Here is a 64,625-nt window from a genome sequence, read left to right as displayed (position 1 = left end):
TTCATCCATATGTCATCCACAGACCAAGTCCAGATGTTTAGCGTAGGGTTCATTCATCCATATGTCATCCACAGACCAAGTCCAGATGTTTAGCGTAGGGTTCATTCATCCACAGACCACCAAGTCCAGATGTTTAGCGTAGGGTTCATTCATCCACAGACCACCAAGTCCAGATGTTTAGCGTAGGGTTCATTCATCCATGTCATCCACAGACCACCAAGTCCAGATGTTTAGCGTAGGGTTCATTCATCCATATGTCATCCACAGACCACCAAGTCCAGATGTTTAGCGTAGGGTTCATTCATCCATGTCATCCACAGACCACCAAGTCCAGATGTTTAGCGTAGGGTTCATTCATCCACAGACCACCAAGTCCAGATGTTTAGCGTAGGGTTCATTCATCCACAGACCACCAAGTCCAGATGTTTAGCGTAGGGTTCATTCATCCACAGACCACCAAGTCCAGATGTTTAGCGTAGGGTTCATTCATCCATATGTCATCCACAGACCACCAAGTCCAGATGTTTAGCGTAGGGTTCATTCATCCACAGACCACCAAGTCCAGATGTTTAGCGTAGGGTTCATTCATCCACAGACCACCAAGTCCAGATGTTTAGCGTAGGGTTCATTCATCCATGTCATCCACAGACCACCAAGTCCAGATGTTTAGCGTAGGGTTCATTCATCCACAGACCACCAAGTCCAGATGTTTAGCGTAGGGTTCATTCATCCATATGTCATCCACAGACCAAGTCCAGATGTTTAGCGTAGGGTTCATTCATCCACAGACCACCAAGTCCAGATGTTTAGCGTAGGGTTCATTCATCCACAGACCACCAAGTCCAGATGTTTAGCGTAGGGTTCATTCATCCACAGACCACCAAGTCAAGATGTTTAGCGTAGGGTTCATTCATCCATATGTCATCCACAGACCAAGTCCAGATGTTTAGCGTAGGGTTCATTCATCCATATGTCATCCACAGACCAAGTCCAGATGTTTAGCGTAGGGTTCATTCATCCACAGACCACCAAGTCCAGATGTTTAGCGTAGGGTTCATTCATCCATATGTCATCCACAGACCACCAAGTCCAGATGTTTAGCGTAGGGTTCATTCATCCATATGTCATCCACAGACCAAGTCCAGATGTTCAGCATAGGGTTCATTCATCCATATGTCATCCACAGACCACCAAGTCCAGATGTTTAGCGTAGGGTTCATTCATCCACAGACCACCAAGTCCAGATGTTTAGCGTAGGGTTCATTCATCCATGTCATCCACAGACCACCAAGTCCAGATGTTTAGCGTAGGGTTCATTCATCCATATGTCATCCACAGACCACCAAGTCCAGATGTTTAGCGTAGGGTTCATTCATCCATGTCATCCACAGACCACCAAGTCCAGATGTTTAGCGTAGGGTTCATTCATCCACAGACCACCAAGTCCAGATGTTTAGCGTAGGGTTCATTCATCCATGTCATCCACAGACCAAGTCCAGATGTTTAGCGTAGGGTTCATTCATCCACAGACCCCCAAGTCCAGATGTTTAGCGTAGGGTTCATTCATCCACAGACCACCAAGTCAAGATGTTTAGCGTAGGGTTCATTCATCCATATGTCATCCACAGACCACCAAGTCCAGATGTTTAGCGTAGGGTTCATTCATCCATATGTCATCCACAGACCAAGTCCAGATGTTTAGCGTAGGGTTCATTCATCCATATGTCATCCACAGACCAAGTCCAGATGTTTAGCGTAGGGTTCATTCATCCATATGTCATCCACAGACCACCAAGTCCAGATGTTTAGCGTAGGGTTCATTCATCCACAGACCACCAAGTCCAGATGTTTAGCGTAGGGTTCATTCATCCACAGACCACCAAGTCCAGATGTTTAGCGTAGGGTTCATTCATCCATATGTCATCCACAGACCACCAAGTCCAGATGTTTAGCGTAGGGTTCATTCATCCACAGACCACCAAGTCCAGATGTTTAGCGTAGGGTTCATTCATCCACAGACCACCAAGTCCAGATGTTTAGCGTAGGGTTCATTCATCCATATGTCATCCACAGACCACCAAGTCCAGATGTTTAGCGTAGGGTTCATTCATCCATGTCATCCACAGACCACCAAGTCCAGATGTTTAGCGTAGGGTTCATTCATCCATATGTCATCCACAGACCACCAAGTCCAGATGTTTAGCGTAGGGTTCATTCATCCACAGACCACCAAGTCCAGATGTTTAGCGTAGGGTTCATTCATCCACAGACCACCAAGTCCAGATGTTTAGCGTAGGGTTCATTCATCCATGTCATCCACAGACCACCAAGTCCAGATGTTTAGCGTAGGGTTCATTCATCCATATGTCATCCACAGACCACCAAGTCCAGATGTTTAGCGTAGGGTTCATTCATCCATGTCATCCACAGACCACCAAGTCCAGATGTTTAGCGTAGGGTTCATTCATCCATGTCATCCACAGACCACCAAGTCCAGATGTTTAGCGTAGGGTTCATTCATCCACAGACCACCAAGTCGAGATGTTTAGCGTAGGGTTCATTCATCCATGTCATCCACAGACCACCAAGTCGAGATGTTTAGCGTAGGGTTCATTCATCCATGTCATCCACAGACCACCAAGTCCAGATGTTTAGCGTAGGGTTCATTCATCCATGTCATCCACAGACCACCAAGTCCAGATGTTTAGCGTAGGGTTCATTCATCCATGTCATCCACAGACCACCAAGTCCAGATGTTTAGCGTAGGGTTCATTCATCCATGTCATCCACAGACCAAGTCGAAATGTTTAGCGTAGGGTTCATTCATCCATGTCATCCACAGACCACCAAGTCCAGATGTTTAGCGTAGGGTTCATTCATCCATGTCATCCACAGACCACCAAGTCCAGATGTTTAGCGTAGGGTTCATTCATCCATGTCATCCACAGACCAAGTCGAGATGTTTAGCGTAGGGTTCATTCATCCATGTCATCCACAGACCACCAAGTCCAGATGTTTAGCGTAGGGTTCATTCATCCATGTCATCCACAGACCACCAAGTCAAGATGTTTAGCGTAGGGTTCATTCATCCATGTCATCCACAGACCACCAAGTCGAAATGTTTAGCGTAGGGTTCATTCATCCATGTCATCCACAGACCACCAAGTCCAGATGTTTAGCGTAGGGTTCACTCATCCATGTCATCCACAGACCACCAAGTCCAGATGTTTGCCTCCTTATCTAACACGTTGTATTCAATAGGATGCAACATTTATTGCAAATGCAGATATAATTTTTGGAGATGTTTAAAAAATATATATGGCACTTTCACCAATTTATTGGCATGTAAACATACTTTTTTTCTTATTCGTTTAACCTAAAACTTCTCACATACATATTACTAACTGAATTTCGTATTGTTTTATTTTGGGAATATAATTCTTTGTAGCCACGCATAGACGTCAGCCCATAGACGTCCTCTGGCAGTCTCTATGGGGGTGCCACAGGGTTCAATTCTCGGGCCGACTCTTTTCTCTGTGTATATCAATGATGTTGCTCTTGCTGCGGGCGATTCCCTGATCCACCTCTACGCAGACGACACCATTCTATATACCTTCGGCCCGTCTTTGGACACTGCTATCTAACCTCCAAACAAGCTTCAATGCCATACAACACTCCTTCCGTGGCCTCCAACTGCTCTTAAACGCTAGTAAAACCAAATGCATGCTTTTCAACCGGTCGCTGCCTGCACCCGCATGCCCGACTAGCATCACCACCCTGGATGGTTCCGACCTAGAATATGTGGACGTCTATAAGTACCTAGGTGTCTGGCTAGACTGCAAACTCTCCTTCCAGACTCATATCAAACATCTCCAATCGAAAATCAAATCAAGAGTCGGCTTTCTATTCCGCAACAAAGCCTCCTTCACTCACGCCGCCAAGCTTACCCTAGTAAAACTGACTATCCTACCGATCCTCGACTTCGGCGATGTCATCTACAAAATGGCTTCCAACACTCTACTCAGCAAACTGGATGCAGTCTATCACAGTGCCATCCGTTTCGTCACTAAAGCACCTTATACCACCCACCACTGCGACTTGTATGCTCTAGTCGGCTGGCCCTCGCTACATATTCGTCGCCAGACCCACTGGCTCCAGGTCATCTACAAGTCCATGCTAGGTAAAGCTCCGCCTTATCTCAGCTCACTGGTCACGATGGCAACACACATCCGTAGCACGCGCTCCAGCAGGTGTATCTCACTGATCATCCCTAAAGCCAACACCTCATTTGGCCGCCTTTCGTTCCAGTACTCTGCTGCCTGTGACTGGAACGAATTGCAAAAATCGCTGAAGTTGGAGACTTTTATCTCCCTCACCAACTTCAAACATCAGCTATCTGAGCAGCTAACCGATCGCTGCAGCTGTACATAGTCTATTGGTAAATAGCCCACCCTTTTTCACCTACCTCATCCCCATACTGTTTTTATTTATTTACTTTTCTGCTCTTTTGCACACCAATATCTCTACCTGTACATGACCATCTGATCATTCATCACTCCAGTGTTAATCTGCAAAATTGTAATTATTTGCCTACCTCCTCATGCCTTTTGCACACATTGTATATAGACTCCCCCTTTGGTTTCTACTGTGTTATTGACTTGTTAATTGTTTACTCCATGTGTAACTCTTTGTTGTCTGCTCACACTGCTTTGCTTTATCGTGGCCAGGTCGCAGTTGCAAATGAGAACTTGTTCTCAACTAGCCTACCTGGTTAAATAAAAAAGTAGCCATATTGACTGATGACGTGTGGTTCGGGAAATCGAAACCAAAGATTGTGGATATAGTGACAAGATACGGGTCTCTACTTCCTAACAATGGGAGTTATTGTCCACAACGCGGACCGGTGGACTGTCTAGCTTCCGCCTATCCTTTCTTTGGGTTTTTAACGTCAACCGCCTGTATTCAATAGAGAGAGACGCTATGCCACTCCTCAAACCTGAATATGGATAGTCGTGTCGAGATAAATTCCGATATAGTGTTGTTGTTTTTTTCAAAGTTGCCGTGATGTCACGTGTCCTACTTAAATCAGTAAACTCGTAACAATTTAACCATTACAAAATGTATATTCGAGCAAATAAATCTCACGTAGCAAATAAGCCATTTACTTTCTTCGTTGACCATATTCGACACTCGCATTGACCTCCATAAAAAAAAAACTCGCGCAACCTGCTGGAGACGGATTTTCATCCGAGTTGAGCATCTCTCTTCCTTTTCCTCTCTGTAGAAACTTTTCCTCTCTTTTGAAGCACAAAACGAAAGTAAAACGCGATGACTGGACACTGACAGCAGTGCAGTCGCTAAGTGTTCAAACACTCGTGGGGACCATCTACACCAAGGACTCTAACAACAAATGATACATAACTATAAAACGCTAGAGAGCATCCACTCTAGAGAAACGTTGATCGTTCTACACCGATCAATCCACTGGTCAACGCATCCTACTGCACGCTAAAAGGCCTATTAATAAATCGGTAAGTAACACAGACGATTCAGTACATTAGGGTGTGTTCATTGTCCTAGTGTGAACTGCAAATAATACTTCAATGCACATGTCACGAAAAAAAAATATATATAGAAACTCGTGTTTAAATGAAGCAATTCAACAACATATGCTGTTTAGCCTGCGCGTCTTTTATATCATGTCATTGCTTGCTTGGTTCCCAACTGACTTCCATTTTTCGAACGAATGTCAATTTGTTTTGGATCTTATTTTTCACTGTGTTCATCTCTCTGTTTGACCTGTGCAACCATTAACAATGCATCAGTGTAACAATATCATTTATGTGGCCAAAGTGTTCACACCAACGCACGCTCTCTCAACTTTCCCCTTGAGAGTTCTTCTTCGGTGGAATTTAACGGTGGTTGGTATCCAATAGGTTGCGTTACCGTCCCCAACTGGACTCTAGTATAAATCCATTATACTTTGTGATAAAACATATATATATTTTAAACACCCAAGTACTTCTCTACAGCTGCTACCACAATATCTATTTTCTGTGATTCACGTGCCATTTCTGCGGTACAGTTAAAAACCATTGCTATGAATGATAAGAAGCCAACCTTCCTTACCCGGTAGTTTATTTGGACTAGGCCTATTTTTAAGTATAAAATAAATGTCCTACAGCTTTTGTAGATTGTAGCTATTCCTGGGATGACACGTGAAAATGAATAACGTAGATACAAGGAATACAGTCTAGCCTATTGCGCGTAAGAACAGCTGGAAGAGAGAAAGGCTAGTTGCTTGGCGGAAGTAAGACACTAAATATTAGGCCATTCATTACATAGGAAAGAAATAGAACCATCACCCTACCCAAAGAACCCTATGTGGAACCATAATGACCCAAAGAACCCTATGTGGAACCATAATGACCCAAAGAACCCTATGTGGAACCATAATGACCCAAAGAACCCTATGTGGAACCATAATGACTCAAATAACCCTTTGAGCTCTTCAACGATTCTTTACTATTCACAAAACGGGTTCTTTGCTCCTTTAGTGAGAATAAAAATGTAAGGGAGGCGGCTCATTGGAATATCTGAGGGAGTGGTTTGGAAACTGACCTTTTTTGTGCAACCATGAGTAATAGTGTCATTCCAGTTTATTTAATGTGTTGTGTAATGCCATTACATGTTACATAAACCTATGGCCAGTGACTGACTCATGTACTGTAAGGTCTTGAGTCTACAAGTCCAGGTCTGGGAGGAGATCCCTCAGGAGACCATCCACCACCTCATCAGGAGCATGCCCAGGCGTTGTAGGGAGGTCATACAGGCACGTCGAGGCCACACACACTACTGAGCCTCATTTTGACTTGTTTTAAGGACATTACATCAAAGTTGGATCAGCCTGTAGTGTGGTTTTCCACTTTAATTTTGAGTGTGACTCCAAATCCAGACCTCCATGGGTTGATAAATTTGATTTCCATTGATAATTTTTGTGTGAACGGTTGACTAAATCAGTCAGTCGCTCAGCCACATAATGCCAGGGTATATCTGGTGGTCTGTCTCCTCATCACTCAGCCACATAATGCCAGGGTATATCTGGTGGTCTGTCTCCTCATCGCTCAGCCACATAATGCCAGGGTATATCTGGTGGTCTGTCTCCTCATCACTCAGCCACATAATGCCAGGGTATATCTGGTGGTCTGTCTCCTCATCACTCAGCCACATAATGCCAGGGTATATCTGGTGCTCTGTCTCCTCATCACTCAGCCACATAATGCCAGGGTATACCTGGTGGTCTGTCTCCTCATCGCTCAGCCACATAATGCCAGGGTATACCTGGTGCTCTGTCTCCTCATCACTCAGCCACATAATGCCAGGGTATACCTGGTGGTCTGTCTCCTCATCGCTCAGCCACATAATGCCAGGGTATACCTGGTGGTCAATATCCCTGATCTGACCTGTTTCAATACACAGAGACAATATCCCTGATCTGACCTGTTTCAATACACAGAGACAATATCCCTGATCTGACCTGTTTCAATACACAGAGACAATATCCCTGATCTTACCTGTGTCAATACGCAGAGGCAATATCCCTGATCTGACCTTTGTTAATACACAGAGACAATAACCCTGATCTTACCTGTGTCAATACGCAGAGGCAATATCCCTGATCTTACCTGTTTCAATACGCAGAGACAATATCCCTGATCTGACCTGTGTCAATACGCAGAGGCAGTATCCCTGATCTGACCTGTGTCAATACGCAGAGGCAGTATCCCTGATCTGACCTGTGTCAATACGCAGAGGCAGTATCCCTGATCTGACCTGTGTCAATACGCAGAGGCAGTATCCCTGATCTGACCTGTGTCAATACGCAGAGGCAGTATCCCTGATCTGACCTGTGTCAATACGCAGAGGCAGTATCCCTGATCTGACCTGTGTCAATACGCAGAGGCAGTATCCCTGATCTGACCTGTGTCAATACGCAGAGGCAGTATCCCTGATCTTACCTGTTTCAATACGCAGAGGCAATATCCCTGATCTGACCTGTGTCAATACGCAGAGGCAGTATCCCTGATCTTACCTGTTTCAATACGCAGAGACAATATCCCTGATCTGACCTGTGTCAATACGCAGAGGCAGTATCCCTGATCTTACCTGTTTCAATACGCAGAGGCAATATCCCATCCCCCAACACTGTCAACCAAGAGTCAAGACTACATTACCCATCCCCCAACACTGTCAACCAAGAGTCAAGACTACATTACCCATCCCCCAACACTGTCAACCAAGAGTCAAGACTACATTACCCATCCGGCATTACCCAGACTACTCTCCATCTGGCACTTCTGAGTGGAAGACCTACCCAGGCAGTGGCCTGCCTAGCTCACTAACTAGAATCAGGGCGCCCACTCCGACAAGGTTAATTGACCCACAGTCCCATACGTTGACATGTACAGTTGAAGTCGGAAGTTTACATACACCTTTACCAAATACATTTAAACTCAGTTTTTCACAATTCCTGACATTTATTTCTCGTAAAAATGCCCTGTCTTAGGTCAGTTAGGATCACCACTTTAGTTTTAGAATTTGAAATGTCAGAATAATAGTGGAGAGAATGATTTATTTCAGCTTTTATTTCTTTCATCACATTCCCAGTGGGTCAGAAGTTTACATACACTCAATTAGTATTTGGTAGCATTTCCTTTAACTTGTTTAACTTGGGTCAAACGTTTCGGGGAGCCTTCCACAGGCTTCCCATAATACGTTGGGTGAATTTTATCCCATTCCTCCTGACAGAGCTGATGTAACTGAGTCAGGTTTGTAGGCCTCCTAGATCGCACGGGCTTTTTCAGTTCTGCCCACAAATATTCTATGGGATTGAGGTCAGGGTTTTGTGATGGCCACTCCAGTACATTGACTCTGTTGTCCTTAAGCCATTTTGCCACAACTTTGGAAGTATGCTTGGGGTCATTGTTCATTTGGAAGACCCATTTGCGACCAAGCTTTAACTTCTGATTTCTTGAGATGTTGCTTCAATATATCCACATAATTTTCCTGCCTCATTGAGCCATCTATTTTGTGAAGTGCACCAGCCCCTCCTACAGCAAAGCACCCCCACAACATGATGCTTCCACCCCCGTGCTTCACGGTTGGGATGGTGTTCTCCGGCTTGCAAGCCTCCCCATTCTTCCTCCAAACATAACAATGGTCATTATGACCACCGTGGTCAACAATGGTCATTATGACCACCGTAAGAATACGGTGATTGGCCGAGTCGAAAGCCTTGGCCAGGTCGATGAAGATGGCTGCACAGTACTGTCTTTTATCGATGGCGGTTATGATATCGTTTAGTACCTTGAGCGTGGCTGAGGTGCACCTGTGACCAAATCGGAAACTGGATTGCACAGTGGAGAAGGTACGGTGGGATTCGAAATGGTCTGTGATCTGTTTGTTAACTTACCTTTCAAAGACTTTAGAAAGGCAGGGTAGGATAGATATAGGTCTATAACAGTTTGGGTCTAGAGTGTCTCCCCCTTTGAAGAGGGGATGACCGCGGCAGCTTTCCAATCTTTGGGGATCTCAGCTATCTGGATTTGGGTGATGGTGAAATGGGGGAGGCTTGGACAAGTTGCTGTAGTGGATGCAGGGCTGTTGACCGGGGTAGGGGTAGCCAGGTGGAAAGCATGGCCAGCCGTAGAGAAATGCTTATTGAAATTCTCCATTATTGTGGATTTATCAGTGGTGACAGTGTTTCCTAGCCTCGGGGCAGCTGGGAGGAGGTGCTCTTATTCTACATGGACTTTACAGTGTCCCAGAACTTTTTGGAGTTTGTGCTACAGGATACACATTTCTGTTTGATAAAGCTAGCCTTTGCTTTCCTAACTGCCTGTGTATATTGGTTCCTAACATCCCTGAAGTCGCATATCGCGGGTGCTATTCGATGCTAATGCAGTATGCCACAGGATGTTTTTGTGCTGGTCAAGGGCAGTCAGGTCTGGAGTGAACCAAGGGCTAAATCTTTTCCTGGTTCTACATTTTTTGAATGGGGCATGCTTATTTAAGATGGTGAGGAAAGCACTTTTTAAAGAATAACCAGGCATCCTCTACTGACGGAATGAGGTCAATATCCTTCCAGGATACCCGGGCCAGGTCGATTAGAAAGGCCTGCTCGCTGAAGTGTTTTAGGGAGCGTTTGACAGTGATGAGGGGTGTTCGTTTGCCCGCAGACCCATTACGGACGCAGGCAATGATGCAGTGATCACTGAGATCCTGGTTGAAGACAGCAGTATATTTTAAAGGCAGGTTAGGATGATATCTATGAGGGTGCCTGTGTTTACGGATTTGGGGTTGTACCTGGTAGGTTCATTGATCATTTGTGTGAGATTGAGGGTATCAAGCTTAGATTGTAGAATGGCCGGGGTGTTAAGCATGTCCCAGTTTAGGTCACCTAGCAGCACGAGCTCTGAAGATAGATGGGGGGCATTCACATATGGTGTCCAGGGCACAGCTGGGGGCAGAATATGGTCTATAGCAAGCAGCAACGGTGAGAGACTTGTTTCTGGAAAGGTGGATTTTCAAAAGTAGAAGTTCAAATTATTTGGGCACAGACCTGGATAGTAAGAGGGAACTCTGCAGGCTATCTCTGCAGTAGATTGCAACTCCGCTATGACAGTTCTATCTTGTCGGAAAATGTTATAGTTAGGGATGGAAATTTCAGGGATTTTGGTGGGTTTTTGGTGGCCTTCCCAAGCCAGGATTCAGACACAACTAGGACATCCGGGTTGGCAGAGTGTGCTAAAGCAGTGAATAAGACAAACTTAGGGAGGCTTCTGATGTTAACATGCATGAAAACAAGGCTTTTACTTTTGCAGAAGTTAACAAATGAGAGCGGCTGGGGAATAGGAGTGGAGCTAGGCACTGCAGGGCCTGGATTCACCTCTACATCAGAGGAGGAGTAGGATAAGGGTACAGCTAAAGGCTATAAGAACTGGTTGTCTAGTACGTTCAGGACAGAGTTAAAGGAGCAGGTTTCTGGGCGCGGTAGAATAGATTCAAGGCATAATGTACAGACAAAGGAATGGTAGGATGTGAATACAGTTGAGGTAAACCTAGGCATTGAGTGACAATGAGAGAGCTATTGTCTCTAGAGACATCAATTAAACCAGGTGAGGTCACCACATGTGTGGGAGGTGGAACAAGAGGGTTAGCTGAGGCCTGTTGAGCAGGGCTGGAGGCTCTACATTGAAATAAGTGTCACGACTTCAGCCAAAGTCTAGCCATCGTCACTCCATTTTTATTGTTCCATTTGTTTTGTCTTGTTCCCTGCACAGCTGGTTTATATTCCCTAATCACATTGTATATATATATATTCCTATGTTCCCCCCCCCATGTCCTTGTGTGGAATTGTTTTTGTTACGTGTTTTATGTGACGCGCCAGGCTGGTTTTCTATTATCCGAGTTGATTCACGAAGTATGTTTTTTTGTTAAACATAAAGCTTTTGTGACAGTTTTGCACTTTTGCCAATTGGCTGGAGGTTTGACGCTGTTGTGTCCGTCTGTTGTTTTGATCCTAAATAAAGTCTGCGCCTGTTCACAACTCTCTGCTCTCCTGCACCTGACTTCTCTACCACTACGCACACGCCTGACAATAAGACAATAATCACTTACCAAAACAGCAATGGACAAGGCATATTGACATTAGGGAGAGGCAAGGTTTCAAAATCATTTGAAACCTGGATGTTTCACATCATATAATAAGGCATGTCTTACCTTGCTTTAAAGTAGCATATAGCCTAAATCACACATAGAAAAATGGAGGCTATTATTTTATAAAGAAGTCCTCACATGAGTTTTCCTTTTTCTATTGGTTTCCATTCAACTTTCTTTCATTGTCTAGCAGCCAAAGGCATTATCCTAGTCGTATTAGTCCATCTCTGTCCATGAAACTGCATTATCCTAGTCGTATTAGTCCATCTCTGTCCATGAAACTGCCGTGTGCATTTTAGAACTGTATCTTCCTGCAAATTGCGTTTTGTAACATTTTGAGGATAGGCCTACCGTCGTCTGCACACAGTTTATCAACATTTTAAACATTCTGATCTGTTCCATCAGCCTTATTAATTGATACGGTGTATAACCCCAGTACATTGCTTTGATACGCATCATGGGGATTAAGAAGTGAGTATACGCAATGCCCAGTGAAAAATAAGTGGGTATACCCTGCTCTACACTACTGGTTGTCAATGGTTTTTAATTGGAAGGGACGGGGGGGGGGGGGTGGCTCTGAAAGTAATCCAAACGATTGCTCTGGTTATCGTTCTTCAGTCTTTTTGTGGTTATCGTTGTAGTGCTCCTGTTCACTTGAATTAGAACGATCCAAAATATCTATATGGTTATAGTTCTCGTTCTTGGTGTGGATGGCCCTGAAGTTATAGTTCTCGTTCTTGGTGTGGACGGCCCTGAAGTTATAGTTCTCGTTCTTGGTGTGGACGGCCCTGAAGTTATAGTTCTCGTTCTTGGTGTGGACGGCCCTGAAGTTATAGTTCTCGTTCTTGGTGTGGACGGCCCTGAAGTTATAGTTCTCGTTCTTGGTGTGGACGGCCCTAAAGTTATAGTTCTCGTTCTTGGTGTGGACGGCCCTGAGGTTATAGTTCTCGTTCTTGGTGTGGACGGCCCTGAAGTTATAGTTCTCGTTCTTGGTGTGGACGGCCCTGAAGTTATAGTTCTCGTTCTTGGTGTGGACGGCCCTGAAGTTATAGTTCTCGTTCTTGGTGTGGACGGCCCTTAAGTTATGAAAACGATATTAGCACTATGTTATGACTTTGAGCATTGTTGCAGAATGTTTATTTATTGTTTGCCAATTGAACTAACCGGAAGGAGAGACCTCCATGGGTGGGCAGGGTAGCCTAGTGGTTAGAGCGTTGGACTAGTAACCGGAAGGTTGCAAGTTCAAACCCCAGACCTGACAAGGTACGAATCTGTCGTTCTGCCCCTGAACAGGCAGTTAACCCACAGTTCCTAGGCCGTCATTGAAAATAAGAATTTGTTCTTAACTGACTTGCCTAGTTAAATAAAGGTAAAATAAAAACTATCAGCCATGGTCGCGTTCACCTTTGATAAGGAGCTTGTGTCCTTAATATTGTTTGCATATCAATTTATTAGCTAACTTACGCGTATTGATTATGCGCACAAAACAATCCAGCCCTCCAGCTTTTGTTACTGTGTATCATTCATCATTTCATATAATTGTTGTCTTGATTTGATATTCCTTTGTTTTTCTTCCCCTTTGATTCAACAGCATTTTAAGCCATGGATTCCACAAACTACATCTCCATACTGTGCGAGTATGCTCAGAGACAACGTCAGATCTCTGACATCAAGTTTGAGGAGGTTGGAACAGAAGGACCGGATCACCTGAAAACGTAAGTCTATTCAACTGGCAGAGCTGCATTGCCTTCAGAGAGTAGTCACACCTCTAGACTTGTTTTGTTACAGCCTGACATTAAAATGGATTCAATAGAGGTTGTTTATCACTTCTCCATACACAATACCCCATAAAGTAAACAATTGAATTATGTTTATTGAAATTTTTACATATGAATTAAAACTGAAAAACTGAAATGTCTTTAGTCAATAAGTATTCAACTCCTTTGTTATGGTAATCCTAAATAGGAGAACAACTTTACTTAACAAGTCACATAATAAATAGCAGTACAACTTTACTTAACAAGTCACATAATAAGCTCCATGGACTAATAGTGCTATAATAGTGTTTAACAATAATGTTTCATGACTACCTCATCTCTGTACCCCAAAACATACAATTATCTGTAAGGTTCCTCAGACAAGCAGTGAATTTCAAACACAGATTCAACCACAAAGACCAATAATGTTTTCCAAAGACATTGAATAACCCTTCGAGCACGGTGAAGTTATTAATTACACTGGTGTATCAATACACCCAGTCACTACCAAGATACAGACGTCCTTCCTAACTCAGTTGCCGGAGAGGAAGGACACTGCTCAGAGATTTCACCATGAGACCAATGGTGACTGTAAAACAGTTAGAGTTTAATGGCTGTGATAGAAGGAAACTGAGGATGGATCAACAACATTGTAGTTACTCCACAATATTAACCTAAATGACAGAGTGAAAAGAAGGAAGTTACAGTTTTGACCTAAATCTACTTGAAAATCTATGGCAAGACCTGAAAATGGTTGTCTAGCCATGATCAACAACCAATGTGACAGAGCTTGAAGATTTTTGAAAAGAATAATGGGCAAAGTTTGCTCAATCCAGGTGTGTAACGCACTTAGAGACTTACCCAGAAAGACTCAGCTGTAATCACTGCCAAAGGTGATTCTAATGTATTGACTCAGGGGGTTTAATACTTATCTAATCAAGATCTGGTGTTTTATTTTTCCTACATTTTCTTTTACAAATGTTAGAATTTATACCCAGGTATACCCCCTTTCTTTTCAGTGGGTAAACGCACAAGTGTTCCAAAATGCAATTTGCTGGGGAAAAAAAACTGAAAGTGTCAAATGCACACCGCACATGCGAGCAGTTTCATGTACAGAGATGGAAATATCTGTTCAAAATTTAGAAAGAGGGGAGATCTAAAGATGCAACAACTATCATTGTTTGCTAATACGACTAGGATAATGCCTTTGGCTGCTAGACAATGAAAGAAAGTTGAATGGAAACCAATAGAACAGGAGAACAAATATGAGGAAGTCTTTATAAGGTGCAGGTCCCGAGTGGAAAGCTATATCCTGTGCCCAAGCTGATAGCTATTAGATTGGCCGTTAGGTTGAGGGTTAAAACCAGAAGACAGGCTGGCCTATGACCCAATGAGGTTTCCGAATGCCTTCCAGAACTGGGTCGAGAACTGAGGACCGTGATCGGAGACCATGTCGACTGGAAGTTCATGGATCCGGAAGACGTGTTGCACCATGAGCTGAGCCGTCTCCTTGACTGAAGGCAACTTAGGAAGGGGGATATATGGGCGGCTTTAGAAAACCTATCACCACCGTCAGGATCGGGGTGTTGTCATCTGACAGAGAAAGACCAGTAACAAAGTCCAGGGATATATGTGACCAGGGGCGGTGAGGAACAGGGAGCGCTTGGAGAAGGCCAACCAGAGCCTCAGTCTTATTTTGTGCACACACAGTGCAGGCGGCGACGAGTGCGGAGACAAATGCGGTGGCCTTCCAGGAACCATGGAAGTAACCAAAAGCATCGTCGGATGAAAGCCAGGGTCCGACGGGAGACTAGATGGCAGGTCAGTCTTTGGGAATGTGCCCATTCCAGGACCGGAGAATGGGCAGAGTCCGGGACAAACATCCGGTTAGCCGGATACCCTATCGGGTTCTGGCTGGGAATGCTGCACCTTACAAACCAGGCTCTCTATACCCCAAACAACTGCAGCTGTTGGACAGGAAGTAGGGAGGATGGTCTCGGGGTCAGATGGAGTAGCAGCACGGCTATACAAATGTGAGAGTGCGTCAGGTTTCACATTCTTGAACGCCGGGCGGTAGGAGAGAGTGAAATTGAAACGGCTGAATAACAGGGCCCAACGAACCTGCCTAGAGTTGAGGCGCTTGGAGGTGCAGAGATATTCCAGGTTCATGGTCAGTTCACAATAAGAATGGGTGTTCCACCCCCTCCAACCAGTGCCTCCACTTCTCCAACGCCATATTGACGACAAGGAGTACTCGATTACCCACATCATAGCAGGGGTAACTAAGACTGGGAGAGAAAAGCACAGGGGTGCAGCTTTTGGCCCCGGGTAGAACGCTGGGACAGGACGGCCCCCACTCCAAGTCATCCGAGTCGTCGACCTCCACCATGAACTGACTGGACATTTCCGGATTGATTAAGGTGGGGGCTGTAGTGAATCGTGAAAGGAACCTTGGGAGCGGTGAGTGCTGAGAGGGGAAGCCAGGGTGCTGTAACCTCTGATGAAGTGGCGGTAGGAGTTAGCAAATCCCAGGAAAAGTTGCAGCTGCATTCTGGATGCGGGTTGAGGCCAATCCACCATCGCTCTCACCCTGTCTGGATCCATCTGTATATGTCCAGCAGCGATGACGTATCCTAGGAAGGAGATGGTGGAGCGATGGAATTCACACTTCTCCGCTTTAAAGAAAAGCTGGTTCTCCAGGAGACGCTGAAGGACCTGACAGACGTGGACAGATGGACCAACTTAGTTACCTTAAGATGGTCCCACTTAGTTACCTTAAGATGGTCTCACCTAGTTACCTTAGGATGGTCCCACTTAGTTACCTGAAGATGGTCCCACCTAGTTACCTTAAAATGGTCCCACCTAGTTACCTGAAGGTGGTCTCACGTAGTTACCTGAAGATGGTCTCACCTCCTTAAGATGGTCCCACCTAGTTACCTTAAAATGGTCCCACCTAGTTACATGAAGATGGTCTCACCTAGTTACCTGAAGAGGGTCTCACCTAGTTACTATAAGATGGTCTCAACTAGTTACCTGAAGATGGTGTCACATAGTTACCAAAAGATGGTCTCACTTAGTTACCTTAAGATGGTCTCACCTAGTTACCTAAAGATGATTCCACTTAGTTACCTGAAGATGGTCTCCCCTAGTTACCTTAAGATGGTCCCACCTAGTTACCTGAAGATGGTCTCACCTAGTTACCTTAAGATGGTCCCACCTAGTTACCTTAAGATGGTCCCACCTAGTTACCTTAAGATGGTCCCACCTAGTTACCTTAAGATGGTCCCACCTAGTTACCTTAAGATGGTCCCACCTAGTTACCTTAAGATGGTCCCACCTAGTTACCTTAAGATGGTCCCACCTAGTTACCTTAAGATGGTCCCACCTAGTTACCTTAAGATGGTCCCACCTAGTTACCTTAAGATGGTCCCACCTAGTTACCTTAAGATGGTCTCACGTAGTTACCTTAAGATGGTCCCACCTAGTTACCTTAAGATGGTCCCACCTAGTTACCTTAAGATGGTCCCACCTAGTTACCGTAAGATGGTCCCACCTAGTTACCTTAAGATGGTCCCACCTAGTTACCTTAAGATGGTCCCACCTAGTTACCTTAAGATGGTCCCACCTAGTTACCTTAAGATGGTCCCACCTAGTTACCGTAAGATGGTCCCACCTAGTTACCTTAAGATGGTCCCACCTAGTTACCTTAAGATGGTCCCACCTAGTTACCTTAAGATGGTCCCACCTAGTTACCTTAAGATGGTCCCACCTAGTTACCTTAAGATGGTCCCACCTAGTTACCTTAAGATGGTCTCACGTAGTTACCTTAAGATGGTCCCACCTAGTTACCTTAAGATGGTCCCACCTAGTTACCTTAAGATGGTCCCACCTAGTTACCTTAAGATGGTCCCACCTAGTTACCTTAAGATGGTCCCACCTAGTTACCTTAAGATGGTCTCACGTAGTTACCTTAAGATGGTCCCACCTAGTTACCTTAAGATGGTCCCACCTAGTTACCTTAAGATGGTCTCACGTAGTTACCTTAAGATGGTCCCACCTAGTTACCTTAAGATGGTCCCACCTAGTTACCTTAAGATGGTCTCACCTAGTTACCTTAAGATGGTCCCACCTAGTTACCTTAAGATGGTCCCACCTAGTTACCTTAAGATGGTCTCACGTAGTTACCTTAAGATGGTCTCACGTAGTTACCTTAAGATGGTCCCACCTAGTTACCTTAAGATGGTCCCACCTAGTTACCTTAAGATGGTCCCACCTAGTTACCTTAAGATGGTCCCACCTAGTTACCTTAAGATGGTCTCACCTAGTTACCTTAAGATGGTCCCACCTAGTTACCTTAAGATGGTCCCACCTAGTTACCTTAAGATGGTCTCACCTAGTTACCTTAAGATGGTCCCACCTAGTTACCTTAAGATGGTCTCACCTAGTTACCTTAAGATGGTCCCACCTAGTTACCGTAAGATGGTCCCACCTAGTTACCTTAAGATGGTCCCACCTAGTACCTTAAGATGGTCCCACCTAGTTACCTTAAGATGGTCCCACCTAGTTACCTTAAGATGGTCCACGTAGTTACCTTAAGATGGTCTCACCTAGTTACCTTAAGATGGTCCCACCTAGTTACCTTAAGATGGTCCCACCTAGTTACCTTAAGATGGTCCCACCTATTACCTTAAGATGGTCCCACCTAGTTACCTTAAGATGGTCCCACCTAGTTACCTTAAGATGGTCCCACCTAGTTACCTTAAGATGGTCCACCTAGTTACCTTAAGATGGTCCCACCTAGTTACCTTAAGATGGTCTCACTAGTTACCTTAAGATGGTCCCACCTAGTTACCTTAAGATGGTCCCACCTAGTTACCTTAAGATGGTCCCACCTAGTACCTTAAGATGGTCCCACCTAGTTACCTTAAGATGGTCCCACCTAGTTACCTTAAGATGGTCCCACCTAGTTACCTTAAGATGGTCCCACCTAGTTACCTTAAGATGGTCCCACCTAGTTACCTTAAGATGGTCCCACCTAGTTACCTTAAGATGGTCCCACCTAGTTACCTTAAGATGGTCCCACCTAGTTACCTTAAGATGGTCCCACCTAGTTACCTTAAGATGGTCCCACCTAGTTACCTTAAGATGGTCCCACCTAGTTACCTTAAGATGGTCCCACCTAGTTACCTTAAGATGGTCCCACCTAGTTACCTTAAGATGGTCCCACCTAGTTACCTTAAGATGGTCCCACCTAGTTACCTTAAGATGGTCCCACCTAGTTACCTTAAGATGGTCCCACCTAGTTACCTTAAGATGGTCCCACCTAGTTACCTTAAGATGGTCCCACCTAGTTACCTTAAGATGGTCCCACCTAGTTACCTTAAGATGGTCCCACCTAGTTACCTTAAGATGGTCCCACCTAGTTACCTTAAGATGGTCCCACCTAGTTACCTTAAGATGGTCCCACCTAGTTACCTTAAGATGGTCTCACCTAGTTACCTTAAGATGGTCCCACCTAGTTACCTTAAGATGGTCTCACCTAGTTACCTTAAGATGGTCCCACCTAGTTACCTTAAGATGGTCCCACCTAGTTACCTTAAGATGGTCCCACCTAGTTACCTTAAGATGGTCCCACCTAGTTACCTTAAGATGGTCCCACCTAGTTACCTTAGGATGGTCCCACCTAGTTACCTTAAGATGGTCCCACCTAGTTACCTTAAGATGGTCCCACCTAGTTACCTTAAGATGGTCCCACCTAGTTACCTTAAGATGGTCCCACCTAGTTACCTTAAGATGGTCCCACCTAGTTACCTTAAGATGGTCCCACCTAGTTACCTTAAGATGGTCCCACCTAGTTACCTTAAGATGGTCCCACCTAGTTACCTTAAGATGGTCCCACCTAGTTACCTTAAGATGGTCCCACCTAGTTACCTTAAGATGGTCCCACCTAGTTACCTTAAGATGGTCCCACCTAGTTACCTTAAGATGGTCCCACCTAGTTACCTTAAGATGGTCCCACCTAGTTACCTTAAGATGGTCCCACCTAGTTACCTTAAGATGGTCCCACCTAGTTACCTTAAGATGGTCCCACCTAGTTACCTTAAGATGGTCCCACCTAGTTACCTTAAGATGGTCTCACCTAGTTACCGTAAGATGGTCCCACCTAGTTACCTTAAGATGGTCTCACCTAGTTACCGTAAGATGGTCCCACCTAGTTACCGTAAGATGGTCCCACCTAGTTACCGTAAGATGGTCCCACCTAGTTACCGTAAGATGGTACCACCTAGTTACCTTAAGATGGTCCCACCTAGTTACCGTAAGATGGTCCCACCTAGTTACCTTAAGATGGTCCCACCTAGTTACCTTAAGATGGTCTCACCTAGTTACCTTAAGATGGTCCCACCTAGTTACCTTAAGATGGTCCCACCTAGTTACCGTAAGATGGTCCCACCTAGTTACCTTAAGATGGTCCCACCTAGTTACCTTAAGATGGTCTCACCTAGTTACCTTAAGATGGTCCCACCTAGTTACCTTAAGATGGTCCCACCTAGTTACCGTAAGATGGTCCCACCTAGTTACCGTAAGATGGTCTCACCTAGTTACCTTAAGATGGTCCCACCTAGTTACCTTAAGATGGTCCCACCTAGTTACCGTAAGATGGTCCCACCTAGTTACCGTAAGATGGTCCCACCTAGTTACCGTAAGATGGTCCCACCTAGTTACCGTAAGATGGTCCCACCTAGTTACCGTAAGATGGTCTCACCTACTGTAGTTGTTTTGTGTAAGAGCATCTGCTAAATGACTAAAATGTAGTCTGTACTGTAATCATGAAATAATTCATTCATTTAATTTAATAATTCAGTCATTTATTCATTAAGTATTGCCTTAAACATTCCCCATTTCCCCCAGCTTTACTCTGAGGGTGGTGATTAAAGGCCATGCCTATCCTAACGGGGTTGGAAAGAACAAGAAAGAAGCCAAACAGAATGCTGCTAAACATGCTCTGGCTGGCATGATGGAGACGACAGAGCAGGAGGATGCAGTAAGAACAGCATTTTATTTTTATTCTACTGATGGTAACAGGCGTTGACCAGGGCCATATGTATCAAGCATCGCAGAGTGCTGATCTAGGATCAGGTCCCTCTGTCCAGATCACATTAATAATGTGTGATGTAAGAGGCTGAACTGAATCTAACTCAGCACTCCTACTCTGAAATACAGTCCCTGGTGACATTTTGATTGACAAAGACCGTACCATCGTATGGAATGTTTAGTTACAGAATATATTGACTTGTGGGAGCATCAAACATACAGTTTGAGACCTGACGGCCTGCGTAATGTTTTTCAACAGTCTGTTTCATGTCCTCCGTCACCGGCTCAGTCTCCAGCCCCTCCTGTCCGAGCAGTTATCTCCCAGCCCAACTACGTGTGCTGGCTGAATGAACACAGCCAGAAGAACAAGCTGTCTCTAAAGGCTTTGGAGGAAACGCGTGTTGGACCCAACAACACCTCACAGTAACACTTCATACAGTACTCTAAAGTTATTCACTTACTATTGCCGTTGCGAAGGGTCATATCCAAAACTAAAGGTGTGTGTGTGTTCTATGTCAGATGCTGTAGGTATGTGGTAGGTGAGAAAGAATACCCAGAGGGCTTTGGGAACACGAAGAAGGAGGCTAAGGAGGAAGCAGCAATGCAGGTCTATCTGGAGTTATGTGGCCGTAGTCAGACTACAGGGGTAAGGGTTATTAGGCCACATCGTAGACACACCATATCTCATGGTAGGATAATCTAAATGGTATTTAACGATAGTGGGGAAGTTAACAATGGTTTATTTCCAAGACTGCAGATGAAAACTGCAATGGCACCACTGGAAAACACAAGGAGGAATTGAATCCAAAGGTTGTGGTCCTCAGGTAAGACAAAACATTTCTTTATTTGATTGTTCTTCGGAGTCTCCACTGCATATATTACCAAGTACTCCGCCGTAGCTGTAGTCGTCTGTACTCCGCCGTAGCTGTAGTCGTCTGTACTCCTCCGTAGCTGTAGTCGTCTGTACTCCGCCGTAGCTGTAGTCGTCTGTACTCCGTCGTAGCTGTAGTCGTCTGTACTCCTCCGTAGCTGTAGTCGTCTGTACTCTGCTGTAGTCGTCTGTACTCCTCCGTAGCTGTAGTCGTCTGTACTCCTCCGTAGCTGTAGTCGTCTGTACTCTGCTGTAGTCGTCTGTACTCTGCTGTAGTCGTCTGTACTCCGCCATAGCTGTAGTCGTCTGTACTCCTCCGTAGCTGTAGTCGTCTGTACTCTGCTGTAGTCGTCTGTACTCCTCCGTAGCTGTAGTCGTCTGTACTCTGCTGTTGTCGTCTGTACTCCGCCATGGCTGTAGTCGTCTGTACACCTCCGTAGCTGTAGTCGTCTGTACTCCTCCGTAGCTGTAGTCGTCTGTACTCTGCTGTTGTCGTCTGTACTCCTCCGTAGCTGTAGTCGTCTGTACTCTGCTGTAGTCGTCTGTACTCCTCCGTAGCTGTAGTCGTCTGTACTCTGCTGTAGTCGTCTGTACTCCTCCGTAGCTGTAGTCGTCTGTAATCAGCCGTAGCTGTAGTCGTCTGTACTCCGCCGTAGCTGTAGTCGTCTGTTATTGAAGCATATCTGTCACATAATTAGCAGCCTAGCATAAACATTGTGTTTTGATTTCTTATGTCATCCAGTGAGAAGGTTGAACACATGAACATGAGCCCAGAACAGAATGTTCCAGAACGATACAGCTTCATTACAACAGAGGAGACCAACTTCATAGGTATACTCAACCACTACTGTCAGAAAACCAAACGGTTTCCTGACTTTAAACTGGTGGAGAAGAGTGGACCGTCACACGACCCTCAGTGAGTCTACAGACACTATGAGAAGATCATATCCCAACTGTCATTAAATGTCACAGAAAAAAAATATGACCTATTTTGTCCCCACACAGATTTGCTTATAAAGTATTGATTGACCAGAGAGAATACCCAAATGGTTTGGGTAAGACAGCCAAACAGGCCAAACAACAAGCTGCTCAGTTAGCATGGTCTGCTCTTCAAGAACAGTCTGACTGGAACAGCCAGGTAGACGTTTACAGTCATCAGTACACTGGTCATTAACAGCAGGCCCAGATTCAATCCGATCGGCTGTAGATGTGTGTTACAGTGCGCTTACGCCCGATTAAGCTGACATACGCAGCGTTACTTTGAATGTGAAACACGGAAACATTTCCTTTAAAAGGTGCTGACAGAGTGCGATCGGATTGAATCCCGGCCTAAGACAAATTTCCCCTCGGGCCCGGGACATTAACGTTCATCCCTCGGGCCCGGGACATTAACGTTCATCCCTCGGGCCAACAGCCTTTCCTGAAAATAGCCTCTCCTAGTTTCAAATGTTTATATTTCTCTACAATGTAAAGTAGACACGTGTCTGTCTGTCTCTGTTGACTGTGTTCTTTATCTCTATGTTGTGTTTTATAGGTGTCTTGCAGATCAACAGTTTCAGAAGATGGAGGACTATCCTCTCTAACCCCCTCCAGTACATGGTAAGCTGGAGGCCTATCCTAAATACCCCCTCCAGTACATGGTAAGATGGAGGACTATCCTAAATACCCCCTCCAGTACATGGTAAGATGGAGGACTATCCTCTAACCCCCTCCAGTACATGGTAAGATGGAGGACTATCCTAAATACCCCCTCCAATACATGGTAAGCTGGAGGCCTATCCTCTCTAACCCCCTCCAGTACATGGTAAGATGGAGGACTATCCTCTAACCCCCTCCAGTACATGGTAAGCTGGAGGCCTATCCTAAATACCCCCTCCAGTACATGGTAAGATGGAGGACTATCCTAAATACCCCCTCCAGTACATGGTAAGATGGAGGACTATCCTCTATAACCCCCTCCAGTACATGGTAAGCTGGAGGCCTATCCTAAATACCCCCTCCAGTACATGGTAAGATGGAGGACTATCCTAAATACCCCCTCCAGTACATGGTAAGATGGAGGACTATCCTCTATAACCCCCTCCAGTACATGGTAAGCTGGAGGCCTATCCTAAATACCCCCTCCAGTACATGGTAAGATGGAGGCCTATCCTCTCTAACCCCCTCCAGTACATGGTAAGCTGGAGGCCTATCCTCTCTAACGCCCTCCAGTACATGGTAAGATGGAGGCCTATCCTAAATACCCCCTCCAGTACATGGTAAGATGGAGGACTATCCTAAATACCCCCTCCAGTACATGGTAAGATGGAGGACTATCCTCTCTAACCCCCTCCAGTACATGGTAAGATGATGGACTATCCTAAATACCCCCTCCAGTACATGGTAAGCTGGAGGCCTATCCTAAATACCCCCTCCAGTACATGGTAAGATGGAGGACTATCCTCTCTAACGCCCTCCAGTACATGGTAAGATGGAGGACTATCCTCTCTAACGCCCTCCAGTACATGGTAAGATGGAGGACTATCCTAAATACCCCCTCCAGTACATGGTAAGATGGAGGACTATCCTAAATACCCCCTCCAGTACATGGTAAGATGGAGGACTATCCTCTAACCCCCTCCAGTACATGGTCAGATGGAGAACTATCCTCTAACCCCCTCCAGTACATGGTAAGATGGAGGACTATCCTCTCTAACCTCCTCCAGTACATGGTAAGAGGGAGGACTATCCTCTCTAACCCCCTGCAGTACATGGTAAGCTGGAGGCCTATCCTAAATACCCCCTCCAATACATGGTAAGATGGAGGACTATCCTCTCTAGCCCCCTCCAGTACATGTTAAGATGGAGGACTATCCTAAATACCCCCTCCAATACATGGTAAGATGGAGGACTATCCTCTCTAGCCCCCTCCAGTACATGGTAAGATGGAGGACTATCCTAAATACCCCCTCCAATACATGGTAAGATGGAGGACTATCCTCTCTAGCCCCCTCCAGTACATGGTAAGATGGAGGACTATCCTCTCTAGCCCCCTCCAGTACATGGTAAGATGGAGGACTATCCTCTCTAGCCCCCTCCAGTACATGGTAAGATGGAGGACTATCCTCTCTAGCCCCCTCCAGTACATGGTAAGGTATGGAGCAACACTGTCTGGGTGCAGCTCAACTGAAAATTAAACATGATTTGGAATTGAATATCAGTGTGAAAACCATGAAGCCTTAGACTGAAGGTGTTTTATGTCTATTGTAACAGCAAATCAATCAATTTCCTTTGAAAATGGACAATAAAGTATATATTTTATTTTCAATTCTCCCAGGGAATCCCAGGATGCAACACCACCATCCTTGAGTATTCCAGGAAGTACCAGTGAGTCCATCATATTCGCAGACTCCGTTAACGTCAGCTCCCCCAAGGTACAGATCCTGTTGTTGTTGCTATAGCTTCAGCTCAATGAATCACAGGATGTGGGTGGTGATACTGTCAACATAAACGCGTATTGTCTCTTTAAGCATGGTGTAAGACATTGGGTATTCTTGTGACAGCAAATCAATATCTGTTCTATTCTATTTTGTTCTATTCTATAAGCAGGTTGAAAGCCCTGTAAATGTGAAGCCTAAAATAAGGTAAGACCCAATTCAAGACTCTTCTTTCAAGATGAAGTTGTTTTTATTTTATACTCTAATACCTGGACTATCTGACCTCTGACCTCTCCTTTAGACTAGCACCTAACTTCCTGATGTCACCGGTCAAGACCAAACAGGTACTAGTCTCCAAGATACAAAAAAAAAAAAAAACCTTCTGAGAAAAGTATGACGTGATTGGTTGAATGATTTCATTGATTTGACAGAGATAAAAACCCACTGACATATTTCCTGTGTGGTCCAATATGGAAATAATTATCTTGATTATACACTTACTTACAGCTGTGGCCACTTTTCTTAAATCATTCCAAATTCTTCTTTAAATAAGTTAAAATAGAAAAATAACTATTGTATTTTTGTAAATGTCAGTTTTAAAAACGATATATATGATATGTGATTGGCACCTCTGAGTTACTACACAGCCTTTGGCCAAGATGACTGCAGACAGACTTATTGTAGGCACCTTTCTACTGGCAGTTTGGCCCACTCTTCAGCGACAACCTGCTCTAAATCTTCAACGTTTGAGGGGTTTCCTCCGTCAACTGCTGTTTTTAGATCTGGCCATAGGTTCTGGATGTGATTCAGGTCTGGACTCTTCACTGGTCACTCCAGAACCTTTGAACATCTCTTCTGTGCTTTTTGACGTGTGTTTGACGTGTGTTTGACGTGTGTTTGACGTGTGTTTGACGTGTGTTTGACGTGTGTTTGACGTGAGTTTGACGTGTGTTTGACGTGTGTTTGACGTGAGTTTGACGTGAGTTTGACGTGTGTTTGCGGGTAGTTGTCCTGCTGGAAGACCCACAAACTTCAATGGAGACCTCAGTTTTTGGACCCCGGGTTGAACATTGAACTCCAAAATACCTGATAATCTGCTGAGTTAATGATGCCTTGCACACATTCAAGGCCCCCAGTACCAGAGGTAGCAAAACATTTTCTGCAATGTAGAACAATTTCAACTTGTTTGACAAGATATATTTAAGAAAAGTCCAAGGATGCCAATATATATCTTTGGCTGGAACTGACTATGTGATCACTGTTATGGTAACTGAACCACAACTACAGGTTGTTAGACCATATTGTTGTCCTGACCTAGCGTTGGAAATGGAACGAGTACTTTTGTGTGTATGGAGTAAAAAGTACATTATTTTCTTTAGGAATGTAGTGAAGTAAAAGTAGTCAGGAATATAAATAGTAAAGTATAGATACCCCCCCCCCCCCCCCCCCCCCCCCCATAAAGTGAAACATTAAGTGAAAATTGTAAGTAGTACTTTACACCACTACTTACAATTTTACTACATCTTATATGACTAAAGACATTAGTCCTCCTCAGTGGCGGTTCTAGATCATTTCAACCTGAGGGGGGGGGGGGGGGGGGCAAGCTGGGGCCAGTTGTACTGTTAGAGGGGCCAGGTCCAGGCCCCACCCCCCCAGAACCACTAGTGGTCTTCCTACTCTGCTGACACTGAAAAACAGATCAATAAAAACATTAATTGTTAATATAATGTGAAAGGGGGATCTTCTAAACGTGAGGACATTATTGTCCAAAAACTAAACTTTTAAGTGGCACTGAGCACCGATGATGAAGAGGGAATACTGGGGATATGGCCGATGCTCTCTGCTGCTGCCAATTAAATAGGCTACAGGCCTGTTGTTGTTTGCTCAATAAAGTTGAGAATTTTGGTAACTAATACAGTCTTTTCATTCTGTTCTCTTTACAGAAATATACATTTTCTTTCCAAGTTTTCCTGTGTTTGAATGTATTAATATTGTGATATGCCTGGTTTGGCCTCTCTACTTTTCAGAGACAGTCACAACTCAACAATATTGCGCACTCTGCCTTTCCTTTCAACTGTAGGGAATGCGAATGCGATTTCAAATAATCCACAATTTAAAAATAATTATGGCTAGGAGAAGCTCTTGATCCTCTGTGGCAAAATCATGCTTCAGTAGCCTGTGCTGTATATTTAATTCACCTAGGAAAAGCTTCCCCTGTCCTCATGGCTACACGCGAATGTGCATTTGGCAGACAATGAGAGACAGTTGAAAACCAATAGAACAGGAGAGAAATAGGCTACTGGTTCCAATGAAATATGGAAGTCTGTCTAAAACAGCCTCCACGGATAAGGTCAGATTTTGCCTGGGTTACTTTGAAACAAGGTAAAACATGTAGTAAATGGTTCATTTAAAAAAAAAATGAAGTAGCGAAATGCATACGGTCTCCAGCTCTTTGAAAAATGGTGTGTGACGCACCGATGAAGCCTACCTTCTGCCTTCCTTCTGCATTTGAATTGTGAATGGAAAGCACGCTTCCATTACCATGAAAAAAACCCCAGCTATTTTTAATTGTGGCCCAGAAAACTATTTTTTGACACACGATTGCATTTACAATTGTTGCTGCAGTGATTGGTGTTATAAAAGCGCCGTCTGACAGATTTCCCCTCAAACGCTCTATATCTGTATGCTTTACGCGTGTGATTAATAAAATACAGTGCATTCGGAAAGTATTCAGACCCCTTGACGTTTAACACATTTTGTTACGTTAAAGCCTTATTCTAAAATGGATTCAATTGTTTTATCCCCCCTCTTCAATCTTCACAAAATACCCCATAATGACATCACAATACCCCATAATGACATCACAATACCCCATAATGACATCACAATACCCCATAATGACATCACAATACCCCATAATGACATCACAATACCCCATAATGACATCACAATACCCCATAATGACATCACAATACCCCATAATGACATCACAATACCCCATAATGACATCACAATACCCCATAATGACATCACAATACCCCATAATGACATCACAATACCCCATAATGACATCACAATACCTCATAATGACATCACAAAACCCCATAATGACTTCACAATACCCCATAATGACATCACAATACCCCATAATGACATCACAATACCCCATAATGACATCACAATACCTCATAATGACATCACAAAACCCCATAATGACTTCACAATACCCCATAATGACATCACAATACCTCATAATGACATCACAAAACCCCATAATGACTTCACAATACCCCATAATGACATCACAATACCCCAGAATGTCAAAGCAAAAACAGTTGTTGTTTTTTTTAGCAAATTTATACAAAAAATAACTGATATCACGTTTAATATAAGTATTCAGACCCTTTACTCAGTACTTTGTTGAAGCACCTTTGGCAGAGATTACAGCCTCGATTCTTCTTGGGTATGACGCTACAAGCTTGGCACAGCTGTATTTGGGGGGTTCTGGGATGTTTTATCTCACGGACAATTGGGCCAATTTGATGTAGCAGCTTTTCTAAACAAAAACAAACGAACGGCCAAAAGACGACTATTACCGACTGTAACAGAAACGTTACGGAGGTGGGTACGCTTACCTGCGAGCAGCTGCTGCCCCTCACCATGACTTCAGATTTATGGTGGCCCCCCCAGGCCCTCATCAAAGTTGCCCACCCCTGCTGTTGAGGATATATGGACTGCGTTATTAAATGTTGATTGAGTGTTTGTCATTGTTGTTTTTTAAAGGAAGGTCCCGATTTAAAAGGCAACAATTTAGGAACCTTGTCAAGTGGAAGGACATCCAACCAACCAATTAAATCTAGGTACATTATGGGGTTACTTTCAGCATGACAACGATACTCATTTCTCTACCCCACATTTAATGTATAAAGTAGATGGCATTGAAATCTGTTGCTGATGGGAATACTCATCTATACTGATCACAAAACAGTTTGATCATGTTGACGGATTGATTATTTAAATCTGATTTATTATCTCAGGTTTTTATCAGAGTTTGATTCAATAGAGAAGATTGGCAAAGGAGGCTTTGGCAACGTTTATAAGGCGCGACGGGAACTGGAGCAGAAGTATTTTGCCGTGAAGATAGTACTGAGTAAAGGGTAAGTCGATTATGTTCTGTTACTTTAGCAATCGAAGTGATATCTTTCACTCGACCCAGCCGCTGTATAATAACACTGATGAATTTATTTATTATTATTATTATTATTTATTTATTTATTTATTTAACCTGTGACTCTTTCCTCAGGAAAGCTAAGCGGGAGGTTGGTGCCTTAGCAGATCTTCAGCACCCCAACATAGTACGCTACTACACCGCCTGGCTGGAGGACACCACGTACCGATGCGACACCAACTCTGAGAGCGACACCACTTCAGAGTAACATTATTACTACTGTCCCTGTCCCATTGCACTATGGGAGATGTTATAGAATAATTACATTTTACATGTTAGTGTTACGTTCCCCAATAATGTCATTCAAACAGAAGGGGGAACTAACAAAGAGTCACTGACAACAAATTAAATGAAACAGGTTGGTGTTTTAGGAGAGGTTTTGATATACACTCATGGGAGTGTCTACTGTAAGTTGACTAGCAACAACAGCTGGGACCTAAAAGTGACCCACCATGAGCTGGGAACTAAAAGGGACCCACCATGTGCTGGGACCTAAAAGGGACCCACCATGAGCTGGGAACTAAAAGTGACCCACCATGAGCTGGGACCTAAAAGGGACCCACCATGTGCTGGGAGATGGGACCTAAAAGGGACCCACCATGAGCTGGGACCTAAAAGGGACCCACCATGAGCTGGGACCTAAAAGGGACCCACCATGAGCTGGGACCTAAAAGGGACCCACCATGAGCTGGGACCTAAAAGGGACCCACCATGAGCTGGGACCTAAAAGGGACCCACCATGAGCTGGGACCTAAAAGGGACCCACCATGAGCTGGGACCTAAAAGGGACCCACCATGAGCTGGGACCTAAAAGGGACTCACCGCCCTACATGCTAACGACCTATAAGTGCTAAAGTCCAGCCTCAAAACATAAATGGAAAAAAACATTATCTCGAAGGACTTAATCAGTGTATTCAACTAAGGTAGATAAATGACCCCATATCATAGCCGTAGCACGTATAAAGAACAATCAGTTTCCCTTTTATTGGTATAAGTTGCTGCTCCCATTTCAGTAAGGTCTGTTCCCATTTCAGTAAGGTCTGTTCCCATTTCAGTAAGGTCTGTTCCCATTTCAGTAAGGTGTGTTCCCATTTCAGTAAGGTGTGTTCCCATTTCAGTAAGGTGTGTTCCCATTTCAGTAAGGTCTGTTCCCATTTCAGTAAGGTCTGTTCCCATTTCAGTAAGGTCTGTTCCCATTTCAGTAAGGTCTGTTCCCATTTCAGTAAGGTCTGTTCCCATTTCAGTAAGGTCTGTTCCCATTTCAGTAAGGTCTGCTCCCATTTCAGATGATAATTGTTCTTTTACTTCCTGCTGCTTTAGTTCAGGCAGCAGTTCGTCCTCTGAGTTCCTGTACATCCAGATGGAACTATGTGACAAGAGGACTCTAAAAGTGTGGATCGACGAGAGGAACGCTCATCGGAAACCCAAACGCAGGGAGGAGAGTCTACACATCACCCAGCAGATAGTAAACGGGGTAGAATACATCCACTCCAAGAAACTCCTACACAGAGACCTAAAGGTAGGCTGTCACGACTTACTATTTATCCTGGTCCATCACAGGTTTATGACCGGTGGGCATATTGATATTTGAACAGCTTCTTCTTCTTCTTCTAGCCTGCTAACATCATGTTTGGTATGAGTGACGGAGAGGGGAAGGGAGAGGTAAAGATCGGGGACTTTGGTCTGGTGACAGCAGAAGATAACGACAACGATGAGAACCTGCTGGAGAGAACGAAAAAGACAGGAACCAAGTCTTACATGGCCCCCGAACAGGTAAATGTAAAACACACACTAGGTTAAAACAATATAATGGATGGTCTGTCCTTCCATCCATAGCTCTGTCTATGAATTTGGGGTTAGATTTAGGCGTATCCCTGAGCTTTTTTTACCAAAACACTTTTTACCAGACACTTTGTTATTGTTTTATCTGCAGATTGACCCTGTTTTCTGCAGTCAAATGACATAATCGCCCTCTATTGGCCTCATGGGTGGAATGTTATTATTATTTTTCATAATTATATAATTCATAAACTATTTTTTTTAAACACCGTAAATCTGGTGTTTCAATGTGAAATTGTTTCGTTATAGTTCAGTCTTCTGTGATGTGTATATAAAGTGTAATATTGGGATGAAAGCTCAAAATGTAATACATTTCAACTCTATATCTGAAATGGTACAAGACCATAACCATGTGTGTGAGTGAGGTGTATACTTTTGTTTCAAAGTGGATTTGTTTAAGACTACCAAGAATCACTGCAGTAAGAGATGAAACATTTCTATGAGTTTAATGTCTGATGTGTGTGAACAGAGGAACCAGACCTCCTATGACAGAAAGGTGGACATCTTTGCTTTGGGTCTGATCTACTTCGAACTGCTCTGGAACCTGTCTGGGATGGAGAAAGCAGAGGTGACTTTGATGGAAGGAATGAAGGAAAGATTAAGAAAAAGCTAACTAGCTAGCTTCAATGTTAGCTAGGTAGCTAACTAGCTAGCTTCAATGTTAGCTAGGTAGCTAACCAGCTAGCTTCAATGTTAGCTAGGTAGCTAACCAGCTAGCTTCAATGTTAGCTAGGTAGCTAACATTAGGCTATAACTAGCAAAGCAAATGGCTTTCTGAGGTACTAATAGTACAGTCCTGGCCAATAGTTTTGAGAATGACGCAAATATGAATCTTCACAAAGTTTGCTGCTTCAGTGTCTTTAGATATTTTTTGTCAGATGTTACTATGGAATACTGAAGTATAATTACAAGCGTTTCATAAGTGTCAAAGGCTGTTATTGACAATTGCATGAAGTTGATGCAAAGAGTTAATATTTGCAGTGTTGACCCTTCTTTTTCAAGACCTCTGCAATCCGCCCTGGCATGGTGTCAATTAACTTCTGGGCCACATCCTGACTGATGGCAGCCCATTCTTGCATAATCAATGCTTGGAGTTTGTCAGAATTTGTGGGTTTTTGTTTGTCCACCTGCCTCGAGAGGATTGACCACAAGTTCTCAATGGGATTAAGGTCTGGGGAGTTTCCTGGCCATGGACCCAAAATATCGATGTTTGTTCCCCGAGCCACTTAGTTATCACTTTTGCCTTATGGCAAGGTACTCCATCATACTGGAAAAGGTATTGTTCCACACCAAACTGTTCCTGGATGGTTGGGAGAAGTTGCTCTCGGAGGATGTGTTGGTACCATTCTTTATTCTTGGATGTGTTCTTAGGCAAAATTGTGAGTGAGCCCACTCCCTTGGCTGAGAAGCAACCCCACACACATGAATGGTCTCAGGATGCTTTACTGTTGGCATGACCCAGGACTGATGGTAGCGCTCACCTTGTCTTCTCCTGACAAGCTTTTTTCCGGATGCTCCAAACAATCAGAAAGGGGATTCATCAGAGAAAATGACTTTACCCCAGTCCTCAGCAGTCCAATCCCTGTACCTTTTGCAGAATATCAGTCTGTCCCTGATGTTTTTCCTGGAGAGAAGTAGCTTCTTTGATTCCCTTCTTGACACCAGGCCATTCTCCAAAAGTCTTCGCCTCACTGTGCGTGCAGATGCACTCACACCTGCCTGCTGCCATTCCTGAGCAAGCTCTGTACTGGTGGTGCCCCAATCTCCCAGCTGAATCAACTTTAAGAGATGGTCCTGGCGCTTGCTGGACTTTCTTGGGCACCCTGAAGCCTTCTTCACAACAATTGAACCGCTCTCCTTGAAGTTCTTGATGATCTGATAAATGGTTGATTTAGGTGCAATCTTACTGGCAGCAATATCCTTGCCTGTGAAGCCCTTTTTGTGCAAAGCAATGATAACGGCGTGTGTTTCCTTGCAGGTAACCATGGTTGACAGAGGAAGAATAATGATTCCAAGCACCACCATCCTTTTGAAGCTTCCAGTCTGTTATTCGAACTCAGTCAGCATGACAGAGTGATCTCCAGCTTTGTCCTCGTCAACACTCACACCTGTGTTAACGAGAGAATCACTGACATGATGTCAGCTGGCCCTTTTGTGGCAGGGCTGAAATGCAGTGGAAATGTTTTTGGGGGATTCCGTTCATTTGCATGGCAAAGAGGGACTTTGCAATTAATTGCAATTCATCTGATCACTCTTCATAACATTCTGGAATATATGCAAATTGCATCATACAAACTGAGGCAGCAGACTTGGTGAAAATAATATTTGTGTCATCCTCAAAACTTTTGGCCACGACTGTAGATAACACTGTCATGAAGGATCTGCCTTACCAAAGTTTTCACACACCTGGACTTTTCCCACATTTTGATGTGTGACAACTTGAATTTAAAATTGATTAAATTTAATTTATTTTACGTAGCTTGATGTTGTGCCACTGATCTACACACAATACCCCATAATGTCAAAGTGGAGTTATGTTTTTAGAAATGTTTACAAATGAATTAACAATGAAACGCTGAAATGTTTTGAGTCAATAGGTATTCAACCCCTTTGTTATTGCAAGTCTGAATAAGTTCAGGAGTAATCATTTGCTTAACAAGCCACATGATTTTTAAATGACTACACCGTCTCTGTACCACACACACAATTATCTGTAGGATCCCTCAGTCGAGCAGTGCATTTTAAACACAGAATCAAACACAAAGACCAGGGAGGTTTTCCAATACCTCTCAAAGAAGGGCACCAATTGGTAGATGGGTAAAAAAGCAGACATTGAATATCCCTTTGAGCCTGGTGAAGTTATTAATTACACTTTGGATGGTGCATCAATAGACTCAGTCACTACAAAGATACAGGCCTCATTCCTAACTCAGTTGCCGGAGAGGAAGGAAACCTCTCAGGATTTTCACCACGAGGCCAATGGTGACTTTAAAACCGTTTCAGAGTGTAATAGCTGTGATAAGAGAGAACTGAGGATGGATCACCAACATTGTAGTTACTCCACAATACTAACCTAAAGGACAGAGTGAAAAGAAGGAAGCCTGTACAGAATACAAATATTCCAAAACATGGATCCTGTTTGCAACAGGATACTAAAGTAATACTGCAAAAAATATGGCACTATTTGTCCTGAATACAAAGTGTTTGGAGCAACTCCAACACAACACATCACTGAGTATCACTCTTCATATTTTCAAAAATGTTGGTAACTGTGTCATGTTATGGGTATGTTATTCAGCAAGGGAGTTTTTCAGGAGAAAAATAAATGGAATATTATATATATATTTTTTTACCTTTAGTTAACTAGGCAAGTCAGTTAAGAAAAAATCCTTATTTACAATGACGGCCATACCCAGACAATGCTGGGCCAATTGTGCGCCACCCTTTTGGGACTCCCAATGGCAGCCGGATGTGATACAGCCTGGATTCGAACCAGGGACTGCAGTGATGCCTCCTTGCACTGAGATGCAGTGTCTTAGACTGCTGCGCCACTCGGGAGCCCACTGAGATGCAGTGTCTTAGACCACTGCGCCACTCGGGAGCCCAGTAGACCTAAATCCTAGAGGGAAAACCTGGTTCAGTCTGCTTTCCAACAGACACAGAGATTCGTTTACCTTTCAGCAGGACAATAACCTAAAACACAAGGTAAAATATACACTGCAGTTGCTTAACAAGATGACATTGATTGTTCCTGAGTGGCCTAGTTACAGTTTGAACTTAAATTGGCTTGAAAATATATGGCAAGACTTGAAAAAGACTGTCTAGCGATGATCAACCACCAAGTTCACAGAGCATGAAGAATTTTTTTAAAGAATAATGGGCAAATATTGTACAATCCAGGTGTGCAAAGCTCTTAGAGACTCACAGCTGTAATCACTCTTAGAGACTTACCCAGACTTACCCAGAAAGACTCACAGCTCTAATCACTCTTAGAGACTTACCCAGACTTACCCAGAAAGACTCACAGCTCTAATCACTCTTAGAGACTCACAGCTGTAATCACTCTTAGAGACTTACCCAGACTTACCCAGAAAGACTCACAGCTGTAATCACTCTTAGAGACTTACCCAGAAAGACTCACAGCTCTAATTACTCTTAGAGACTCACAGCTGTAATCACTCTTAGAGACTCACAGCTCTAATCACTCTTAGAGACTCACAGCTCTAATCACTCTTAGAGACTCACAGCTCTAATCACTCTTAGAGACTCACAGCTCTAATCACTCTTAGAGACTCACAGCTCTAATCACTCTTAGAGACTCACAGCTCTAATCACTGCCAAATCTGATTCTAACATGTATTGACTCGGGGTTGAAAACTTATCTAATCAAGATATATTAGTGTTTCATTTTCCATTCATAAAAAAACAATTTTTGAATTCTTCCTCTTTGACATTACAGAGTATTCTGTGTAGATCGTTAACAACAAAAAATGACAATTTAAATCCATTTGAATCCCACTTTGTAACGCAACAAAACGTTGGATAAAAGGTCAAGGGGTATGAATTCTTTCCGAAGGCTCTGTATGTCAATGACTTTGATGTAGTATACTCCTGAACTGTCATGGGCTGTAGGTCTACAACCAGAATGCACCACATCATCACTGTGTGTATTCCTTGTTTAGGTCTGGAATGATGTCAGAAGCCAGAGTTTTCCTCCTCAGTTCAACACGCAGTTCAACTTAGAGGTACGCATACATGCTGTGTGTGGTTGTGTTACAGAACAAGGTGATAGAGTGGATACTGTGTGTGGTTGTGTTACAGAACAATGTGATAGAGTGGATGCTGTGTGTGGTTGTGTTACAGAACAATGTGATAGAGTGGATACTGTGTGTGGTTGTGTTACAGAACAATGTGATAGAGTGGATGCTGTGTGTGGTTGTGTTACAGAACAATGTGATAGAGTGGATGCTGTGTGTGGTTGTGTTACAGAACAAGGTGATAGAGTGGATACTGTGTGTGGTTGTGTTACAGAACAATGTGATAGAGTGGATGCTGTGTGTGGTTGTGTTACAGAACAAGGTGATAGAGTGGATACTGTGTGTGGTTGTGTTACAGAACAAGGTGATAGAGTGGATACTGTGTATGGTTGTGTTATAGAACAAGGTGATAGAGTGGATACTGTGTGTGGTTGTGTTACAGAACAAGGTGATAGAGTGGATACTGTGTGTGGTTGTGTGGTTGTGTTACAGAACAATGTGATAGAGTGGATGCTGTGTGTGGTTGTGTTACAGAACAATGTGATAGAGTGGATGCTGTGTGTGGTTGTGTTACAGAACAAGGTGATAGAGTGGATACTGTGTGTGGTTGTGTTACAGAACAAGGTGATAGAGTGGATACTGTGTGTGGTTGTGCTACAGAACAAGGTGATAGAGTGGATACTGTGTGTGGTTGTGTTACAGAACAAGGTGAAAGAGTGGATACTGTGTGTGGTTGTGTTACAGAACAAGGTGATAGAATGTATACTGTGTGTGTTTGTGTTACAGAACAAGGTGATAGAGTCGATGCTGTGTGCCAACCCAGAGGATAGACCAGATGCCAGGCAGCTGAAGATAAAACTGAATGAGTGTTCTTGTGTTCTGACCAGAGATCAAAACTTCCATCAAGACAACAGAACAGTCTAAAGACAGTCAGTGGAATTCATTAAGGCTCTCGGAATAGTATTCATTGTGATATAGAATGCACAACTGATTCTAGATCAGTTCTCTACTCTGAGAGCTATGAATGCAGGCCCTGAACATCCAACAAAACAACAAAATGATCTGATCCTAGATCAAAACAAATCAAACTTTATTTGTCACATGCCGAATACAACAGGTGTAGTAGACATTACAGTGAAATGCTGAATACAACAGGTGTAGTAGACATTACAGTGAAATGCTGAATACAACAGGTGTAGTAGACCTTACAGTGAAATGCTGAATACAACAGGTGTAGTAGACATTACAGTGAAATGCTGAATACAACAGGTGTAGTAGACATTACAGTGAAATGCTGAATACAACAGGTGTAGTAGACCTTACAGTGAAATGCTGAATACAACAGGTGTAGTAGACATTACAGTGAAATGCTGAATACAACAGGTGTAGTAGACATTACAGTGAAATGCTGAATACAACAGGTGTAGTAGACATTACAGTGAAATGCTGAATACAACAGGTGTAGTAGACATTACAGTGAAATGCTGAATACAACAGGTGTAGTAGACCTTACAGTGAAATGCTGAATACAACAGGTGTAGTAGACATTACAGTGAAATGCTGAATACAACAGGTGTAGTAGACATTACAGTGAAATGCTGAATACAACAGGTGTAGTAGACCTTACAGTGAAATGCTGAATACAACAGGTGTAGTAGACATTACAGTGAAATGCTGAATACAACAGGTGTAGTAGACATTACAGTGAAATGCTGAATACAACAGGTGTAGTAGACCTTACAGTGAAATGCCGAATACAACAGGTGTAGTAGACATTACAGTGAAATGCTGAATACAACAGGTGTAGTAGACCTCACAGTGAAATGCTGAATACAACAGGTGTAGTAGACCTTACAGTGAAATGCTGAATACAACAGGTGTAGTAGACCTCACAGTGAAATGCTGAATACAACAGGTGTAGTAGACCTTACAGTGAAATGCTGAATACAACAGGTGTAGTAGACCTTACCGTGAAATGCTGAATACAACAGGTGTAGTAGACCTTACAGTGAAATGCTGAATACAACAGGTGTAGTAGACCTTACCGTGAAATGCTGAATACAACAGGTGTAGTAGACCTTACCGTGAAATGCTGAATACAACAGGTGTAATAGACCTTACCGTGAAATGCTGAATACAACAGGTGTAGTAGACCTTACCGTGAAATGCTGAATACAACAGGTGTAGTAGACCTTACAGTGAAATGCTGAATACAACAGGTGTAGTAGACCTTACAGTGAAATGATGAATACAACAGGTGTAGTAGACCTCACAGTGACATGCTGAATACAACAGGTGTGGGTAGACCTTACAGTGAAATGCTGACTACAACAGGTGTAGTAGACCTTACAGTGAAATGCTGAATACAACAGGTGTAGTAGACCTTACCGTGAAATGCTGAATACAACAGGTGTAGTAGACCTCACAGTGAAATGCTGAATACAACAGGTGTAGTAGACCTTACAGTGAAATGATGAATACAACAGGTGTAGTAGACCTCACAGTGAAATGATGAATACAACAGGTGTAGTAGACCTCACAGTGACATGCTGAATACAACAGGTGTGGGTAGACCTTACAGTGAAATGCTGACTACAACAGGTGTAGTAGACCTCACAGTGAAATACTGAATACAACAGGTGTAGTAGACCTCACAGTGAAATGCTGACTACAACAGGTGTAGTAGACCTCACAGTGAAATACTGAATACAACAGGTGTAGTAGACCTCACAGTGAAATGTTGAATACAACAGGTGTAGTAGACCTTACAGTGAAATGCTGACTACAACAGGTGAAATGCTGACTACAACAGGTGTAGTAGACCTTACAGTGAAATGCTGAATACAACAGGTGTAGTAGACCTTACAGTGAAATGCTGAATACAACAGGTGTAGTAGACCTTACAGTGAAATGCTGAATACAACAGGTGTAGTAGACCTTACAGTGAAATGCTGAATACAACAGGTGTAGTAGACCTCACAGTGAAATGCTGACTACAACAGGTGTAGTAGACCTTACAGTGAAATGCTGAATACAACAGGTGTAGTAGACCTTACAGTGAAATGCTGACTACAACAGGTGTAGTAGACCTTACAGTGAAATGCTGACTACAACAGGTGAAATGCTTTACAAGCCCTCAACCAACAATGCAGTTCAAGCAAGTTAAGAAAATATTTTCCCAAATAAACTAAAGTAAATAATAAGGAAAAGTAACACAATAAAATAACAACACCGAGACAATATACAGGGGTTACTGGTACCGAGTCAATGTGCGGGGTTACAGGTTAGACCGAGGTCATTTGTACATGTAGGTAGGGGTAAAGTGACTATGCATAGATAAACAACAACTGTATTCCATAGACTTTTAATGTGTCATAAATCATGTGTTTTGACTGGATCTGTCTTTACTGTAATGAACTCTGAGTCCCAGCAGAATCCAATATAGTTTGAGTTAAACATTGTAATTATTTTGCTGCATTCATGACATAGTCGGAACTAGGAAACTCTGACATTTTCGACTTGGAAACTCGTATCTCGGAATATGACTTTCCCGAAGTGGATCCATTGTTCGCACCACCCAGGACGTTGGATCTAATCCCAGAGGCCGACCAAAAACAACATCGCCGCAGAAGAGGTAGACAGAGTGGCTTCCTGGTCAGACTTTGAAGACGTGCACCTCACCTACCGCTTCCGAGTATATTATTCGCCAACTGGTAGCTTCATTAAATAGTCCCTGCAAAACACCCGTCTCAACGTCAACAGTGAAGAGGTGACTCCGGGATGCTGGCCTTCTAGGCAGAGTTCCTCTGTCCAGTCTCAACGTCAACAGTGAAGAGGAGACTCCGGGATGCTGGCCTTCTAGGCAGAGTTCCTCTGTCCAGTCTCAACACCAACAGTGAAGAGGCGACTCTGGGATGCTGGCCTTCTAGGCAGAGTTCCTCTGTCCAGTCTCAACATCAACAGTGAAGAGGTGACTCTGGGATGCTGGCCTTCTAGGCAGAGTTCCTCTGTCCAGTCTCAACACCAACAGTGAAGAGGCGACTCTGGGATGCTGGCCTTCTAGGCAGAGTTCCTCTGTCCAGTCTCAACACCAACAGTGAAGAGGCGACTCTGGGATGCTGGCCTTCTAGGCAGAGTTCCTCTGTCCAGTCTCAACACCAACAGTGAAGAGGCGACTCTGGGATGCTGGCCTTCTAGGCAGAGTTCCTCTGTCCAGTCTCAACGTCAACAGTGAAGAGGTGACTCCGGGATGCTGGCCTTCTAGGCAGAGTTGCAAAGAAAAAGCCACATCTCAGACTGGCCAATAAAAAGAAAAGATTAAGATGGGCAAAAGAACAGAGACACTGGACAGAGGAACTCTGCCTAGAAGGCCAGCATCCCGGAGTCGCCTCTTCACTGTTGACGTTGAGACTGGACAGAGGAACTCTGCCTAGAAGGCCAGCATCCCGGAGTCGCCTCTTCACTGTTGACGTTGAGACTGGACAGAGGAACTCCCTGAGGCGGTTCTCAATCAGAGGCAGGTGATTCTCGTTGTCTCTGATTGGGAACCATATTTAGGCAGCCATATTCTTTGAGTATTTCGTGGGTGATTGTTCCTGTCTCTGTGTTTGTAGTCACCAGATAGGCTGTATAGGTTTTCATGGTCCGTTTGTTGTTTTCTATTGTTCGTGTTTTTGTCTTTCAATAAACATGTATCGAAATTACCACGCTGCATTTTGGTCCGACTCTCCTTCGACGGAAGAAAACCGTAACACTACGGCTACGGTATGTACTGTAGGCTACGGTATGTTATGTACTGTAGGCTACGGTATGTACTGTAGGCTACGGTATTTTATGTACTGTAGGCTACGGTATGTACTGTAGGCTACGGTATGTTATGTACTGTAGGCTACGGTATTTTATGTACTGTAGGCTACGGTATGTACTGTAGGCTACGGTATGTTATGTACTGTAGGCTACGGTATTTTATGTACTGTAGGCTACGGTATGTACTGTAGGCTACGGTATTTTATGTACTGTAGGCTACGGTATGTACTGTAGGCTACGGTATGTTATGTAGGCTACGGTATGTTATGTACAGTAGGCTACGGTATGTACAGTAGGCTACGGTATGTACTGTAGGCTACGGTACTGTCACGCCTTGGTCTTAGTATTTTGTGTTTTCTTTAATTATTTGTTCAGGCCAGGGTGTGACATGGGTTATTGTGTTGTCGTATTGGTGGTTTTTGTAGGCATTGGGATTGTGGTTGATTAGGGGTGTGTCGAGTGTAGGCTTGGCTGCCTGAGGCGGTTCTCGATCAGAGTCAGGTGCTTCTCGTTGCCTCTGATTGGGAACCGTATTTAGGTAGCCTGAGTTCGCTTTGTATTTCGTGGGTGATTGTTCCTGTCTCTGTGTAGTGTTCACCAGATAGGCTGTATTAGGTTTCACGTTCCGTTTGTTGTTTTTGTATTTATTAAGTTATTTCATGTATCGCCGTTTTCTTCATTAAAGATCATGATTAACCACCACGCTGCATTTCGGTCCGACTCTCTTTCTACAAACGAAGAATGCCGTTACAGGTATGTTATGTACTGTAGGCTACGGTATGTTATGTACTGTAGGCTACGGTATGTTATGTACTGTAGGCTATGGTATGTTATGTACTGTAGGCTACGGTATGTTATGTACTGTAGGCTACGGTATGTTATGTAGGCTACGGTATGTTATGTACTGTAGGCTACGGTATGTTATGTACTGTAGGCTACGGTATGTTATGTACTGTAGGCTACGGTATGTTATGTACTGTAGGCTACGGTATGTTATGTACTGTAGGCTACGGTATGTTATGTACTGTAGGCTACGGTATGTTATGTACTGTAGGCTACGGTATGTTATGTACTGTAGGCTACGGTATGTTATGTACTGTAGGCTATGGTATGTTATGGTATGTTATGTACTGTAGGCTACGGTATGTACTGTAGGCTACGGTATGTTATGTAGACTACGGTATGTTATGTAGGCTACGGTATGTTATGTAGACTACGGTATGTTATGTAGGCTACGGTATGTTATGTACTGTAGGCTACGGTATGTTATGTACTGTAGGCTACGGTATGTTATGTACTGTAGGCTACGGTATGTTATGTAGGCTACGGTATGTTATGTAGACTATGGTATGTTATGTAGGCTACGGTATGTTATGTAGACTACGGTATGTTATGTAGACTATGTTATGTAGGCTACGGTATGTTATGTAGACTACGGTATGTTATGTAGACTACGGTATGTTATGTAGGCTATGGTTTGTTATGTAGACTACGGTATGTTATGTAGGCTATGGTTTGTTATGTAGACTACGGTATGTTATGTAGGCTATGGTATGTTATGTACTGTAGGCTACGGTATGTTATGTACTGTAGGCTACGGTATGTTATGTAGGCTACTGTATGTTATGTAGGCTACGGTATGTTATGTAGACTATGGTATGTTATGTAGACTATGGTATGTTATGTAGGCTATGTTATGTTATGTAGACTACGGTATGTACTGTAGACTATGGTATGTTATGTACTCTAGGCTACGGTATGTTATGTAGGCTACGGTATGTTATGTACTGTAGGCTACGGTTTGTTATGTAGACTATGGTATGTTATGTAGACTATGGTATGTTATGTAGACTACGGTATGTTATGTAGGCTACGGTATGTTATGTAGGCTATGGTATGTACTGTATGTTATGTAGGCTATGGTATGTTATGTAGGCTACGGTATGTTATGTAGGCTATGGTATGTACTGTATGTTATGTAGGCTATGGTATGTTATGTAGGCTACGGTATGTTATGTAGACTACGGTATGTTATGTAGACTACGATATGCTATGTAGGCTACGGTATGTTATGTAGGCTACGGTATGTTATGTAGGCTACGGTTTGTTTTGTAGACTACGGTATGAAGAATGTTATGGAAATTTCCTGTATTACCAAATCATGAGAGAGTAAACCACACACAAGTCAAGAGTTCTTATAAAGTCCATCTTTAATTATATGAGCTTCACCATAGCCCTGTGACTCTCAGATCAATTCAGTGTCTATAAATTAATTATATGAGGGTGCTTACAAAACAGTTCTTAGTATCATTTATAGCCAAGACACGCCCATCTCAACTCACATGACGAAACACAGATCTTAGGAACAGTTCACAAAGAACCTTTTACTTGAAAGAGGAGTATCCCATAGCTAGATAGCCTTAGCTATAAATGATTGTTTAGTTTGGTCTCCTAAACTTAAGTTCTTATCTCGTTCTTGGTACCACTTAGGACCAAAACATTACCTTATCCAATGACATATATCATATATTGTCAATTCTAGATACCCCCATCTCAAATACAATCCCTCCTGGACAAGATCAAATGAGACAAGATCAAATGAGAGGAGTGACTGGCACACAGACATTGTGGAGCCAACTACAGTGCCTTGCGAAAGTATTCGGCCCCCTTGAACTTTGCGACCTTTTGCCACATTTCAGGCATTTCAAACATTTGGCGTAAAAGCAACACAGCTCATCACCCTGAACACACCATCCCCACTGTCAAACATGGTGGTGGCAGCATCATGGTTTGGGCCTGCTTTTCTTCAGCAGGGACAGGGAAGATGGTTACAATTGATGGGAAGAAGGATGGAGCCAAATACAGGACCATTCTGGAAGAAAACCTGATGGAGTCTGCAAAAGACCTGAGACTGGGACGGAGATTTGTCTTCCAACAAGACAATGATCCAAAACATAAAGCAAAATCTACAATGGAATGGTTCAAAAATAAACATATCCAGGTGTTAGAATGGCCAAGTCAAAGTCCAGACCTGAATCCAATCGAGAATCTGTGGAAAGAACTGAAAACTGCTGTTCACAAATGCTCTCCATCCAACCTCACTGAGCTCGAGCTGTTTTGCAAGGAGGAATGGGGAAAAATGTCAGTCTCTCGATGTGCAAAACTGATAGAGACATACCCCAAGCGACTTACAGCTGTAATCGCAGCAAAAGGTGGCGCTACAAAGTATTAACTTAAGGGGGCTGAATAATTTTGCACGCCCAATTTTTCAGTTTTTGATTTGTTAAAAAAGTTTGAAATATCCAATAAATGTCCTTCCACTTCATGATTGTGTCCCACTTGTTGTTGATTCTTCACAAAAAAATACAGTTTTATATCTTTATGTTTGAAGCCTGAAATGTGGCAAAAGGTCGCAAAGTTCAAGGGGGCCGAATACTTTTGCAAGGCACTGTATCTGGTTCCCCTTTAATCACGCCCTTCACATGGTTCAGGAATAGTTACAGACACATTCACAGATAAGACTGACCTGACCTCTCCCCTCTCTGGGCCCCAAGTAACTGAGCTCTAGCAGAGAAGGGATAACTGCAAACTGCCAACAGTATTATTCAAAAAGAAAACATCCTAATGACAAATATCTGACAAACATTATTATGTATATAAAACCTCCCTATTTATCAATGTTACTAATTCTGATTCAGCTACCACAAGCATTAAGATGCTGAGATGAACATCATTCCATGAACCCTGACGTTATTTATAGGTATAGATAGATAAAGCAAATTAACAGCAAGTATGTATGTACTGTAATGGTAGACCATTCCATTCTTGTGGGCCGGCTAAGGAATATTGGTGTCTCTGAGGGGTCTTTGGCCTGGTTTGCTAACTACCTCTCTCGAAGAGTGCAGTGTAAAAAGTCAGAACATCTGCTGTCTCAGCCACTGCCAATCACCAAGGGAGTACCCTTGGCTCTATCCTAGGCCCCAAGCTCTTCTCAATTTACATCAACAACATAGCTCTCTCATCCATTTATAGGCATACAGTCTTATACTCAGCTGGCCCCTCGCCGGATTTTGTGTTAAACTCTATACCCAAAAAGTTTTCTTAGTGTCCAACAAGCTTTTTCTGCCTTTACACCATGCCTAAACCGGACGCGCACAAATAGATTTTGTTGAAATATCAAATCAAACTCTGAACCAATTATATTAATTTGAGGACAGGTCGAAAATCATTAAGCTTTTAGGGCAATTTAGCTACATAGCTTGCTGTTGCTATTAATTTGTCCTGGGATATAAACATTGAGTTGTTATTTTACCTGAAATGCACAAGGTCCTCTACTCCGACAATTGATCCACAGCTAAAAGGGTAAACCGAGTTTGTTTCTAGTAATCTCTCCTCCTTCAGGCTTCTTTTTCTTCTTTGGACTTTATATGGCTATTGGCAGCTAACTTTCATAATAAGATGAATTAACACAACCGACCTCCGTTCATCTTTCAATCACCCACGTGGGTATATGTTGCTAATAACCAATGAGAAGATATCACGTGGATATATGCTTCTAAAAATCAATGAGGAGATGGGAGAGGCAGGACTTGCAGTGCGTTCTGTGTCACAAATAGAATCCACTTCTATTTTAAGGCCTGGCCATGCAGATGCTTTTTGGCTCGCGCTAGCAGTTTGGTTGCAATGATTGGATAACATGTGTGTGTACATTTATTTTGCAACGCTCGCGAACGCGACTCGTCCAGTTTGGGCATGGTGTTGACCTTGTTCTGAACACCTCCATAACAAAGGTCATGTGGTTCGGTAAAAAGAATGCCCCTCTCCCCACCGGTGTGACTACTACCTCTGAGGGTTTAGAGCTTGAGGTAGTCACCTCATACAAGTACCTCATACAGGTACACTGTCCTTCTCTCAGCACATATCAAACCCGCAGGCTAAAGTTAAATCTAGACTTGGTTTCCTCTATCGTAATCGGTCCTCTTTCACCCCAGCTGCCTAACTAACCCTGATTCAGATGACCATCCTACCCATGCTAGATTACGGAGACGTAATTTATAGATCGGCAGGTAAGGGTGCTCTCGAGCGGCTAGATGTTCTTTACCATTCGGCCATCAGATTTGCCACCAAGGCTCCTTATAGGACACATCACTGTACTCTTCTGTAAACAAGTCATCTCTATACCTCTTCAATCTCATCATTCAAAGACTCAATCATGGACACTCTTACTGACAGTTGTGGCTGTGTTGCGTGATATATTTTTGTCTCTACCTTCTTGCCCTTTATGCTGTTGTCTGTGCCCAATAATGTTTGTACCCTGTTTTGTGCTGCTGCCATGTTGTGTTGCCATCATGTTGTTGTCATGTGTTGCTGCCTTGCTATGTTGTTGTCTTTAGGTCTCTCTTTATGTGGTGTTGGGTTGTCTCTCTTGTCGGCGTGTGTGTTTTGTCCTATATTTGTATTTAATTTAGGAGGATGAGGCCTTTTGATAGGCTGTCATTGTAAATAAGAATTTGCTCTTAAAATAAAGGTTAAATAAAAAAATAAAAAAACAGGCCTAGGACATATACGTTTTGTTCTATGATATAATGTTTTTCAATTAACATCACTTTTTGTTAATTTTTTAAAATGTGTTATAAAATAAAGAAAAGCACATAAAGGCTTCATAATTCATAAAGGTCATGTTAGCTGACTCCTATTATCTCATATAAAAAAATAAGTATAAAATCTCCAAAACCTGTGTTAATCGGCGTTTATTCCTAAACCCTATTCTCTCCACATTCATTTTCGCCATAGGGATGGCTGAACGAATCAGACGTAACTCATTTCCGGGTTGTAGGGTAATGGCTAGAAAGGCTCCAGCTTTTGTCAGAATTGACTTTTCGAAAGCAGGTTTAGGAGAATTTACGCAGCAGGTTAGGAGAATAAACGCAGCAGGTTAGGAGAATAAACGTGACAGGCTATGGGAATTAGGTTAAGGTTAGGAAAATAGTTCGTTTTTTGCATTTCAGCTAACCCTATCTGCCTTTGACCTAAATTGGACAAAAACTGGATCCCATCTAGACAAGACCGAAAATAAAATATTCGGCAAGTCATTTTATCTCATCTGGAAGGTAAAACGAAATCCTACTTAATGCTATAAATGTAAGGTTTGTTTATGTATATGAAATTCGACGTAGGCCTAGTATCTCTATAAATATAACGTTCCAATCTGTTTCTTTATATGAAAAACGACGTTACCAGATGACCATGTCGCGGTTGGATACTGTAGCCAGCTATGGGCTAGAGTGATCCTACAGGTTAGTTGCTACTAACATTATAGGTTAGCTGCTACTATAGGTTAGCTGCTACTAACATTATAGGTTAGCTGCTACTATAGGTTAGCTGCTACTATAGGTTAGCTGCTACTATAGGTTAGCTTCTACTATAGGTTAGCTACTACTATAGGTTAGCTACTACTATAGGTTAGCTGCTACTATAGGTTAGTTGCTACTAACATTATAGGTTAGCTACTACTATAGGTTAGCTGCTACTATAGGTTAGCTGCTACTAACCTTATAGGTTAGCTGCCACTATAGGTTAGCTGCCACTAAAGTTATAGGTTAGCTACTATTGGTTAGCTATGAGACCATTTTAGAAATACTGGCACTCAAGTATTCATCATGTTGTTTACATTAATAGATACAAACAGCTTCATACAGTTAAATGTATTAGTAATGACCTTTTAAAACGAATAGCTGCTTTTCAGCAGTTATTTCTGGTTGAAAAGCATGAACTGTGTTCTTTATGCTCAGAGGTTTCCAACATACTGATTGGTGGAACCAGCCTGATTGCTGCGTTCAACATTCTATTTCATTCAGGATTTTGGCAATGAAGCCCTTTATCTACTTCTTTTGAGTCAGATGAACTGGTGGATACCATTTGTATATCTGTGTGCAGTTTGGAGGAAGATGCTAATTAGCGTTAGCGTAATGACTATCTATGGTAGCTTCTAGCTTGCTAGTAGTCTTTGCGCTAACGCTAGTTAGCATTGGCTTGTGAAACTACCTATAACGTCCTTCATACTGGATGCAGAATCATAAAAAGGGTAACCGTTGAGTTCACCAGACTCTAGGGAAGTAGATAAAGGGCTTCATTGCCAAAATCTCTAAGTATCCCTTAAGTTGACGCAGCAATCAGGCTTCTTCCAACAGGCTAACTTCCAACAGTATATGACAATGATTTCATAATTGTAACTTTGAACTTTGAACATCAACTGGCTAAAGTCTGTAATGTTCCCTTTACTCCCATGCTTCAACATTCTAGTAACTATGTCCTGCGACAACCAGCAAGGAGACCAGTCGGCCTTGAAGGAGAGAATATGTACCTTTTTAAAGGTGAAGAAACAAGGATCCACTGCCCTCCAGATAGCTAAGGCTGTTGGACTAATGAAGGCCAAGGATGTAAACAGTGTCCTGTACACTTTAAACAGAGCTGGACTTCTTGATGTAATACCAGACAAACCACCAGTCTGGTCTGTGAGTGTTCCAGATTCAGATCGGGTGCCTAGTCCTTCTGAGACCCCTGGATTCACAGTGGGCGAACTGAGGAGGGTGCTGATGTCAAAGAGGGATGGAAGAGGGATGAGTGCGCCACAAATTGCCAGAGAATTGGGCCAATCACAAAAATTAGGTGAATAAGAATCTTTATACAACAGGTGTGTCTAATCCTGAATGCTGATTAGCTAAAACCGCATTCCAGCCGGTGTATATTCCACAAGTTACCACCCGCTAAATCTATGACGTTAAAATGCCTATTTACTCGGTTCCATCTGATTGCGCAATCCACTGTCTCATCAGCCCAGCCAGGCAATTTATAAACTTGATCTCCACTATAAAAAGCATCTAGACGTTATCTCACATTTTTCAGACTAACATTTAGTTTTCAACAGCAGAGTTCGGTAATAACCTTGCTGTCTGTCCGACATTTGTAACATTGTTTCAATATTCAAATTCGATCTCCAGCTGTCGCATTGTAGTTATGAACGTGTCGGGATGAGACAGACAGGCAGGCAGGTTTTCACAAGCAGTCGAAATAATGAAATCGGCATAATTTTTATGCATATATACAAAGAACTAATAATAGATAACAAGTAAAACAATACAAAGTGCAGCTTGTTTGCAGTCTTTCCAGCTTCAGTATGAAATGATTGTGTTAGCTGTGTTGTTGGCTAGCTCCTCTGAACAACAGTGTCCAGACGAGTGAGCCCATTTTCTATACCAGGTGAAATCACGCCTCATTAGCTCATTGTTATGGATGTATCCACATAAATGTCACTAGAAATGTCACTGTTATTCTGTCTGCACTGTTTGACGTGACTGTAAGTTAGTCGTAGTTGGCTGGCTAGCTGGCAAGGGATAAGAACGTTGCCCTCCAGTATGGCAATAGAATATTTAGAATGATCGACTGGGTCGCGTCCATAGATACAGAACAAGAAGACTTAAATACTGGCTCTGGCAACCGAACCGATAGGACGAACGACCATGCGGCTTGGGTAGCAACCCTAGATTAGTGTCGGGACTATATCTTGTGGAAGGATGAAATAGAATAATAAAATTAATTCCTCAATGTTTTTAATGAAAATATGTCAAATCATTATTTAAACATGTTGGTAACCGGTTTTATAAAAGTGACAATGGCTTCGAAGCCGGTGTTTGGAGGATATATTGGCACGGTTTGCCGGCCTTCAACGTACCAATATATCCTCCAAACACTGGCTTCTCAGGCGTTATCACCAAATTCTTCACTGAACATCAACTGGCTAAAGTCTGTAATTTTTTTCCTTTACTCCCATGCTTCAACATTCTAGTAACTATGTCCTGCGACAACCGGCAAGGAGACCAGTTGGACTTGAAGGAGAGAATATGTACCTTTTTAAAGGTGAAGAAACAAGGATCCACTGCCCTCCAGATAGCTAAGGCTGTTGGACTAATGAAGGCCAAGGATGTAAACAGTGTCCTGTACGCTTTAAACAAAGCTGGACTTCTTTATGCAACCACAGACAAACCACCAGTCTGGTCTGTGGAGAAACCAGGGGCGGCGTCAGTCTCTGTGAGTGTTCCAGAGTCAGATCGGGTGCCTAGTCCTTCTGAGACCCCTGGCAACACATTGGAGGAACTGAGAAGGGTGCTGACGTCAAAGAGTGATGGAAGAGCGATGAGTGCGCAAGAAATTGCCAGAAAATTGGGCCAAACACGAAAATGTGTGAATAAGCATCTTTATGACCTGCAAAGTAGCGGCAAGGCAGAAAAGTTGGGAGAGAAAGTGTGGAAAATGAAGAATGAAGCAAGCTGTGGAGTAGAGCTTATTAAATACCAGAGGTAAGTCTGTGAATGTGGCACACATAGGGAAAAATATATATAACAAATTAAACTAAAAGATATCCAACACAGAAATGTAATAATGTTCAACATTCAGTATCCAATTTCACAAACAAAATAGTAAATGACTGCAGGTACTTATATATTCTATTACTTTAATATATGAAATAGTACATGATGTTTCCTCCCTTAGCTAGTGGCAAGCTGTGACATACTGTGCTGCCAACTCTATAACATCAGACCTTTCAAAAATTATAAAGTTTCTCTTAGTTACATTGTTCTGTGAATGTTAAACTTTTCATTTTAAATTTGGGGAAGGAGTTTCTAATTGATATATATATTTGGGGAAGGAGTTTCTAATTGATATATATATTTGGGGAAGGAGTTTCTAATTGATATATTTGGGGAAGGTGATTTAGAACTTTCTATCGCTCCTGACCCACAGTGATGCCAGTCTCCTCTGGCTTCCTGACCCACAGTGATGCCAGTCTGTCCTCTCTGGCTTCCTGACCCACAGTGATGCCAGTCTGTCCTCTCTGGCTTCCTGGCCCACAGTGATGCCAGTCTGTCCTCTCTGGCTTCCTGGCCCACAGTGATGCCAGTCTGTCCTCTCTGACTTCCTGACCCACAGTGATGCCAGTCTGTCCTCTCTGGCTTCCTGGCCCACAGTGATGCCAGTCTGTCCTCTCTGGCTTCCTGACCCACAGTGATGCCAGTCTGTCCTCTCTGGCTTCCTGACCCACAGTGATGCCAGTCTGTCCTCTCTGGCTTCCTGGCCCACAGTGATGCCAGTCTGTCCTCTCTGGCTTCCTGGCCCACAGTGATGCCAGTCTGTCCTCTCTGACTTCCTGACCCACAGTGATGCCAGTCTGTCCTCTCTGGCTTCCTGGCCCACAGTGATGCCAGTCTGTCCTCTCTGACTTCCTGACCCACAGTGATGCCAGTCTGTCCTCTCTGGCTTCCTGACCCACAGTGATGCCAGTCTGTCCTCTCTGGCTTCCTGACCCACAGTGATGCCAGTCTGTCCTCTCTGACTTCCTGACCCACAGTGATGCCAGTCTGTCCTCTCTGGCTTCCTGACCCACAGTGATGCCAGTCTGTCCTCTCTGGCTTCCTGACCCACAGTGATGCCAGTCTGTCCTCTCTGGCTTCCTGACCCACAGTGATGCCAGTCTTTCCTCTCTGGCTTCCTGACCCACAGTGATGCCAGTCTGTCCTCTCTGGCTTCCTGACCCACAGTGATGCCAGTCTCCTCTCTGGCTTCCTGACCCACAGTGATGCCAGTCTGTCCTCTCTGGCTTCCTGACCCACAGTGATGCCAGTCTCCTCTGGCTTCCTAACCCACAGTGATGCCAGTCTGTCCTCTGGCTTCCTGACCCACAGTGATGCCAATATGTCCTCTCTGGCTTCCTGACCCACAGTGATGCCAGTCTCCTCTCTGGCTTCCTAACCCACAGTGATGCCAGTCTGTCCTCTCTGGCTTCCTGACCCACAGTGATGCCAGTCTGTCCTCTCTGGCTTCCTGACCCACAGTGATGCCAGTCTGTCCTCTCTGGCTTCCTGACCCACAGCGATGCCAGTCTGTCCTCTCTGGCTTCCTGACCCACAGCGATGCCAATATGTCCTCTCTGGCTTCCTGGCCCACAGTGATGCCAGTCTCCACTCTGGCGTCCTGACCAACAGTGATGCCAGTCTCCACTCTGGTGTCCTGACCGACAGTGATGCCAGTCTGTCCTCTCTGGCTTCCTGACCCACAGTGATGCCAGTCTCCTCTGGCTTCCTGACCCACAGTGATGCCAGTCTGTCCTCTCTGGCTTCCTGACCCACAGTGATGCCAGTCTGTCCTCTCTGGCTTCCTGACCCACAGTGATGCCAGTCTGTCCTCTCTGGCTTCCTGACCCACAGTGATGCCAGTCTGTCCTCTCTGGCTTCCTGACCCACAGTGATGCCAGTCTCCTCTCTGGCTAACCATGTTTTTCTGATGGTGTCTGTAATTCTGTATTTGGTTAAGGTTTGGCTTTGTTTGTGCTCTTTTACATTGTAACATCAAAACTGAATCTCCCTCTCTCTCTCTATCTCTCTGCAGTTATGATCAAGATATTTCCATAACACCAAGTAGACCGCTCTTTATTACGTCAAAGTGTTCCTAGATGACCCAGAGGACTACCTGACCCAGAGGACTACCTGACCCAGAGGACTACGATCCCATTCTCCCCTGAAGAAATTGAGAAAAATGCATATTACCTCACAAGCTACCCTCACTATTAAAACACTCACCATAGTCTACCCTCACTATTAAAACACTCACCATAGTCTACCCTCACTATTAAAACACTCACCATAGTCTACCCTCACTATTAAAACACTTACCATAGTCTACCCTCACAACCCATATTGGATGGAAACACGTACGCTGTGCAGAATATGGGGTAAGACCAGAGGAGAACGACTGCCCCCTCAAGGCCGACCATGGTACTGCAGGCATTTATAGCATTTAAACAGGATCCCAATTATAGTGAATGGAAAAATGGCAATCTGTGTGGAAAACCTTGAAAAAAAACATTTATAATTCAAAGACAATTATGTTTACCAATAGTTGCTTCTAATACACCAGATGTCCTTGAACAGATTTATTTTAAAATCACACACAGAAGAAGTTATATGGATAGTTCAGTTGCTAATGGCAGCCTGCAGTACCTCGGTCGGCCTTCAACATGAGTTACTCAATGAGAGGGGGCAGCACTGAGCCAGCCTACAACGTCACTTCCAGGAGTAGCTCAAAGTGCTCGTGATGAATCCATGAGACGCAATCTTAACCGGTTTCAATGCGCCATTGAGTTTTCACATAGGAATGAATGGTGTCACGTGATCAATGGCTTTGTCCATTCATATACACAGTCATTGGCTAAGACATTACTGTCCCCATTCTGTTCCCCCTAAACGTGAATAGTGTGTATCCATCCCTCTTACCTTGTGTGTCTTCTGTATGCTATAGTTGATGCTCATTAGCAACTATCAGCTGTTCATTTACATGTCGTAATTATGATCCTTTCTCTTACAGAGAAGCAAATCGTGAAGTGAAAGCACTGGCTACCTTGGAACATTCTAACATTGTTCGCTACTATACGACTTGGCCTGAGGATGCCAATTGGGTCGATGGGGGCTACAGCACAGAGTTAGTAAAGACAGTATTATTAAGTCTAATTTTGCCATTTAGATTAGTTAATTTGTGATCATCAAAAAATGTTAAATTCTGGAACATATTATTGCGTTCAACTCTTAGGTTTTCGGTCCAGTCTAAAATCTCAGAAGACTCAGATTTAGTGATCAGATTTAGACCTTTCTGAAGCAGCCAGCGAAGACCAAGCAAACCACTCAATGACCGATTCCAGCTCAAGGTGAATCACTTTACCGTTATGTGTTCATTTATCAATTCAGTTGACAGAATGTCCCTGAGAAAGTTTATTGACTTACATCTGTCATATTCTAGAATGATATTCAATAGGCTACGTCTACATCCCTGATGTCCTAGCCGTGTCTGAACCCTGGCGTAGGAAGACCACCAAAAACCCTGAAATGTCCATCCCTAACTATAACATTTTTCGACAAGATAGAACTGCATAGCGGGTCGAGTTGCAATCTCCTGCAGAGATAGCCTGCAGAGTTCTGTCTTACTATCCAGGTCTGTACCAAAACAATTTGAGCTTCTACTTTTAAAAATCCACCTTTCCAGAAACAAGTCTCTCACCGTTGCCGCTTGCTATAGATCACCCTCTGCCCCCAGCTGTGCCACGGACACCATATGTGAATTGATTGCCCCCCCATCTGTCTTCAGAGCTCGTGCTGTTAGGCGACCTAAACTGGGACATGCTTAACACGCCGGCCATCCTACAATCTAAGCTCGATGCCCTCAATCTCTCACAAATTATCAATGAACCTACTAGTTACAACCCCAAATCCGTAAACACAGGCACCCTCATAGATATCATCCTAACCAACCTGCCCTCCAAATACACCTCTGCTGTCTTCAACCAGGATCTCAGCGATCACTGCCTCGTTGCCTGCATCCGTAATGGGTCTGCGGCTAAACGACCACCCCTTATCACTGTCAAACGCTCCCTAAAACACTTCAGCGAGCAGGCCTTTCTAATCGACCTGGCCCAGGTATCCTGGAAGGATATTGACTTCATCCCGTCAGTAGAGGATGCTTGGTTATTCTTTAAAAGTGCCTTCCTCACCATCTTAAATAAGCATGCCCCATTCAAAAAATGTAGAACCAGGAACAGATATAGTCCTTGGTTCACTCCAGACCTGACTGCCCTTGACCAATACAAAAACATCCTGTGGCGTACTGCATTAGCATCGAATAGCACCCGCGATATGCGACTTTTCCGGGATAATAGGATCCAATATACACAGGCAGTTAGGAAAGCAAAGGCTAGCTTTATCAAACAGAAATTTGCCACAGAAAGGTTCTGGGACACTGTAAAGTCCATGTAGAATAAGAGCACCTCCTCCCAGCTGCCCCGAGGCTAGGAAACACTGTCACCACCAATAAATCCACAATAATTGAGAATTTCAACAAGCATTTTTCTATGGCTGGCCATGCTTTCCACCTGGCTACCCCTCCCCAGTCAACAGCACTGCACCCACTACAGAAACTTACCCAATCCTCCCCCATTTCTCCTTCACCCAAATCCAGATAGCTGATGTTCTGAAAGAGCTGCAAAATCTGGACCCCTACATATCAGCTGGGCTAGACAACCTGGACCCTTTCTTTCTAAAATGATCCGCCGAAATTGTTGCAACCCCTATTTACTAGCCTGTTCAACCTCTCTTTCATATCGTCAGGGATCCCCAAAGATTGGAAGGCTTCCACGGTCATCTCCCTCTTCAAAGGGGGAGACACTCTAGACCCAAACTGCCACAGACCTATAACGACCGTACTTTCTCCGCTATGCAATCTGGTCATGGGTGCACCTCAGCCACGCTCAAGGTCCTAAACGATATCATAACCACCATCGATAAGAGACATTACTGTGCAGTGGTATTCATCGACCTCGCAAAGGCTTTCGACTCTGTCAATCACCACATTCTTATCGGCAGACTCGACAGCCTTGGTTTCTCAAATTACTGCCTTGCGTGGTTCACCAACTACTTCTCAGATAGAGTTCAGTGTGTCAAATAGGAGGGCCTGTTGTCCGGACCCCTGGCAGTCTCTATGGGGGTGCCACAGGGTTCAATTCTCGGGCCGACTCTTTTCTCTGTATACATCAATGATGTCGCTCTTGCTGCTGGTAATTCTCTGATCCACTTCCTACGCAGACGACACCATTCTGTATACTTCCTTTGGACACTGTTAACTAACCTCCAGACGAGCTTCAATGCCACTCCTTCCATGGCCTTCAACTGCTCTTAAATGCAAGTAAAACTAAATGCATGCTCTTCAACCGATCGCTGCCCACACCTGCCCATCATCACTACTCTGGACGGTTCTGACTTAGAATATGTGGACAACTACAAATACCTAGGTGCCTGGTTAGACTGTAAACTCTCCTTCCAGACTCACATTAAACATCTCCAATCCAAAATTCAATCTAGAATCGGCTTCCTGTTTCCCAACCAATCATTCTTCACTCATGCTGCCAAACATACCCTCGTAAAACTGACTATCCTACTGATCCTCGACTTCGACGATGTCATTTACAAAATATCCTCCAACATTCTACTCAGACTGCATCCAATTTGCTTTCACAGTGCCATCCGTTTTGTCACCAAAGCCCCATATACTACCCACCACTGCGACCTGTATGCTCTCGTTGGCTGGCCCTCGGTTCATATTTGTCGCCAAACCCACTGGCTCCAGGTCATCTACAAGTCTTTGCTAGGTAAAACGCCTGATCTAAGCTCACTGGTCACCATAGCAGCACCCACCCGTAGCACGCGCTCCAGCAGGTAGATCTCCTGGTCACCCCCAAAGCCAATTCCTCGTTTGGCCGCCTTTCGTTCCAGTTCTCTGCTGCCAATGACTGGAACGAATTGCAAAAATCCCTGAAGCTGGAGACTCACATCTCCCTCACTAGCTTTAAGCACCAGCTGTCAGAGCAGCTCACAGATCACTGCACTTGTACATAGCCCATCTGTAAATAGCCCATCTAACTACCTCATCCCCATATTGTAATTTATTTTATTTATTTTGCTCCTTTGCACCCCAGTACCTCTACTTGCACACTCGTCTTCTGCACATCTATCACTCCAGTATTTAATTGCTATACTGTAATTATTTCGCCACTATGGCCTATTTATTGCCTTACCTCTCTTATCCTACCTCATTTGCACACATTGTATATAGACCTTTTCGATTGTATTATTGACTGAATGTTTATTTATTCCATGTGTAACCCTGTGTTTATGTTGCACTGCTGTGCTTTATCTTGGCCAGGTCGCAGTTGTAAATGAGAACATTGTTCTCAACTGGCCTACCTGGTTAAATAAATAAAAAATAAAAATCCCAAAAATATCTGTCATATTCTACAATGATATTCAATCTGTTATATTCTACAATATGTGTACGTGACCAATAAACTTTGATTTAATTTGATAACCACTTGCTGATGCACAACCGAATCTCAAAATTGCACCTTGTATTTTACTATTCTAACACACCAGTAAGTGACTTGAGTTCTTAATAACTAATGATAATAATGGGGCCCCCCTAGCTACTGCTTATGTTAATAACTAATGATAATAAGGGGGCCCCCTAGCTACTGCTTATGTTAATAACTAATGATAATAAAGGGGGCCCCCTAGCTACTGCTTATGTTAATAACTAATGATAATAAAGGGGGCCCCCTAGCTACTGCTTATGTTAATAACTAATGATAATAAAGGGGGCCCCCTAGCTACTGCTTATGTTAATAACTAATGATAATAAAGGGGGCCCCCTAGCTACTGCTTATGTTAATAACTAATGATAATAAAGGGGGCCCCCTAGCTACTGCTTATGTTAATAACTAATGATAATAATGGTCGGGGCCCCCTAGCTACTGCTTATGTTAATAACTAATGATAATAATGGTCGGGGGCCCCCTAGCTACTGCTTATGTTAATAACTAATGATAATAAAGGGGGCCCCTTAGCTACTGCTTATGTTGATTATGCTTGCAGCCCACCGTGTTTGTTTTGCATTATAGCGCAATTCCGCTGTGTCCCGACCCCCGTGCCAACAGCAGCAAGCAAGGGATTTCATCTGATCCGCTCCCTCATTTATAGATGAAATGTCCAGGTGAATGACTGAACACCTGGCAAAGTATACTCATGACCAACGACCCACCACCACCCCTAAATGCATCCTTCATGCCAGTGTACCAACCTCGCAACTTGACACAAGGGAAGAACACATTTCGTCGAGCAAAAGGGACGTGACCGTTTTGAAACGGGGCGAGTTGGTGCCAACGCATATGATGGGTGACATTCTTCCCAGATTTGTCACCCATATGGTGACAGGACCCGCAACCCTTCTGGTGTTGGCAGAACCAGAAATGGTTGAAGAGGCAGTCATTAAAATCAAACACCAAGGAGCGACATGTTTGACCTGGGCAGATTGTATGTTTCACCCCCTTGTTTTCTGTCACGTAGCTTTTCAAGAGGCACCTGTCCTTCTGGCATTCTTTAAACTGTTCTTTCACACCATCCTTTCGCTCCTTCTCCAACTATCAACATCTTCTGCTGCTATTGAGGGTTGTAATCCAGTCTGTGTTGCCGCAAGCCAGGATTGTCATTAGCTGGAACCACATCTGGAAAAATGTGAAGCACAAGATGGGGTCAGAGGGTGACCGATTAGCAGCAGGCCATCCAAGAGCTCTTGGCCTCGAAGTCGAGGAGTGACAACGAATGCACACTGGAGATAGTGTGTCCACCGGAGCCCTGATTTCGAGTCGCTCTCCGACGCCATGGACGAGTGCACAATATGTGCTAAACAGCTTGGGCATCCAGTCAGACGGAATTACAAACATCTGCTCAAGAGAGCTTCAATGTTGTCCTCATGTGGCGCAGCTGCTACCAACTGGTGCAGCGCTCTAAGGCACTGCATCTCAGTGCAAGAGGCGGCACTACAGTCCCTGGTTCGAATCCAGGCTGAATCACATCCGGATGTGATTGGGAGTCCCATAGGGTGGCGCACAATTGGCCCAGTGTCGTCCGGGTTTGGCCGGTGTAAGCCGTCATTGTAAATAAGAATTTGTTCTTAACTGGCCTAGTTTAAATAAATAAAAATAAATGGCATTGGTTGGATGGAAGAAGGTCAGAGTAGGTAAATTGGTTGGATGGAAGAAGGTCAGAGTAGGTAAATTGGTTGGATGGAAGAAGGTTCGAGTAGGTAAATTGGTTGGATGGAAGAAGGTTCGAGTAGGTAAATTGGTTGGATGGAAGAAGGTTCGAGTAGGTAAATTGGTTGGATGGAAGAAGGTTCGAGTAGGTAAATTGGTTGGCTGGAAGAAGGTTCGAGTAGGTAAATTGGTTGGATGGAAGAAGGTTCGAGTAGGTAAATTGGTTGGATGGAAGAAGGTCAGAGTAGGTAAATTGGTTGGATGGAAGAAGGTCAGAGTAGGTAAATTGGTTGGATGGAAGAAGGTTCGAGTAGGTAAATTGGTTGGATGGAAGAAGGTTCGAGTAGGTAAATTGGTTGGATGGAAGAAGGTCCGAGTAGGTAAATTGGTTGGATGGAAGAAGGTTCGAGTAGGTAAATTGGTTGGATGGAAGAAGGTTCGAGTAGGTAAATTGGTTGGATGGAAGAAGGTTCGAGTAGGTAAATTGGTTGGATGGAAGAAGGTTCGAGTAGGTAAATTGGTTGGATGGAAGAAGGTTCGAGTAGGTAAATTGGTTGGATGGAAGAAGGTTCGAGTAGGTAAATTGGTTGGATGGAAGAAGGTTCGAGTAGGTAAATTGGTTGGATGGAAGAAGGTTCGAGTAGGTAAATTGGTTGGATGGAAGAAGGTCCGAGTAGGTAAATTGGTTGGATGGAAGAAGGTTCGAGTAGGTAAATTGGTTGGATGGAAGAAGGTTCGAGTAGGTAAATTGGTTGGATGGAAGAAGGTTCGAGTAGGTAAATTGGTTGGATGGAAGAAGGTTCGAGTAGGTAAATTGGTTGGATGGAAGAAGGTTCGAGTAGGTAAATTGGTTGGATGGAAGAAGGTTCGAGTAGGTAAATTGGTTGGATGGAAGAAGGTTCGAGTAGGTAAATTGGTTGGATGGAAGAAGGTTCGAGTAGGTAAATTGGTTGGATGGAAGAAGGTTCGAGTAGGTAAATTGGTTGGATGGAAGAAGGTTCGAGTAGGTAAATTGGTTGGATGGAAGAAGGTTCGAGTAGGTAAATTGGTTGGATGGAAGAAGGTTCGAGTAGGTAAATTGGTTGGATGGAAGAAGGTTCGAGTAGGTAAATTGGTTGGATGGAAGAAGGTTCGAGTAGGTAAATTGGTTGGATGGAAGAAGGTTCGAGTAGGTAAATTGGTTGGATGGAAGAAGGTTCGAGTAGGTAAATTGGTTGGATGGAAGAAGGTTCGAGTAGGTAAATTGGTTGGATGGAAGAAGGTTCGAGTAGGTAAATTGGTTGGATGGAAGAAGGTTCGAGTAGGTAAATTGGTTGGATGGAAGAAGGTTCGAGTAGGTAAATTGGTTGGATGGAAGAAGGTCAGAGTAGGTAAATTGGTTGGATGGAAGAAGGTTCGAGTAGGTAAATTGGTTGGATGGAAGAAGGTTCGAGTAGGTAAATTGGTTGGATGGAAGAAGGTTCGAGTAGGTAAATTGGTTGGATGGAAGAAGGTTCGAGTAGGTAAATTGGTTGGATGGAAGAAGGTTCGAGTAGGTAAATTGGTTGGATGGAAGAAGGTTCGAGTAGGTAAATTGGTTGGATGGAAGAAGGTTCGAGTAGGTAAATTGGTTGGATGGAAGAAGGTTCGAGTAGGTAAATTGGTTGGCTGGAAGAAGGTCAGAGTAGGTAAATTGGTTGGCTGGAAGAAGGTTCGAGTAGGTAAATTGGTTGGATGGAAGAAGGTTCGAGTAGGTAAATTGGTTGGATGGAAGAAGGTCAGAGTAGGTAAATTGGTTGGCTGGAAGAAGGTTCGAGTAGGTAAATTGGTTGGCTGGAAGAAGGTTCGAGTAGGTAAATTGGTTGGATGGAAGAAGGTTCGAGTAGGTAAATTGGTTGGATGGAAGAAGGTTCGAGTAGGTAAATTGGTTGGCTGGAAGAAGGTTCGAGTAGGTAAATTGGTTGGATGGAAGAAGGTCAGAGTAGGTAAATTGGTTGGCTGGAAGAAGGTTCGAGTAGGTAAATTGGTTGGCTGGAAGAAGGTTCGAGTAGGTAAATTGGTTGGCTGGAAGAAGGTTCGAGTAGGTAAATTGGTTGGATGGAAGAAGGTTCGAGTAGGTAAATTGGTTGGATGGAAGAAGGTTCGAGTAGGTAAATTGGTTGGATGGAAGAAGGTTCGAGTAGGTAAATTGGTTGGCTGGAAGAAGGTTCGAGTAGGTAAATTGGTTGGATGGAAGAAGGTTCGAGTAGGTAAATTGGTTGGATGGAAGAAGGTTCGAGTAGGTAAATTGGTTGGATGGAAGAAGGTTCGAGTAGGTAAATTGGTTGGATGGAAGAAGGTTCGAGTAGGTAAATTGGTTGGATGGAAGAAGGTTCGAGTAGGTAAATTGGTTGGATGGAAGAAGGTTCGAGTAGGTAAATTGGTTGGATGGAAGAAGGTTCGAGTAGGTAAATTGGTTGGATGGAAGAAGGTTCGAGTAGGTAAATTGGTTGGATGGAAGAAGGTTCGAGTAGGTAAATTGGTTGGCTGGAAGAAGGTCAGAGTAGGTAAATTGGTTGGATGGAAGAAGGTTCGAGTAGGTAAATTGGTTGGATGGAAGAAGGTCCGAGTAGGTAAATTGGTTGGATGGAAGAAGGTCAGAGTAGGTAAATTGGTTGGATGGAAGAAGGTTCGAGTAGGTAAATTGGTTGGATGGAAGAAGGTTCGAGTAGGTAAATTGGTTGGATGGAAGAAGGTCAGAGTAGGTAAATTGGTTGGATGGAAGAAGGTTCGAGTAGGTAAATTGGTTGGATGGAAGAAGGTCAGAGTAGGTAAATTGGTTGGATGGAAGAAGGTTCGAGTAGGTAAATTGGTTGGATGGAAGAAGGTCAGAGTAGGTAAATTGGTTGGATGGAAGAAGGTTCGAGTAGGTAAATTGGTTGGATGGAAGAAGGTCAGAGTAGGTAAATTGGTTGGATGGAAGAAGGTTCGAGTAGGTAAATTGGCCAGAGCGTTCTGTAGGCTACGGTATGTACTGTAGGCTACGGTATGTTATGTACTGTAGGCTACGGTATGTACTGCAGGCTACGGTATGTACTGTAGGCTACGGTATGTTATGTACTGTAGGCTACGGTATGTTATGTACTGTAGGCTACGGTATGTACTGCAGGCTACGGTATGTACTGTAGGCTACGGTATGTTATGTACTGTAGGCTACGGTATGTTATGTACTGTAGGCTACGGTATGTTAGGTACTGAGGTCTACGGTATGTTATGTACTGTAGGCTACGGTATGTTATGTACTGAGGTCTACGGTATGTTATGTACTGTAGGCTACGGTATGTTATGTACTGTAGGCTACGGTATGGTATGTACTCTGGGCTACAGTATGTACTGAGGGCTACGGTATGTTATGTACTGTGGGCTACGGTATGTTATGTAGACTACGATATGTACTGTAGGCTGTGGTATGTTATGTACTGAGGTCTACGGTATGTTATGTACTGTAGGCTACGGTATGTTATGTACTGAGGTCTACGGTATGTTATGTAAACTACGGTATGTTATGTACTGAGGGCTACGGTATGTTATGTACTGAGGGCTACGGTATGTTATGTACTGTAGGCTACGGTATGTACTGTAGGCTATGGTATGTTATGTAGACTATGGTATGTTATGTAGACTACGGTATGTTATGTAGGCTACGGTATGTTATGTAGACTACGGTTTGTTATGTAGGCTACGATATGGACTGTATGTTATGTAGGCTACGGTATGTACTGTATGTTATGTAGGCTACGATATGTACTGTATGTAGGCTACGGTATGTACTGTATGTTATGTAGGCTACGGTAAGTACTGTATGTTATGTAGGCTACGATATGTACTGTATGTAGGCTACGATATGTGCTGTATGTTATGTAGGATACGGTATGTACTGTATGTTATGTAGGCTACGATATGTTATGTAGGCTATGGTATGTTATGTAGGCTACGGTATGTTATGTAGCGTGGGCTACTGTATGTACTGTAGGCTATGGTATGTTATGTAGTTTATGGTATGTTATGTAGGCTACGGTTTGTTATGTAGACTACGGTATGTTATGTAGGCTCCAATATGTTATGTAGGCTACGGTATGTACTGTAGACGACGGTATGTACTGTAGGCTATGGTATGTTATGTACTGTAGGCTATGGTATGTTATGTACTGTAGGCTATGGTATGTTATGTACTGTAGGCTATGGTATGTTATGTACTGTAGGCTATGGTACTGAGGGCTACGGTATGTTGTGTACTGAGGTCTACGGTATGTTATGTACTGAGGTCTACGGTATGGTATGTAGACTACGATATGTACTGTAGGCTACGGTATGTTATGTACTGTAGACTACGGTATGTTATGTAGGCTACGGTATGTTATGTACTGAGGTCTACGGTATGTTATATACTGTAGGCTACGGTATGTTATGTAGACTACGGTATGTTATGTAGGCTACGGTTTGTTATGTAGGCTACGATATGTACTGTATGTTATGTAGGCTACGGTATGTACTGTATGTTATGTAGACTACGGTTTGTTATGTAGGCTACAATATGTTATGTAGGCTACGGTATGTACTGTAGGCTATGGTATGTACTGTAGGCTATGGTATGTAGGCTACGGTATGTTATGTAGCGTAGGCTACTGTATGTACTGTAGGCTATGGTATGTTATGTAGACTACGGTATGTACTGTAGGCTACTGTATGTACTGTAGGCTACGGTATGTTATGTAGGCTAAGGTATGTTATGTAGACTATGGTATGTTATGTAGGCTACGGTATGTTATGTAGGCTACGGTATGTTATGTAGACTACGGTATGTTATGTAGACTACGGTATGTACTGTATGTTATGTAGGCTACGGTATGTTATGTAGACTACGGTATGTACTGTATGTTATGTAGGCTACGGTATGTACTGTATGTTATGTAGGCTACGGTATGTTATGTAGACTACGGTATGTACTGTATGTTATGTAGGCTACGGTATGTACTGTATGTTATGTAGGCTACGGTTTGTTATGTAGACTAGGGTTTGTTATGTAGGCTATGGTATGTTATGTAGGCTACGGTATGTTATGTAGACTATGGTATGAGGCATAAAGATACTGAACTGAACATCATTCCACGAAACCAATATGCAACAGGAAGTTATTAACAACTATGGGTATAGATAGATAAAGCAGATCAACAGGAAGTTATTAACAACTATGGGTATAGATAGATAAAGCAGATTAACAGGAAGTTATTAACAACTATGGGTATAGATAGATACAGCAGATTAACAGGAAGTTATTAACAACTATGGGTATAGATAGATAAAGCAGATCAACAGGAAGTAATACACGATGTGCTCTTCTTAAATGGACAGGAATGTTATCAATGTTTCAGATTTATACTGTTGATTAGATGGGCTTTGAGAAATACATCTCATGAACTGAATAAATATTGGTATTTTATTAGGATCCCCATTAGCTGTTGTGAAAGCAGCAGCTACTCTACATGGGGTTCACATGAAACATGAGATGATACAGACTTTTTTTGAAACCAGGTTTGCTGTTCATTTGAGCAATATGAGATGGAAGGGAGTTTGTAATAACAGCTCTATATAATACTGTATGTGTTCTGGATTTGGGGTATTGTGGAAAGCAGGTAGCCCTGTTTGATAAGAATACATGTGTTAGTCAGGCATTTCATTTCACTCCAAAATAGGCATAAAACCTAAGTAATAACAGTGGACATTTGCCTAAAATAAAACTAGAATCGTTTTCAATAATTGACAGACATCATGGCTGAGTAATAGTTAGCCTGAACAGCCGCTAGGTGGCGCTTACTTGCAACTATTTTTATGGTCTACAGCGACCACTATCAGCTGTTCAGGCTAATCACAGGCTGACACATATCAGTTTCAGTACTGTTTTCAGGCGAATCGAAAACGAAATTGTCTACAGGACACTACAGAGAAATAGTAATGGCGTCTTTTTGTAGGCACTAACTCCGGCATGGTTCTTTGGACAGATCTTATGGAGAAAATGATTGGCGTTTTTGGATAAACGACGAAAATAAGTTGGGTATGTGTTAAACGCAGGCTTAAAAGATTTTATACGTTTTGCTCTGTGGAATAATCTTCATCAATTAACATATGTTTTTTGGTGACTTTTGAAGAATTTATATTATTTCTTAAAAAGCACATAAAGGCTTCATAATTCATAAAGGTCATGTTAGCTGACTCCTATTATCTCATATAAAAAAATAAGTATAAAATCTCCAAAACCTGTGTTGACCTCGGACCTTATTTTCGGCGTTTATTCCTAAACCCTATTCTCTCCACATTCATTTTCGCCATAGGGATGGCTGAACGAATCAGACGTAACTCATTTCCGGGTTGTAGAACTACAAAAGCAGGGTAATGGTTAGAAGGGTTACGTTTTTGTCAGAATTGACTTTTTGAAGCAGGTT

The 64,625-nt window shown here is 43.4% G+C and overlaps 3 protein-coding genes across 8 annotated transcripts in view; all 3 read left to right on the top strand.

Annotated features, from left to right (window-relative positions):
• The first annotated feature begins 5,291 nt into the window (after positions 1 to 5,291).
• On the top strand, positions 5,292 to 36,819 carry eif2ak2 (eukaryotic translation initiation factor 2-alpha kinase 2). 2 transcript variants are annotated; one of them, XM_031799703.1, is made up of 20 exons: positions 5,292 to 5,531; positions 13,310 to 13,433; positions 20,385 to 20,517; positions 20,827 to 20,990; positions 21,087 to 21,213; positions 21,318 to 21,391; positions 22,181 to 22,354; positions 22,444 to 22,576; positions 22,973 to 23,037; positions 24,755 to 24,851; positions 25,027 to 25,061; positions 25,156 to 25,198; positions 28,638 to 28,714; positions 28,892 to 29,011; positions 29,158 to 29,286; positions 30,403 to 30,601; positions 30,697 to 30,855; positions 31,391 to 31,489; positions 35,604 to 35,666; positions 36,465 to 36,819. In XM_031799703.1, exons 2-20 carry the CDS (start codon positions 13,321 to 13,323, stop codon positions 36,600 to 36,602), a joined length of 2,142 nt encoding a protein of 713 aa, XP_031655563.1. In that variant the 5' UTR covers positions 5,292 to 5,531; positions 13,310 to 13,320; the 3' UTR covers positions 36,603 to 36,819. The 2 variants fall into 2 exon arrangements, with proteins under 2 accessions (XP_031655563.1, XP_031655562.1); XM_031799702.1 differs by having other exon boundaries at positions 25,024 to 25,061.
• A 9,386-nt stretch (positions 36,820 to 46,205) lies between these two features.
• On the top strand, positions 46,206 to 53,019 carry LOC109887520 (double-stranded RNA-specific adenosine deaminase-like). 3 transcript variants are annotated; one of them, XM_031798916.1, is made up of 5 exons: positions 46,208 to 46,594; positions 46,725 to 46,780; positions 47,787 to 48,152; positions 49,330 to 49,840; positions 51,927 to 53,019. In XM_031798916.1, exons 3-5 carry the CDS (start codon positions 47,792 to 47,794, stop codon positions 51,988 to 51,990), a joined length of 936 nt encoding a protein of 311 aa, XP_031654776.1. In that variant the 5' UTR covers positions 46,208 to 46,594; positions 46,725 to 46,780; positions 47,787 to 47,791; the 3' UTR covers positions 51,991 to 53,019. The 3 variants fall into 3 exon arrangements, with proteins under 3 accessions (XP_031654778.1, XP_031654776.1, XP_031654777.1); XM_031798918.1 differs by lacking the exon at positions 46,725 to 46,780 and having other exon boundaries at positions 46,206 to 46,594; XM_031798917.1 differs by having other exon boundaries at positions 46,208 to 46,780.
• A 10,886-nt stretch (positions 53,020 to 63,905) lies between these two features.
• The window catches only part of pkz (protein kinase containing Z-DNA binding domains), an 8,760-nt gene continuing 8,040 nt past the window's right edge, over positions 63,906 to 64,625 (top strand). Inside the window, exon 1 of one of the 3 annotated variants that reach the window (XM_031798914.1) lies at positions 63,906 to 64,237. The gene's annotated coding sequence lies outside the window, so the exon portion shown is untranslated. The other 2 variants (XM_031798913.1, XM_031798915.1) reach the window with 2 other exon arrangements.

Source organism: Oncorhynchus kisutch, linkage group LG20 (assembly GCF_002021735.2).
Source record: "Oncorhynchus kisutch isolate 150728-3 linkage group LG20, Okis_V2, whole genome shotgun sequence".
Taxonomy (NCBI): domain Eukaryota; kingdom Metazoa; phylum Chordata; class Actinopteri; order Salmoniformes; family Salmonidae; genus Oncorhynchus; species Oncorhynchus kisutch.
The sequence above is the reverse complement of the archived record's forward strand: the minus strand, read 5'-3'. Positions and strand labels throughout refer to the sequence as shown.

Bases quoted from the DNA above. Each gene is read 5' to 3' on its own strand.
- eif2ak2 (XM_031799702.1), top strand. From the start codon at position 13,321: ATGGATTCCACAAACTACATCTCCATACTGTGCGAGTATGCTCAGAGA. The intron at 29,012-29,157 runs GTAAGTCGATTA...CTCTTTCCTCAG, and splicing joins AAGATAGTACTGAGTAAAGG to GAAAGCTAAGCGGGAGGTTG. The intron at 30,856-31,390 runs GTAAATGTAAAA...GTGTGTGAACAG, and splicing joins CTTACATGGCCCCCGAACAG to AGGAACCAGACCTCCTATGA.
- LOC109887520 (XM_031798918.1), top strand. From the start codon at position 47,792: ATGTCCTGCGACAACCAGCAAGGAGACCAGTCGGCCTTGAAGGAGAGA. The intron at 48,153-49,329 runs GTGAATAAGAAT...TCAACATTCTAG, and splicing joins GGGCCAATCACAAAAATTAG to TAACTATGTCCTGCGACAAC. The intron at 49,841-51,926 runs GTAAGTCTGTGA...ATCTCTCTGCAG, and splicing joins GAGCTTATTAAATACCAGAG to TTATGATCAAGATATTTCCA.